This window comes from Morus notabilis, unplaced genomic scaffold (assembly GCF_000414095.1).
Source record: "Morus notabilis unplaced genomic scaffold, ASM41409v2 Scaffold24, whole genome shotgun sequence".
NCBI lineage: Eukaryota > Viridiplantae > Streptophyta > Magnoliopsida > Rosales > Moraceae > Morus > Morus notabilis.
This window is the reverse complement of record NW_010368056.1, coordinates 573,189-641,610: the sequence shown is the minus strand read 5'-3', so window position 1 is coordinate 641,610 and position 68,422 is coordinate 573,189. Positions and strand designations below refer to the sequence as shown.

At 36.1% G+C, this 68,422-nt stretch overlaps 5 protein-coding genes across 6 annotated transcripts; 3 read left to right on the top strand and 2 right to left on the bottom strand.

Moving 5' to 3' along the window:
* Positions 1-270: 270 nt before the first annotated feature.
* On the top strand, positions 271-801 carry LOC112094713 (ctenidin-3-like). The gene has a single exon (XM_024176325.1). The coding sequence runs from the start codon at positions 271-273 to the stop codon at positions 799-801; it is 531 nt and encodes a 176-aa protein (XP_024032093.1).
* Positions 802-35,589: 34,788 nt separating this feature from the next.
* LOC21402972 (growth hormone-regulated TBC protein 1) lies at positions 35,590-39,978 on the top strand. Its single transcript, XM_010114525.2, has 8 exons — positions 35,590-36,368; positions 36,461-37,020; positions 38,035-38,151; positions 38,320-38,498; positions 38,591-38,684; positions 38,780-38,857; positions 38,993-39,094; positions 39,534-39,978. Exons 2-8 carry the CDS (start codon positions 36,538-36,540, stop codon positions 39,666-39,668), a joined length of 1,188 nt encoding a protein of 395 aa, XP_010112827.1. The 5' UTR covers positions 35,590-36,368; positions 36,461-36,537; the 3' UTR covers positions 39,669-39,978.
* Positions 39,979-40,477: 499 nt separating this feature from the next.
* On the bottom strand, positions 40,478-49,636 carry LOC21402971 (protein ENHANCED DOWNY MILDEW 2). Of its 2 annotated transcripts, XM_024176310.1 has the most exons (19): positions 49,420-49,636; positions 48,331-48,750; positions 48,150-48,246; positions 47,531-47,581; positions 47,301-47,440; positions 46,985-47,078; positions 46,777-46,875; positions 45,598-45,845; positions 45,393-45,482; positions 44,759-45,286; positions 44,481-44,628; positions 44,305-44,406; positions 43,721-43,813; positions 43,501-43,542; positions 43,171-43,281; positions 41,694-41,765; positions 41,493-41,611; positions 41,353-41,416; positions 40,478-41,202 (listed from the first exon to the last, which is right to left on the bottom strand). In XM_024176310.1, exons 2-19 carry the CDS (start codon positions 48,741-48,743, stop codon positions 40,723-40,725), a joined length of 2,991 nt encoding a protein of 996 aa, XP_024032078.1. In that variant the 5' UTR covers positions 48,744-48,750; positions 49,420-49,636; the 3' UTR covers positions 40,478-40,722. The 2 variants fall into 2 exon arrangements, with proteins under 2 accessions (XP_024032078.1, XP_024032079.1); XM_024176311.1 differs by lacking the exon at positions 43,501-43,542.
* A 3,334-nt stretch (positions 49,637-52,970) lies between these two features.
* On the top strand, positions 52,971-56,522 carry LOC21402970 (BTB/POZ domain-containing protein At2g04740). The gene is made up of 5 exons (XM_010114523.2): positions 52,971-53,670; positions 54,436-55,195; positions 55,463-55,499; positions 55,585-55,718; positions 56,054-56,522. Exons 1-5 carry the CDS (start codon positions 53,196-53,198, stop codon positions 56,451-56,453), a joined length of 1,806 nt encoding a protein of 601 aa, XP_010112825.1. The 5' UTR covers positions 52,971-53,195; the 3' UTR covers positions 56,454-56,522.
* A 676-nt stretch (positions 56,523-57,198) lies between these two features.
* LOC21402969 (fimbrin-5) lies at positions 57,199-63,048 on the bottom strand. Its single transcript, XM_024176297.1, has 15 exons — positions 62,768-63,048; positions 62,328-62,450; positions 61,995-62,165; positions 61,508-61,746; positions 61,203-61,374; positions 61,030-61,068; positions 60,837-60,905; positions 60,631-60,747; positions 60,011-60,222; positions 59,696-59,851; positions 59,397-59,596; positions 58,732-58,898; positions 58,535-58,631; positions 58,239-58,330; positions 57,199-57,787 (listed from the first exon to the last, which is right to left on the bottom strand). The coding sequence occupies exons 2-15, from the start codon at positions 62,412-62,414 to the stop codon at positions 57,470-57,472; spliced, it is 2,136 nt and encodes a 711-aa protein (XP_024032065.1). The 5' UTR covers positions 62,415-62,450; positions 62,768-63,048; the 3' UTR covers positions 57,199-57,469.
* Positions 63,049-68,422: the final 5,374 nt, after the last annotated feature.

Genomic DNA, 68,422 nt, shown 5'->3' with positions numbered 1-68,422 from the left:
ATTGAATACTGTTTATTGGTACAGTATATGCATGATATAGTTATTAGTTACATACCAATTATATGTAACGTCGGTTACATACGCGGGCACATGCATTATGCATATTAAAGCTCGAGATAATTTAGTAATTGTGCGTTAATTTCTATCCTTAGAGTATGAAAGATTGCGTGTCTCAGGAAACTATCCTGAGACTAGGAGTTAATATTTACATGCTCGTTGCAGCTAAGAATGACGCAAAAGAAATTGTTGCTGAAGATGCCAGTATAGAAGATGACAAGCACGGCGGTCACGGTGGATACGGAGGTGGCGGTCACGGTGGATACGGAGGTGGCGGTCACGGTGGATACGGAGGTGGCGGTCACGGTGGATACGGAGGTGGCGGTCACGGTGGATACGGAGGTGGCGGTCACGGTGGATACGGAGGTGGCGGTCACGGTGGATACGGAGGTGGCGGTCACGGTGGATACGGAGGTGGCGGTCACGGAGGAGGGAGAGGCGGGGGTGGGCGGCCAAGGAGGGGGAAAAGGTAGCGGCGGCCCAGGAGGAGGAAAAGGTGGAGGCGGCGGTGGTCAAGGTGGAGGAAAAGGCGGAGGCGGCGGTCAAGGGGGAGGTAAGGGCGGAGGAGGAGGTAAAGGCGGAGGAGGAGGGAAAGGTGGAGGGGGGAAAGGCGGAGGTGGCGGGGGTCAAGGGGGAGGGAAAGGCGGAGGCGGAGGTCAAGGAGGAGGTAAGGGCGGAGGAGGAGGGAAAGGTGGAGGAGGTAAAGGCGGAGGAGGCGGTGGCGGAGGCGGCGGTGAGAATTAGATTGACGCTATCGCTTGAGAAGTATTAGTAAGGCAGCTAAACAAGGAGTCAATTCCTTATATGGAGCATGTAGAGTGCATACGATAAAGTATCATATGAATATTAAATAAATCCGTGAAAGGATTAGATGACATAAAGTGAGGTCAAACCTGAAATGAACAGTGCTAGTCCGTGCAATTCTACCGTCTATGTAACTATAATATGATGTCATATATGGTGGCTGTTTTTTTTCTTTTTGTTGAAATATAATTTTATATAATGGCTTTTCCTGCAAAATATATAATCTCTCTTTTTTACGAGGCATACTAGAATTTTTTTTTTTTTTTTTTTTTTTTTTCCAAATATAGAATGACCTATAATTCTGTCTCTCGTCTAAATACTACTACAATCCATCTTTTTCTTTCCTTCTTTTTAAGGGTGAGCCACAATCTAGCTTAGATGTTGCATGGTGACTCATTTGTATGTAAATCCTCCTTACATTTCCGACTCTCCGAGTAGTCACCCGAAGTCAAATATTTGTAGATTATACTTTAATTATATATATGATTTTAATCACCATATTCAACAAAGATCAGAAATATCATCTCAAATTACCAAATCTCAAGAAATATCATCTCAAATTACCAAATCTTAAGAAATATCATCTCAATTTACCAAGAGAAATTAAGAAAACCTACATAAATCTATAATAGTAATAATTAACATTTTTGCGGAATTACTATTAAAAAGTAACAATTTCATGTATAATAGTAATAATTAACATTTTTGCGGAATTACTATTAAAAAGTAACAATTTCATGTATAATAGTAATAATTAACATTTTTGCGGAATTACTATTAAAAAGTAACAATTAACATTTTTGCAGAATTACTACTCAAACCATCAAATTATCAAATCTCAAGAAATATCATCTCAAATTACGAAAACGTACAAATAGTAATAATTAATATTTTGTGGAATTACTATTCAAAAGCAGCAATTAATATTTTTGTGGAATTACTACTCAAATTACTAGAGTTACTAGAGTTCTTTAATGGGATTTTAATGGGATTTTCTCTCATAGAGAAGAAGCAAAAGCGATTAGAGTTCTTTAATAGTTTTTTCTCTAGATAGAGAAGAAAAAACGGTTGAATAATTAACGTATTGAGAATCATAGTTTATAAATTTTTATATACTTATTTATTAGACTCCCATTAAATATCAAATTTAAATTAAAAAGAAAAAACTAATCAAAATCTAATCACCATCTGGGGTTAGTGTCTTAGACGAGGACAGGATTCCTATCACCTAGCCTCTTTAGACTGCTAAAGGCTAGTAATGAATGGTAGTCAAGATTTACAACCAAAAAAAAAAAAAAAAAAAAAAAAAAAAAAAAAAAAGAAAAGTTGCCACCCACGAGCTAACTAATTCCTAAAATTAAGGTATATAACTCATCCATTAGACAAAATGTAAACTAATTGTCAACTCCTCCTTGGTAACAACGCCACGGCCGTGTCAAGTGTCGCTGTTTTACTCTTGTTAGGGGATCAATGTCGGTGACAGCTTTCAACGTTGACATGCAACGCGTCCAAACAAAAATATGGTTTGGTTGTTTCCTTTGACAGACCGAGACCCAGGCCCAGGCCCAGGCCCAGTTTTGGACGATCTAATTTTGTCCTTGCGTCCCAACTTGAATACAGCGAGTATGCACATCATTTTCTTCTTCTAATAAAAACAAAGGGCCTTCTTTAATTTCTTACTTTTCAACCGTTAAATATATATTATAATTTATATTTTTTTACATATTTTTTTAATTTAATATTATTTTAATTAAATTAAACTGTTAAAAATTAAGACTATTGATAAGGTAGACTACCAAAGAAATTCTTTCAAAAAAAATCAGGGACAAAATTTTTTTTTTTTTTTTATATATATAGAGTTACAGAGTACACATAGTTACATATATAAGTCTCGTTTATTTTACTGATTCGAGTTTTTAATTTTAATTTATTACAATTTAAAGCTCTCATAAAAAGTCACATCTAATTTTTTTTATTACAGTAAATAACTCTCATATAAAATCACATTTTAACTGAAATTAAAAATTGGAATCAATAATTGAACGAGGCCATAGTCAAGTAGAGATTTCACACTTTACTTTTAAGTTATAGCTTGGTTCAAATCTCTTCTCTCTACATTATATACTATATATATATATATATATATATGTATGTGAAAAACAGCCTTAGAGCTGGTTACAGGTATTGCCAATGGGTCACGACTTGACAATTATATGAGGCCGTTCATGATCGTAAAACAAATGTGCATGCATTGAAATAAATATATATAAATAATCGGTTCAATATAGGTTCAATCTAAGAAATGTGTCTACTTTTTTTTTTCTTTTGCTAATCTTGAAATATTTAGCTTGATGTCTCTTTAAAAAAAAAAAGAAAAAGAACAAAAAAGAACAAAACAAAGAACTAGCAAATGTAACTTGAAGGAGGTGGATCTAACGTTACCCGTACACAACTTAAAGTGTGGCCTGCGTAATTTCTTCAGATTATTCTCTCAAGGTCTGCTGCAACTTTTTGTTGTCCTTGTTCTCAATTCCATAAGCTTTGGCAACATAGCCTGGAGTCTTTTTATTTTAATTATTTTTTGTCAGTAATACTAATTTTTACTAGGGCTCTTCATGTGTTAGGTTAATATGAGGTATGATTTTTTTTTTCCTGCTTTAAAGGGTGCAGGTTGCACATATTTGGTCCCAACGATGTTAGAAACCCAATAATGTTTGGGTTGGGTTGGAGCGGTGCGGGGTGGATTGGGTGGTCGGTTTCAACATTCAAAGAATCAAAGACTCAAAGTTCAATCTAACATTCAAAGTTCATCATCAAAATAGAAATAATAACTCCAACATTCAAACAAATAGAAATACAAAGTTCAATCCAACATCAAACATGAAGCAAAATAGTCCATCCGACATTAAACATAAAGTAAACATAAATTAGTCTACACTCATAAATTAGTCTTAACATAAAGCAAACATAGATGCTTAATTCAAACATGAAGAAACTAGAGAGTAGAAATTAGTTGTCTGCCTAGGATTAAATATTATATGAGACAAGTTAGAGCGCAAGTTGAGTTGGGATGTACGGGCCATTATAGGCCCAACCCACACCCCGCCTCCTGCGGGTTTTGCGGGTTTATGAACAGCCCTAATTTTTACCCTAATTTGTAGGTGTGTTTGTTTCATTTGTTTAATTTTAAGTTGTATTTTTCATCTGTTATGTTTGATTCTTTATAGTGTTTTGTATGGCGTTAGTGTTATGAGATTATAGGTTTCATTCGATTAGATATTTTATCGATTAATTTTAAGGATTTATGTACTACTTGATGTTTAGTGCACCTTTTGCTCTGACTCAGAAATTCACATGCATTTCTTTCCTTTGAGCGTTTAATCATTGGTGAAACTAATTTAATAGGGTCGTGTTTCCCCATTGTCTGTATGGGTTTTAAATTGGTGTTTTGAATTGCCTAATCAAGAATATATTTCATTTTTTTTCAAAAAAAAAAAAAAACCCCTCTTTTAACTTAGCATTTTTCAATTACAATAGATTAATTACTTTGATAAAATGGTAGTTTTTGCGGTCTCAAGTTGAGGACCGCCGTACTAAATTAATAAATTGATAAATGTTGAGAAATTATAATATAGTATTCATATAGGACTCACTTGCCGGCTAAAATAATGATTTCCAAAACAGCTAAATCCATTATAGACTGGAGTAGGAAGTCTTTATAAAATATGTGTCCGGTATTGTGTATGTCTTTCTTTGCAATAATACATAGATTTAGAGCTACAAATTTGGGCCGGGCCAAATGGGATGGCCCGAAACCCGCAATAATTGGTTCGGGTCTAACTCGAACCTTCAAGTTAGCCCCAACACCCTTTATTTTAGAAAATTTTTAAAAATAGTTTATAAAATTTCGAACCAAGCCAAATCGACCCTATCCTCTTTAAGGTCAAATCAACATGATCCGAAATTTCTATTCGAGAGATTGGATCCGGGCCGAGTCGGGCGGCCTAAACTTTCACCTCTACATAAATCCGTGAGTTTTACACGGTTTAAATAAGTAGACTAAAGCCATAGTTACTTACACGAAATATAAAGAAATTTGTCAATTAATTAATGTATGTATTCTCTTAATGTGATTAACGATTTGTTGAGATTTTTCCTTCTATAATAAGGTTGTCAATATGAAATCTAGCTTTTAATTTTAACTTTTGCTCCTCATAAATAAATTTTATTTTTCCTTCATTTTTTCTTTTCTTACGTGTCCTTTTGTACTTAAATAATGGATCATAAAACAATAAAAAATGCGTAGAGACACCATCGATGCTAAGTATTATCTCTAATAAAAAGTAGACCTTACTTGTGAGTCCCACACTGCGGGACCCACCTTCTTTTAGTGAATGGTGCTTTTTTTAGTGAATGGTGCTTAACAGAACTGTTGCTTTATAGCAATGCTTTAAAGTATCTAATATTTAAATTAAAGGTGTTTTCTTTTTTCGATTAAGACTTCATGTGGCTCTAACTTTGGTAACTCGGTACTAATATCTATGAAGAATTCAGTCATTTTATTTTTGTTACACCTTGCTAAAGGCTTGGTGCCACATAAGGGAAAATGAGGTTCAGTCACATGTAAGCTTATTTTGTCATCTAGCACATGGCATAACTTTCTCAAGAGATGCCTTATGATGTACGTAATAGTGACATTTACCAATAGTATCAACTTTGACATGAACTAATTTAAACTCAGCACGCAAAAAGTCTTCCAAGGGGGTATTATTAATTTATTAATGTAAAGGACATCAAAACAATTATCATATATAGGGCTAGAAGCTTCTAATTAAATTCCTGCTTATCAGTTATCTAATTATGTTTATGCAATTAATCACACTGCCTTTTCAATTTTCCACATTCATCATTGAGCGCGGATAAGACCTTAATTGCAATTGTCTTATATAATTTCATGCTCGTAATATAAACTTAAACCTGCATCTATATATAGCAATAATTTTAATTTAATTAGCAAACCCAATTTCCATCTGTCAAGGCAAAGCTAGTGTCTCATAGGATACTCCTAACTTGACCAACAAATTTTCAACTTCATTATTGCTCTTATAACTCTAAGAGAAAATAGACTTAAAAAAAAAAGAAAAAAAAAAGCTAAATTCATGAAAGATAAGGTATGTTAAGCATGATCAAGACCGTTGAAAGTGCGTATAAACCAATATATATGTTTAATTGTAATCCCAAAATTTCAAACCAATATTCAAAGAAGGGGAGATTAGACCAAAGCAATAAAAACGGTGGGGAGATGTTAAAACATTGGTCCAACAAAACCCTTAAAAAAAAAAAACATTGGTCCAATATACAAGTCTTTCCAAACTTCCAACACAAAATAAACTATTCATGTACATATAATTATGGGAAGGTCACCGGAAGCTTGCTAAAAGTATAGCTTAAAAGTTGGAGTTTTAAATTGTTCCATAAATCAAGCCAACTTTGTTGCGAAAAACACCAAAATCCCATTAAAAGACAATTAAAGAAGAAAATACAAAAGTCATTGTGGTCAGTTGAGGGGCCTTAAAGTCATTGACTAGTGTTTTCATGGAGATTAGGGGGAAAGGAAGACAAAAGGAACACCCCCAACGTGTGAAACAAAAAGGCCTTCTTCTCTTCTTCTTCTGGCCCCACTTTTGAGAAATTTAAAACCCTCTCTCTCTCTCTCTCTCTCTCTCTCCTTTGAAAACAACATTAACGGGAAACGCTCGTTATCTCCTTGGGAAAAACCTTTCTTTCTTTCTTCTTCTGTTGCTTATCAATTCTTATATATATATATATATATATTCATCCTTTTGTGTTGAGCCCATAAGAGTTTTCTTGCTTTAGCTTCTTCCATTTAGCAAAGAAAAAAAAACAAGAACTTATCTGAAGAAAAACAAGAAGAAACACGATGAGAGATAGTACACACATTATTTTCTGGTTGTTGCATCAATGGGATTTGTTACTTAGATTTTCAGGCACTCATTGGCAGCTAGTCTTCTTGTCATCAAGATCGGTACTTTCGGGCCGGTTTTACGGCCCATGAAGAACTTTCTGATCGTATTTCTTGCGAATTTCACCGGCAAAAGCATGATCCAAAGCGGCATACATGGGAAAGCCAGGCATTTTGTTCTTGTTCTCATTCTACTTCTTTAATATTGTTTTATATAAGCGGCATACATGGGAAAGCCAGGCATTTTGTTCTTGTTCTCATTCTACGCTATATTTACTTTCATTTGCATCCCATATATTATATATTTATCTGTAATTTTTTTTTCTATTTTTTATTTCGGGTATGATCAGTATGGAAGAAATAGTGAGAAATAATTACAGAAACAAATGAAACTATTGTCAATTAATTAGAACTGCGTAGTGGTTGATAGCAATAAAATGATATTTGGCTGGTTTCCCAAATAGCTCTCTTATAATTCTTCCATGCATTATATATTTAGAAGTAATTTCTGTTTGTATACTTTTTCTTGGAATACATTTCATTCTAGACACAGTTTCTGAATTTGGCTTACAATTAAAGACACTTCGCTGAGATATAAATCCATATGAGAAATGTATATATGCAATAAATTGATTAGATCGTTAAAAATTTCTATCTTAAATTAAATTGTTGGTTGTATGGATTTTGTCAAAAATAGCTATATATCTTATAGCTAGAGGTAGAAACAAACAGATTTATACAAAGAAAAAAAGTCAATCCAGGCCAGGTTATTCTTTTGGCTAAATTTTGTACCGCTATTTTTGTATATATGTGGGGACTGTTGTTTTTAAGAATCATTATAATATTATTCGTCAATTTTATTAAAATTGGTATCTCGATGGAAAAAGTTTGCATTAATATGCATTGTCAACAACCAACCTTGTGAAGTACCATTTTGCCATCTTAATTCTGCATCTACTGGGAATTATTGGTTGGTAATATGGCACATCACTGGACATATTACACAGATATAGTACATTTCATCAGCACCGTCGCTTTCATCATAATTATGATAACCCTTTACCCACCACAAAAATATTATTAAACATCCCATTAATTAATTATTATCAATGTATCTATATTGTTAGATTATTAAGGCCACGTACCTGGATTCAAATTTTTAATTAAAATTGAGATTTAATATTTTTTTGATAGTTTTTAATTGTAAAAAAAAATTAAATGTGATTGAGAATTTTAAGGACTTGTTCATTTCACTGATTCGAGTTTTCAGTTTTAGGTTTTTACGGTAAAAAGCTTTCAGAAAATGTAACATTTAACTTTTTCTGCTACAGTGAAAAGCTCTCAAAAAATGTCACATTTCAGCTCGAATTGAAAACTCGAATCCGCAAAGTGAACGAGACTTTTTAAAAATTTAGAATTAAAAACTTAAATTGATAAAATAAATGAGACCTAAAATTAATCTATATATATTTCCATAGCGATAATCATTTTTATTTTATTTTTATTTCCTCTATCGCATTTCTTCTTGGTTCATCCTTCTTTTTTATTATTTTTATTTTATTTTATTTCCACATGATGGTAGGTCGGATGCTGACCCATGTGTATTTAATTAGCACATGAAGATTAGTATACAAGGAATAATCTAATGCGATTAGTTATATTTCTTTATGTTGTAAAATTCATAGACCAAAGTACTTTGTATTCTCCAGGTATTATTTTTTCTACTTTAAAAGTTTATAAATCATTTTTTTTCTTTTTCTTGACATAATTTGATCCAGAATTTGGCTGCCTAGCTACTTACTAATTATTGATCCAAGTTTAAGGGCCGAAGCTTGTGTCTTTTATTGTTTCACTCTCCACGTAAATAGAAAATTAAAAATTAAAAATTAAAAAAGAGAGTTGCAAAGTGCAATTCAGCGTGCCTTGTTTTAATTTTGATATTGAAGCTGTAAGGTTATGATTTCTTTTTTCGTTTTTTTAGGGGATATAAGGTTATCGTGTTCTTTTTCTTGACAAAATTGTTGTCACGCTATGAGCTGATAACATATAATTGTTGCGGTTGTGACATGTTTATATTTGGTGTTGGTTTAACTGAATATCATATTTAGTCACTTTTTTTTTTTTGAAAAAATTCAAAACTATCCATTATAATAGTGATATTTTTTAATATTGACCTCTTTTTTTTTTTTTTTTTTTTTTTTAAGTTTGGAATGAGTTGCAGTAGAAAATAGAAGCCATATATCGGCACTTACAAAACCAACAATACAACTAGGATATTCCTCTAACTAATAACGATCTTCATCTAACGAAAAAGCTAACTTTGTTAGTGTGTGGACAGCCTCATTACTATGGCCAGAAATGTGACTACAAGAACTACCACCAGCTTCATCTATCAAGATCTTGATGTCATTTAAAATTAAAAATTCTACGGCAAAAGAAAATAAACCATGATCCGCTCTTACTGCATTTATTTAATTAAACCTGTCTCTTTATTAATATAGATCAACTTAACAACTTAAACAAAAGAGGCAACATTGAATAAAGAGGGCAATATTAATTTCACATTGGATTTTAAGGGTCATAATACATCTAAAACGTTCGTCGCAGAGAAATTTATTTTTATCAAGTGGTCCATTGTCAATATTGTCTTCGTTGTTACATTTTGGTTCCACGATAGTATAGATTTTATTTATTGTTTTCAGAGAAGAAAACCTTTTAAGAAAATAAATGACTTCAATATTGTGGACTTGAAAATTACATACTATATATTGTCAAATTTTGCCGTTCATTTGAGAAATGTGCATGCACGTACTTAATCGAGTCCTCTGGAAAAGTGGGCAAACAAATTGTCTCTATATAATTTGCAAAACATGTTAAGAAATTGTATATAGACTAAATTAGTTAAACTCTCACCAGTTACCACTGTGAAATATGTTAATAATTTACCTGTACTCTCGATTCAACATCATACATTTAACCTAAAAAAAAAAAAAAATTCCAAATTTCATACTGCAATAGCAATTTATCTTTAGCGGATAGAGGTCAAAAACGATACTAGGCCCAGCCGCTTGCATTGCACTCAATGACGGAGCCACTTGAAGATGAGCGGGGTAGTCGCCTCCACTAAAAAAATTTTTAAAAAAATATTATCTTTAAAAATTTTTAAATTTTACACTTAAGTTTACACTGAAATAATATATACCCTCACTAAAATAAATATATTTTCTTATATGTCTCCACTAAGATAATTGTTAAAAAAAAATTTAATGTACGCTCTTACTAAAGTGAAAGGCTGGCTCCGCCACTGCATGACACGTTATGGAATATTAACGTACCCAAACCAGTAAGTTTAATTTATCAAATGCGGGGGACTAGTCCAGTGGGCACGATACATGCAAAGAACACGTACTTGATAACAATGGCATGATAATTGCTGCTCGTTCATTATGTTTTTTATTTTTTATTTTTTATTAAAGGTGGTAGCCTGGAAGTTTACGGTAATTTTTTATTTTATATATAATTAATGTGACAAATAAAAATACTTCAGCAGTTTGATTTCTGATTAAGCGGTTCGATTTGTGACGTACGTGGCACCAAATTTTTCAGCTCCTCGCAATCGGTTCTCTAATCTGAGGCCAGCTTGGTATCGATTTTTCAAATTTTTATAACACCCCTATTTTTTTACAATCCCCTTACGAGACTTACAGTATACTTTTTTTCTCTCTTATTAATATTTTATCCTATGTTTTTACTTGGTTAAATTTCCAATGTTGTAGGTTTTTTAAGGGATATTTAACTTTCTATACTATGTGTTCTAGGTTTACTTAGAAAGTATAAACTCAAGTTTAAATCTCATCAAATATGTATCATCAAATTTTAGTACACAAATCCATACCTTTTATTATCAGTTTTTACTTTGAGTTTTAATCTCAATTAAGATTCCAATTTAAATTGTGATTTTTATTTGAAAACTTGATATGTTGATATGGTACACTAGTAAAGAGACAAGTTTGCATAATTGACTCTGACTATATATTATTTGAATTTGATTTGGTTCTAAATCTTGATTTAATAACGAAGCTAACGACACCATTAGAACTTGGAGTTCCGGGAATCAACAGAATTTAATCATCTTGAAAAGTTAAATTTTTTAAAAAGGTAGAATATTTTTATCCATATTCTTGATAGTTAGGTTTTGAATGTTATTTGGTCGTACGATGAAAAGGTTTTAAAACAAAACATGTTTTATAAAACTATGACTTGCGAAATAAATATCTTTTTTGAGAACAAGAATTTTGAGAAACGATATAGTGTATGTAATATAAAGTGTCATAGAGTTTTTAATATTTTAAAAGGAGTTTGAGAATATGTTTAGATTTGGAATCAGACATTTTGAGCAATGATAAACAATATTTTAAACCCTGTCTAAAATGCGTTCTAGACAATTGGTTTTACATGATGGCCTATTAGAGATCGTGGTATAGAGATTATATCTTGGGGGCAAGTCTCAAAACTTGTACGGGCTAATCCATAAAGTGAGTGGCGTTATCATGGCTTTGCAACATAGGTACATTTATTAACAATATATCTTTGTAAGGATTCATAATCTATGATGTTTATTTAAATATTACTTTATTAAATAAGAGAATTTCTCTAGTGTTTCCTCTTTTGTAGAAACACTGGTATTCTCTGCTTATCAACTGTTGGATATGTATTACTTTTTTAATCTGATTTTGACTTTTAAACAGATTTAATATAAATTCGATGGTTTATAAGTATAGAACACTAATATTCTTAAAAAATAGATAACACCAGAAAAAAATCTCATTAAATAACTCTTTTTTTAATCAAATTTATATTCTATTTAGGGCCTGTTCACTTCGCTGATTCGAGTTGAGATGTGATTTTATGTGAGAGCTTTTTACTGTAGTAAAAAAGTTAGATGTGACTGTGTCTGATAACTTTTTACTGTAACAAGACTCAAATTTTAAACTCGAATCGGTAAAGTGAACGGGTTTTTAGTGTTCCGCTCACTTTTTTATGTTTTAAATTTATTCAACCCCCTGAGCAATGCTTAAAGAAGTGTCAGAGTTTGTGGTGACATCCGGAGTTATTTGTTCGTGTTATTCCAGTGCAAAGCGCAATCATCTACCCGATTATCTTATACTGGTTGTTTCATGATGTTTGTTGATTGTAGGAATGCCAAGAAGCTTCAAAACTATAGAGAAAAAACCCTCAATGGTAATTTTATTAATCCAACTTTTAAAATAAGCTTCACATAAATCGTGGTATTTCTGTATAATATTTTTTTCATCGTGTAAAATTCTAATCTATCTTTGATAATCATTTAGATTACTCTCTGTCGGCTGTATGTCACCAACGATCGGAGCTGCAGAAGACCGGTCACGACTTGGATTTTTCTGTTGAAAATTAAAAAAAAAAAAAAAAAAAATTCACCGATGATTATCTAGTAGATTATTAGTTATAATCTTGTAGTTTATCCTTTTGACTAACCGGGTGATTTCGACAAAACAAATAAAAAATGGAGAATTTACTCTTGAAGAGGTATGAATCTGGACTTTTATTATTTATTATTGATAAATATTATTTTGTTAGTGTAATTATTTGATTAAAAAGGTTATGAATTAAGAGTAAAAGATAAAAATCTCGACTCATACACTTTTAACGAGTATTTGTCAAGATTAACCCAACATATATTGTTGATTTTTGACTAATTCAATAAAAGAGCATAAATCTAAAGGTTGGCTTTTTGTGGGACATTCTTCTAAATTCCTCCGTTAAAAATGTGCCCCTCAATTTATAAAACTATTGTAATGTCTCTCATTTTTATGAAGATTGTGCTAAATTGGCAACAAAAATACATGTTTGACGAAAAAATTTTAACACTACAATTTAAATCGTAACACAAATCTCTCAATTCCCCAACCCTTAATCCCTCGAGTCCAACATTAATCAGAACAAAATTGATAAAACATGGTGCAATAGTTTTGCAAGTTGGAGGAACAAATTGTAAAAATTAGAAGTTTAGAGCGGACAAATCGCAAAAAAAATTTCAGTGATCATCCATTAAATATGAAATTTTGATGATGTGCAATGACAAAAATCATATCTCATCAATTGTTATTAATTTTTTGGTCAACTATCTAATTTATTACAACTGTTAAATTAATACCTTAACAAATTAATAGATAAATATTAAGATCATGTTCATTTCACCGATTCGAATTTAGAATTCGAGTTTTATTATAGTAAAAAGCTCTCAGAAACAGTCACATCTAATTTTTTTGTTATAGTAAAAAGCTCTCACATAAAAACATATATCAACTTGAATTAAAAACTTGAATCAACGAACTAAACAGGCTCTAAAATAACTATGAAAATTATACACGTGCGTATCAAGACTATTATCAAAACACTACGTTGATAGATACATATTAAAATAACTATGAAAATTATACACGCGCATATCAAGCCTATTATCAAAACACTCCAGGGTTGTTCTTTTACATTTTTGAGTTAAGGTGACTTGAGTGATGATCTTAAGTTTAGTTTGAGTTATAACTTGAGTTGAACTTGTAACTTGAGTTTGTGTTTAGATGTGCATATTTGAGTTATGATTTGAATTGACAATCTTTTTGAGTTTGTGTTTGGGTGAGTCAAAATTTAATTTGTATTTAGATAATATTTTAATAAAAACTCAATAGTGATTGTTGTGTGGGAAAATTCACATCGACACGTCAGACAACGATCAGGCAACATGTGGGCCCATGCTCATTGGTCTCTCCTATATGACAGGAAAGTCGAATGTATAAGGAAACCGAGACCGTCGACCCTATACACAGCCGAGGTCTGCAAGACCAGTCCGGGCAAAGTGGCGTGATGAAGTCGGCCGTGAGAAAAGATACCCTCGGCAGAGGTCAGCATAGGCACAGATGGCAGGCTGCAAGCAACTGGACCCGCGTCCTAAGGAAGGCCCCTGAGAAGGTTGCGTCTGGATTTGGAAAAGGTCAGTTGCATAATAAATGATTACTAGCCCCTAAAACCGCCTGGAACGGATCACTAGCTATTATAGAGATCTACAGAGCCGTAATGGGGTGGACAAATTGGATGAGTGAACAGTCCAAAAGACAATGGCAGGCTACGGTCTATACAAAAGAGGCCATAGGCCACTCGAGTGGGCGGACCCCATGAAGGACACGGTCCAATGGTCCAAACCGCCTCCCATTGGACAGAGACTCATGCAATTACCACTATAAAAGGGAAGAGCCCTCGAGAGACAAGGAGGGGGAAGCTTTTCATTACGTGCATGTAATTTGTAAGAGCAAAGTCGAGAGAAATACAGTACAGTGGATGTAGCTCTTGATTAATAGAGTGAACCACTATAAAATTCCTGTGTGTTCATACTTTCATAAGCATAATCTCATTTACTTCACAACCAAGTAAAAACCCCATTACAAAATCCAATATATTCAGTTAAGAATCATAAGTTTCAAATCGGTAACCCAACGGGCCATTGTAGGGTAATCCGGTAAGGTCTTGTTAACGAAATTCCACCGTCAACAATTGACGACTCCGCTGGGGACCGAACCTAGAATCTCTGGTTCGCGTGTTCAACCCCGGACAACAAACAATCATGCGTCCGAGAAGGAAGAATGATGCTTCAGATCCGACCAGCCAAATGGAGGAAACTACCACACATCTGACTAACAGTGGAGCTGGGAGGAGTCAGCCCGACCGGGGGGAACAACCCCTGGCGAGGGATGAAGCTCTACCCATAGGCACGCCGCAGCTTGACCTAGCACAGATACAGGCCAGGCTGGACATTCTGACCGACTTGGTTCGAGGACTAACGACCGTTGTCGAGCGATTGGAGGGACAAAATTCCATGCCTCCCCTGAAAGATGCCCCGAGACCACCAAGAGCTGCCATGGCTGGGAACTAGGATGCTGGTGACCGCCAAGGTGCCCCGGAAGGGATCGGGGACAGTGAAAATGCCAGGGAAGATAACCCAAGACCTCGATCGTCTAAGTCCCTTGGTAGCCAACAAAGGGCTACCAGGTGACGAGCCTAGGAAAGAAGAGCACTCGCCGGTCTGGAAAACCCTGAGGTGCCACCTCAGAACCCGGGAAAGAATATCCCAGGAGATTCGGGGTCAGTGCAAGAAGGTAGATACCTGAGGGATAAGCTAAATACAAAGAAGGCAGGAGCCTCAAAAGGAGCCAGCTCTGCGATTTCTATGGAAGAGGCAAAGCCATCATGGAGCGTGTAACGAGCCTAGAAGAAAGGTTCACTGGTGACATCGCCGGTTTAAAGAAAGATGTCAGACGCCAGGTGAGCCACCTACAAAAGAACCTTGGACAGGTGGCAGAAGTAGTCAACATCACTCCCAACTGAACTCATTACCATCCTTTTACTCTACAAATCATGGCGCCACCTTTATCCGACAAATATAAGTCCCCAACTATCCCACCGTACGATGGCAGAGGGGATCCCGATGATCACCTGGAAATGTACACAGGGCACATGCTTCTGCACGGATATGCGGAGGAGATAATGTGTCGAGCATTCCGAAGCCACTTAACAGACTTTGCCGGAAAATGGTTCCGAACACTCAAACCCGAGTCCATCTCCAGCTGGGATGAGCTAAAGGAAGCTTTCTCCCTTCAGTTCATTGGGGTAAAGAAATATATCCCGCCGAAGCAAAACCTGACAATGGTATACCAAAAGCCGAACGAGTCACTAAAAGAATGGATTGCAAGGTACGGGAAAACCGTCGCCGCTACAACGAATATGACGGACCGGGAGGCTCTTATGCGGGCCATGTCCAGTATGAAAAAGACCACTCCATTTAAGCGCGACCTGAACCAGAAGCCCCCGGTCACCTATAAAGAGTTTATGGCACGGGCACAGGGGATCAACTCATAAGAAGCCGATGCGAACGATCCCGAGCACATGTCCAATAAAAATAAAGGACCAGAACAGGGGACGACCTCGGGAAAACAAGATAATCAGAAAAGGTGAGGCGGGAAAAACGGAGAGAAACAGATCGCGTAGACACCGAACCTTCCGGAGACAAAGAAGCTGAAGCCGGATGAAAATCGGAAGCCTCAGCCGTTCCAGCGATATGACTCATATTACGAACTCACTATAGGTGTCGAGGAAGTATTCAACCAGGTCGGACAAGGTAACTTATTACGCCGACCAGAACCGATGAAATCGGACCCAAACCGAAGGAACTAGAGCAAGTACTGCCGGTTCCACGGTGATGTCGGCCACAACACTAACAATTATGCCGACCTGAAGGTCGAAATCGAAAGATTAATCCATGAGGGGAGGCTGCAAGAATTCAAAGCAGAACGGCGAGGTCATGGTCCCGGAAATGACGGTCGACGTCAAGAGGAGAATCGGCGAGGCGAAGATCGCGAGCCGGTCGGTGTTATAAGGACCATACACAGAGGGTCATACCTCAGTGGGGACTCAAGGAAATCCCAAAAAAGTTATGCCGACGAGGCCAGGGGGTATACCAGGAAAGGTTCTGGGCGCTCTCCACTACCAAGGTAGCAAAATTTAGCAACACTGACGTGGCATTCACCAAGGAGGATGCCAACGGGGTCCATTTCCCCAACAATGATGCCTTGGTGGTAGAGGCAATCATTGGGAACCAAACCATGTGCAGGATCTTAGTGGACAACGGGAGCTCAGTGGATATTCTATACTCCGATTGCTTTGAAAAAATGGGAATTCCAAAGGAACAACTCGAGAAAATAACCCGACCGTTGTTTGGATTCATGGGGGACTCAGTCATCCCCCAAGGAACAATCCGACTGCCTATCACTGTGGGAGAGAGACCCCGGCAGGCTACCACAATGGCAAACTTTGTGGTGATAAAGGGAGTTTCACAGTATAATGCTGTAATTGGAAGGCCTACCCTCCAGGCACTAAGAGCAATAACCTTTATTTATCACCAGAAGGTAAAATTCCTAACCCCCGATGGTGTAAGAGAGATGAAAAGTAACCAGTACGAGTCCAGAGTAGCATACTCAGATGCCATACCCGGGTATGATCAGCCAGGGAAACAAGAAGCAAGAATGGTACACAGGGACCAGTTGAGGACATAGATCCTAGGGTCGCGGAAGAGACATGGTCCTAACCAATTGAGCGGTTGGCGGAAGTCCAGGTGGATCAGAAGGAACCGACGAGGGTACTGAAGATAGGGTCAGACTTGCCGCCTGCGCTCAGAATCGAGGTCGAGGAATTCCTGAGGAAAAATCTGGATGTGTTCGCCTGGACGCATGCAGACATGGAAGGCATCGACTCCTAAGTCATATGCCATGCTCTGAACGTCGACCTCACTTTTTCTCCAAAACATCAAAAGCGCTGACCAATGAATCCAAAAAGGTACTAGACTTTAAAGGAAGAGGTCGACAAACTCATCAAAAATGGTTTCATCAGGGAGGCTCATTATCCCATATGGGTTTCAAACCCCTTCCTAGTAGTAAAACCTAATGGGACGTGGATGGCGTGTATCGATTTTAGCGACCTCAACATGGCCTATCCAAAAGACGGTTTCCCACTTCCTCGAATAGATCAGATGGTCGAAGCCACTGCTGGGCACGAATTGTTAAGTTTCATGGATGCCTACTCCAGCTATAACCAGATTCCAATGCATCTAGCCGATGAAGAGCACACGTCGTTCATAACGGACAAGGGCCTCTTTTGCTACAAGGTAATGCCCTTTGGCTTAAAAAACACAAGGGCAACGTACCCAAGGATAGTAAATAAGATGTTTGCTAATCAAATCGGACGGACGATAGAGGTGTATGTCGATGAAATGCTGGTAAAAAATGTTGAGGGAAGTCAACACATCGACCATTTGAGCGAGATGTTTGACGTATTAAGAAAATACCGCATGAAGCTAAGCCCTCTGAAATGCGCTTTTGGGGCTGGATCAGGAAAGTTTCTTGGTTTCATGGTCAGCCACCGAGGAATAGAAGCTAACCCAGAAAAAATAAAAGCTTTGCAGGACATGAGGTCTCCCACGAAGCCTAAAGAAGTCCAAAGGTTGACCGGATGCGTCACCGCCTTGAATAGATTAATATCTAAGGCGACTGACAAGTGCGTTCCCTTCTTTGATGCCTTGAAGGGAGGCAAGTGCTTTAAGTGGACACCCCAATGTAAAGAGGCCTTTCAGGGGTTGAAGCAATACCTTGGCAGACCCCCTATCCTATCGAAACCTATACCATGTGAGAAGCTAAGCCTATACCTCTCCGTATCAGAACATGCCGTAAGCTCAATACTGATCAAAGAAGAAGGAATCCAGTTACCGGTCTATTACGTAAGTAAAAGGCTCCTAGACGCCGAGTCAAGATACACCTGGATGGAGCAATTGGCCCTCGCCTTGATGGTGGCCTCGAGGAAGCTTCGGCACTATTTTCATGCCCACACCATATGTCTTAACAAACCACCCACTACGGCAAGCCTTACAAAAGCCTGAAACCTCAAGTCGACTCTTGAAATGATCGGTAGAGCTGAGTCAATTCGACATCGAATATATACCGAGGGCGACAATCAAGGGACAAGCACTGGCGAACTTCCTGGCTGAGTTCTCCCATAGACCGGCTGTAGACGCCGACGAAGAAGTCAAGGAAATAAGATGGAAGCTTTACATGGACGGAGCATCAAATGAAACCGGGCCAGGAGCCGGCGTCATGCTAAAAAGCCCAGAGGATCACAAAATCACCTCGACGGTACGATTCAAATTCAGGGCGTCGAATAATGAAGCTGAATATGAGGCGCTGATCACAAGATTACGGTTAACGAATCATTTAAAAATTGAGAGACTTGAAATTTTTAGTGACTCTCAACTAGTGGTCGGACCGGTGAAGGAAGAGTATTAGGCACGAGGAGAAAAAATGGGGGCCTATCTGAGGAAGGTAAAGGAAGAGCTTATAAAAATCAAAAGCTACGAGATACAACAGGTGCCAAGAGCCAAGAATACAAACGCCGACGCCTTAGCCAAACTCGCATCATTGAAGGATTCAGACCTAGTAGGGGTCATCCCCATCGAAGAATTGGAACAGCCGACCATTGACAATGCGGTAGAAGTCCTGACTATCCAGACGGCCAGAGACTGGATAACACCACTCGTCCGGTATTTGATGAACACAGAGTTGCCCAATGACAGAGACGAAGCCAGAAGGATCAGGTACAGAGCCCCCAGATACCTACTGTATGATGGTCTGCTATATAGACGAGCTTCTTCTTCAGGGTATACTTTAGCCCATTGTCCCTTTAAAGGAATTTGCCAAAACGATGACTTAAAGGTACAGAGCCCCCAGCCACAAGACTTAGCAAAATTTAAAGGAATTTGCCAAAACGATGACCCTAAGGGGCAAAATAAAACCTAGCAAAATAAAACGTCATCTCCTCAAAGAGGAGAAACGATTTACTTGGCATTCTTTAAAGGATTTGCTAAAACGAGGACCCTACCTCCAAGGAGGAGAGGCAGTTTGCTTAGCAGAATTGTGGCAAGACTTCAAAAATAAAGGCAATAAGATGTATGTAATCAACATATAGATATATAATATATGTATGTATATATAATCCATTGTATGAATAAGTGAAACAATATTACAAAAAAAAAAAGAGAAAAGAAGTTATAATTCAACTCTCAGCAGCCTAGGCCTCGTCGCTTCCACCACCTTGGTTGTCCTCGCCGTCATCAGCTACCGCGTCCCCAGTTCCACCACATTGGTTGTCCTCACCGCCATCAGCTACCGCGTCCCCAGCTCCGCTGATGCCTTCGTTGCCTCCGCCTTCAGCAGGGGAACCTTCGTCGTCTGAAGGGGGCTCATAAAGGAAGTCCAGGTCGAGGCCAGGCAGATGCCTGTTAATCCTTGCCACGATCTGCTCGCCAACAGACAGCATGTCACTGGCGCGCATATCGTGCAACTCCTCAGAGGTTTTAAAATCCTCGACGGCCCTAGCAGTGACGACCGCATTGTTTTGAGCGAACTCAACGGAAGTAGCAAACTCCTTAACTCCCTCCGCCTTGCCCAGGTCATAGCCCTTCTGCTTACCAAGGTTGTATCCTTCCTTTCAGAAGGCATTCTTAGAGTCGGCAACCTGTTTGCGGACGAGTTCATTCTCCTTCTTGGCACACTCCAGATCTGCCTTTACTTCCTCTAGCTCCTGGGAGACGCGGGTAAGCTTCTTTGAAGTCTCCTCGTTATTGTCTTTTTCCTTTTTCAGGAAAGCCTTCAAACGCCCCTCGACGCGGTCCATCCCCCTACTTCTCTCTTCCACCTTAACCATATCTAGAAAATTAAGAAGATAGAGGACAAGAGACTGCCAAATCAAAGAGAACTTGTTAATAAGGGAAAAAGAAAGACGAAAATGCATGGCACATAAGAGGCGAAGTATACATGAATCTGGAGAAAGATCTGCTGGCGAGTACGACCGATCAAGGAAGCCCGGGTCGCGCTCTCCCAGTCCTACTCAAAGAAGGACTCGTACAAGGCTTGAAAGATGACGGAAAAACGCAGTGGCAAATTCAGTGCTGCTTCAATCTGGGTCGAAACAACATCAAGAATGATGAACTGTGGGTTAAGGACCCTTTCCCCGGGAAGCAGCAGACGTTCTTGGGGCGGAGGGGCCTCATGAGCATCGTAATATCAATTACCGGTGACGGCTCTGCCTCCACCGCAGATGTCTCAGCCAGTTGAGGCCTCTTCGGTCTTGGCGTTTCCCGAGAATATGAAGGCCCGACTGTAGATAGGGGCCTCGGCGGGACATTGGCCACAGCAGGGTCACTCGGCTGCTCGCTTGGCTTCGTCTTCTTGGAACGCCTCTTCTCTCCAGGCACACACAGTTGTAATTCCTTCATATCTGCATCACAGCCAGTCAGAAATACATACCAAAGACACTAAAAAAAACTGCAACTAACCTCCGGCTGTAAGGTTGAAGAAATCTTTGACCTCAGCGGTGTTGGCAGGGGAAAGAAGGGAAAGTAACAAACCAGAATTCTCCAAGTTGTCACGTGTTAACAAGGTGCTGACGTGACGAAAGGACTCCGGGAAGTCGAAGGCTTTCTTCACCCTTGCGAGGCGATTCCCTGAGAGCTGGGGACGGTCCTGGGGAACTGCAGAGTAAAAAGGGTCAGCGGTATATAAGAAAAAAAAAAGAACAAGCGATGGCTGTAAACAGACGGTCGAAGGAAACTCACTCAGCGTCCTGAAAGATGTACTCACGTCTCGGCACTTAAAGGGCGGATCAACTGGGTGAACGTCGAACATGCCCTTCACCATAAAAAATATCGGCTTCCAGGCATGTGACGACGAGGGTAACCCCGTTATTAACTTTCCTAAGATGGGATGTGATCGCCCGTGACCACCCAAAAAATACCAACCATCACACTTAGGGATCTAGCATAGTTTATATACAAAGAGGAACTCATCCAAAGGCAGATCTACATCAAACCTTTGGTCCCAAAAAATCAACATACTGGCGAAAATATACCAAAAATTTGGGGTCAGTTATGTGGGGGAGATACAATGGAGGTCGCATAGAAACTTAACAAATGGATGTATGGGGAGTGTCATCCCCGCCGTAAGGGCCCGGGTGGATATGGACATGTAGCCCGGGGGTGGTTGGGTCGCCCTAAATTGTGGATCCGGTAGAAGATATTCGAACCACCGGCCGTCCACGCGCCCCTTCTTGAATACTTGGACGATGTCCCTCTTCCGTGTCTTCGGCACGACGAAGTCAGCAGTAAAGATCGGCCGATCCTCGTCTTCCCCTATCGAGACCACAAGGACACCCATGAGTTGGCCGCTACTGCCGAACATGACGCATCCCACCAAGGAGTCGATATTGCTGGAAGAGTCAGCCTCGCCTTCGACCAGGCGATCGACGCTGTCCTCGTCGTCGCGTGGGTCAGGGACGTAGCGCTCGACCTCCATCAAAAGTGAATCACTGGCGGTATAGTAGGATGGAGACTCGGCGGCTAGTGTTAGATCCGGCCTCACGAAAGGCACGGAAGATGATCCCCCTCGACGTTTTATCCCTCTAGAAGCCATTACTGTAAAGGAAAAATCTAAGGTCAGTTCCAATAAGACGAGAGGGGAAGGAAAGATGGTCCGGCGCTTAAAAATTGAGACATCTTATCGGTTAAAATTGGGGTTAAAATGACGACAGTTCAAACCTGGGCATGAATTGGACCGCAGACCACTCAAGCAAAGCGATGACTATTCAAACGAACCCAGAATGCCAAACCAAAACCTAGAATCACTCAAAACTCCTAGGGCCAGTCCAAGACATGGCGGACACTACCAAATACGGGTTCCAACCTCTCCTAGCGTGCCATTCCGAACTATTCCCACCACTTAGGAAACAATCCACCGCATTCCAGACACAGTAAATGAGATAAGTGGAAAAGGAGTTCGAGAAGATTCTTACCAGAGGATTAGGGGCAGGAGAGGTGTACGAGTTCTTGAGAAGAATGTTGCTGATGGTCCGCGAAATGGCAAGAAGGAAACGGTCCCAGAAAAATTTTGGCAGAATTTCGGATACTTCAAGGTGTTTTTGAGTGATTCGGATGTGAAGAGGCCCTTTATATTAACCCGAGGGCCTCGACCCCCAGCCGTTCGATCAGATACGTTCGCATCTAACGATGGGGGCACAGGAGTTTGATCCAACAGATGGGGGAAGGGCGGGAGGCTAAGACGTTGCAATCCAGCGGCCTAGGTTCGCCCATTCAAATGAGAGGCCACGTCACCATGACGATTGAACAGATGTGACGTTTGTGCTTCTTGAAGGGTTCCGAAGCGCCATGACCATCATTGCGAAAAAGGTTCGGAGTTAGGCTCCCACGCCTGAAGCAAACAAGAGGAGAACCAGAGCAAACCCCAGACCTAGCTCGAGGCAGTCCGAAGAAAAGCCTCGACCTAGGGGCAACTGTTGTGTGGGAAAATTCACATCGACACGTCGGACAACGATCAAGCCACACATGGCTCCATGCCTGCCACGTCATTTAGCCCTCGACGCCCAGGCCTCATTAGTCTCTCCTGTATGACAGGAGAGCCGAGTGTATAAGGAAAATGAGACCGTCGACCCTATACACAGTCGAGGTCTACAAGACCAGTCCGGGCAAAGTGGCGTGATGAAGTCAGCCATGAGAAAAGATATCTTCGGCAAAGGTCAGCATAGGCGCAGACGGCAGGCCGCAAGCAACTGGACCCGCGTCCCAAGGAAGACCCCTGAGGAGGTTGCGTCTGGATTTAGAAAAGGTCAATTGCATAAGAAATGATTACTAGCCCCTAAAACTGCCTGGAACGGATCACTAGCTATTACAGAGATCTACAGAGCCGTAATGGGGGGACAAATTGGATGAGTGAACAGTCCAAAAGGCAATGGCAGGCTACAGTCTGTACAAAGGAGGCCATAGGCGACTCGAGTGGGCGGGCCCCATGAAAGACACGGTCCAATGGTCCAAACCGCCTCCCATTGGACAGAGACTCATGCAATTACCACTATAAAATGGAAGAGCTCCCAAGAGACAAGGAGGGGGGAAGCTTTTCATTACGTGCATGTAATTTGTAATAGCAAAGTCGAGAGAAATACAGTACAGTGGATGTAGCTATTGATTAACAGAGTGAACCACTATAAAATTCCTGTGTCTTCATACTTTCATAAGCATAATCTTATTTACTTCACAACCAAGCAAAAACCTTATTACAAAATCCAATATATACAGTTGAGAATCATAAGTTCCAAACCGGTAACCCAACGGGCCATTGTAAGGTAATCCGGTAAGGTCTTGTTGATGAAATTCCACCGTCAATAGTGATGAAAAATTTTAATAGGGTATATGGGTGGGGTTTTATTCGTCTTTTTGTTGTGAATGCATAAAAAAAAACCATATCAATCAGAATTAAAAGGAAAAATTTATGACATTTTAAGAATAGAAAAAATATTGTTCATTAACTTGAGTTCGAGTTTATAAACTTGAGTTGAAGGGGAAACTTAAACTCGAGTTTAGTCCCAAAGTATTCGAGTTTAAACTCGAACTCGAATTTAAACTCGAGTTCAAGCTCAAATTTTATAAAAGAACATGAATTTAAATAAAATTGTAATTCGAGTTCAAACTTTTTTTGAATTTCATTGTAAAAGAACAACCCCTACGGCATTTAAAAAAAAATCAAAAACAAAAATAAAAACGACGGATTGTGCTTTTCTTTTTTTTAAGGGAATCAATGATCTCTTGCTGATTCCCTCGATTTTTTTTTTGGACCAAATCACCGTTCACTTCGTTGATTCGAGTTTGTAATTCGAGTTGAGATGTGATTTTGTGTGAGAGTTTTTTACTGTAGCAAAAAAGTTAAATGTGACTGTTTCTGAGAGCTTTTTACTGTAGCAAAACTCGAATTCTAAACTTGAATCGGCGAAATAAACGGGACGTTTAGAAGCGAGACGTGCATGTTCGCGGTTGTTCAGCTTATAAAACTGAGTTTCTTTGACTTGGGGAAAGTGACCAAAGTCTTTTAATTTGCCAGCTAAATTAAATTTACCTTTACCACTTTAATTTCCTTTTCTTTTAAATATAACGCAATTTTCTCAACGAAAAACATGTGGTGGGGTTGTGGCACTCACGTACTCTGGAAGAAATCAAGTAGATGATCAATTTTGATATCTTTTTGTTTATTCAAAAAATTATCTCATATTCATACTTATCTTCAAAAATCATTGGTTGGTCATACACTGGCTCACGTTGCGAATTATATTCCAGAACGAATCTATCATTTGCTAAGTTAAGTGGCATCTCCGGCAAAATGAAACTAAATATAATTAAGGAACAACGAAAGAAAAAGAAAATGAACAAAAATGAAAAGTTGAGTGGCTTCTATTTGACTATATATATAAGCAGAGATGGACATATCCTTATTTATTTCACCGATTTAAATTTAAAATTCAAGTTTTGTTACAGTAAAAAATTTTCAGAAACAGTTACATCAAATTTTTTTGCTACAATAAAATTTTTTTACATAAAGTCATATCTCAACTCAAATTAAAAATTCGAATCAGCGAATAAATGAGCCCACTCTCATAGCAATGGATTGCGTGTATAAAAAGGAATTTCTATAGGGAACACTTCTGTTAGTTATATATTTATATTAGAACTAAAAATGCGATTTTTATAAAATTGTTAAAATCCAGTACTGATCCAAAATTATAAAATTCAATAAAATAATTGTTTGTACCAATTTTGATAAACTTTAGAAAAAGTGCTGTGGAGCTTTTTACAAAATGGACGCAAGTTATGTACCAAAATTCGCAAACCCTACTTCTCCGTTGAAAATCAATTCTTTTCTCGCACATATGATCATAATAAGAACTTTTTGATGAACAATATTGTACTTGTACTGTTTTGGCCCGTTAATATGTCTTCATAAATTTTTAGGAAAATGAAATGTAATATCTATATATTCCTATTCATTCGAATACAAAATAATCATCCGCATACGACAATATATATACATCTAGGCTCTAGCACGTTTAGTATCAGGGTTTTAGAATCCGGAACTGTGATTTTAGTTTAAATTAGTACTTGTTTACAAAAAGATAAAAAGTGATTCTAATTTGACTCACCTAGAATCAGTGTTTAGTTTAGATGATTCTGATTTAAGGTTTAAATTGTTATTGATATTTTAAAATAGAATCACTTATGATTCTAAAACCATTCTCCCTTGATTTTGAGTGGTTCAAACTCCTGATTCTGGTTCTGATTTTTGAACTATGATTTGGACCTAAAATTATAAATTATGATCCTGGTTTCAAAATCAAAATAATAATCATCCCAAACGAAGCTTTAGAATTCATGGTGTTCTTGTATAATACCCTCTTGATATCAATTTTCAACGTAATCCTACCAAAACTCCTCTTACTGTCAAGACTGTTGACACAATTAAAACACACGATTATCGGGAAAAAAAAAATGCTAAAACATTTTAACGTTATTGTTCATATATATATCCAAACCAAATTATTTGGAAGTGGAAAAAAAAATGAAAATGAAAAGCAAAAGTGGTTTACTATAGAAATGAGTACGTTAATAAATGCGAATGCGATGTCTATTGTATCGAACCGATATTACATAATGGTCAAAATGGAATACTGCTACTATGAACTATCTATGCCCCAGTTAATAATTGCACCAAACCATGTCATATTCTTCACGACTACGACAGCAACTTTGCTTGAGCAATACAGCTATATATAATACATGTATATATATATATATATATATACATATAATCTTTGTACCAAAGGAAAGGAACTGAGGAAAGTAGGTCACAGCACGTGTAATTGTATCTAGCTGTGGTATTATTAATCTAGTAACGAAGATGATGATTAAGATGATGTTGTGTTCAATTGGACCCCATATAACTTATACCTTAATCTTCATTAATCTTTATTACATGGGTTTTGAAGTCTCTTTGTTTGCTTTTAAAAAAATATCTTTTTTTTTTTGGATAAATAATGAGAGAGGATTACTGGTAGAGCAGCTTAAATTTTAAGTAGATATCGATACTCATTAGAAGACTCATCATCTACGAAAACCCTAACTCTATTTTATTAAAAAATAAAAAAGAAATGATAATAACAAAACCAAGTGTTCGCAGATATGTATTACAGGAGCAAATGCAAATTTGTGTGCATTTTCTCGATTCGAGTTTAAAATTTGAGTTTTAATACAGTAAAAAATTCTCAGAAACAGTCACATCTAATTTTTTTATTACAGTAAAAAGCTCTCACATAAAGTCACATTTCAACTCGAATCAGCGAACTAAACGGACCTTAAATCTCGCCACTCAAGATTGACATTGTCGTATTTTTCATATCATAGATGTACACTACTAGTTTGCATGGGGTCTATGTGCTTGATATTGCCTCCATATTTAGATCCTTTCTTTGTCACAATTTCACTGCCAGTTAGTAATATTTTAGTTTTAGAACTTTTGGTTTTTCTTCTAATTGGTTTTTTCAACCTTCCAAGCATTTCCATAACATATATATATATATATGTATATATTTAGCACGGTACCTAATGAATAATTACATATACTACATAATAAAAATAGTTCGTACCTCCACATCTTTTATCGATAAGCTTTATCTCATGCGACATCATATTTGATTCTCATTTCCCCCCACCAACTAGAAACATAGATAAATAAACTTTGTATTAATTATATTGTTTGGATGTCTTTTACATGCTAGTTAATATTTATAATAAATTACCAATCAAGTTTTTTTTATTATATGTTTCGTCAAAATTAATGGAGTCGGTTGCAAAGCAAGTATATATGATCATTCAGCAAATATATATATATATATATATATATATAAACTCCATATAAGTATATCAATCCAATTTTTATTTTGTATATAATTTAATTTGCGGTACTGAACTGCTGCCAAAGGTTAATTTATGTACCCTGTAGCATATATTACTGCCCAAATTTAATGTTAACTTAAATCAAATTTATAAACCAAGTAATACTTACCAGCTAATATGATATCTTTATGTATAGTGTCTATCTACTATGAAGTAGGGTGAAACATGTCAGCAGATTTCTTTTTTTTTTTTTTTAAACGTATATGTGTAGATAAATTTAAGTACTCAAAATTTCAAATAATTGAATTTCATTAGTTTCCAATAAGGATATTTCAAAACAACTATAAGTGGTCACTTGATTATATATGATCCAGTTTGACATAATTACACTATTGAAATATTTGTTCTTAGTCGTGATGTTAGTTAAAAGTTGTGCTTGTGCGTAAAAGTATCACACCTACTACGAATACCAAAACCGGAATTTCAGTATTTGGTAAAGTATTACGGGCCCGTTTAGTTCGCTGATTCGAATTTTGAATTCGAATTGAGATGTGATTTTATATGAGAGCTTTTTATTATAGTAAAAAAATTAAATGTGACTGTGTACATATATTTATCGTTTTAGCTTTATTTTATTATGTATGAAACTTGTAAAATTTTGTTTACACCATAATTTAGACGAAAAAAAGATAATCATTTTTAAGATTACACCAATAAAAATAAATAACAAATTTATGGTTTATAATGGTTGTTTTAAAAGTATTAAATAATTATTGAAAATATTTCAGTAACATTTGTATTATAATATTTCTTTTATTCAAGATGGACATGAAAAAAAATGGGTAATGAACAGATTTGGAATTATATAAATAATCTTGCTTTTTTTAGTTCATGTGTTCCAGCTAGATCTTGATATATAGTGTTGACTATATATTGTCTTGCCCCATAAAATTGTCAAAAAGGGTGTAAAGTTTTGGAGAGCACTATTGGGAAATTTCCTCGACTGGATTCACTGACGAATTTTATTAATCTAGATCTGAATTCCTTACTTGGTCAATGAATTATTACACCTCAAGTTCAAAAACAATGAAAAACTATAAAAAAAAAAAAGAAAAAGAAAAAAAGAAAAAGCCTAAAGGTCATTATCCATATGTTATTTTTGGCCCGCGGCTCCAAACTCTATCGTGTTATTGCTTCGAGCGTCAAGTGTTTCATGCGACAAGATGAGTTTGAACTTCACTATTAATTTGTTGTTGTTCATTTCACTTATTCGAGTTTAAAATTTGAGTTTTGCTACAGTAAAAAGCTCTTAGTAACAGTCACAAATAACTTTTTTACTACAATAAATAGCTCTAATATAAAATCGCATCTCAACTCGAATTAACGAACTAAATGGGTCTTTAATTAATGCACAACGGGAGAATGCTAAGAGAAAAAGGAAGAAATTAAGAAAAGTAGGGGTGAAATGACCTGCCGAAGCTACGTACTTAAAAACATAACATAAACTAAATACAAAAAATAATCTCATATATATATGTGTGTGTGTATGTGTGTCAACTTAACAAATTTTTGGGGAAAGAAATCGATAAACGACGCCTCAAATTATCATTGATTCTCACATGAAGTAGAAATTATAGATCACAAGTTCCAAATTTTCTAGTTACTTTTTTTATTAACAATTTTGAAATAGATTATGTGGCTTCCATAAACCCCTGACTAGATAAAAGAATATAAATGACGCTTAAAGAAAATAGGGCAATTAAACATTGGCAGAGCATTTGTTTTACTTTTGTTTTACTTTTGTTCAGTAGAGGAGGATAAGCAAAGCCTAGCTGTGACTTTTCAGTGTGTTTGTATTTTTTTTTTTTTTTTGGGGTTTAATTTTGGAACTGCTTATTTAAGAGAGTTTATAGGTCAAAATGATTTTAAATTTCTCTTCGAAAAATGATTTTAATTTTTTCTAATAAACATTAAAAATATTACAACAAAATGTCATATTTAAAATTTTTAAAACAAGTTTAAAAATCTATACAGTAAGAGCTTCTTTTAGAGCATCTCTAATGTGGTACCATAATTAATGTGCCAATAACATATTTGATATTTGAGTGTAAAAAATACTTTTCAATATAGTACCATTTATTGTGCTTAATTTACTCTATGTTATATTTTAGGACAAATTTGTACCAACTACAGCATATTACAAATTTAACATTTGATTACTATTAATTGATATATTTACCTTTTCATTCTTTTCATTCAATCATTGTATGATACATTTTCAAATTATTTAAAAATTAAAAGTTTACGTTGACAACTTTTAAAACTTAATGATTATGACCATCATAAAAATAATATGTCAAATATATTATTATCCCAATTTTTTGTGTTAAATATATAATTGACATTAATATTTACATTAAAGATGGTCTTATAAACCACATTTTATGATTTTAACTATAAGCTTATATTCAAGTTATCCAAACATTTTCAAAACAACTTTTGAATTAAGGTCTCGTTCATTTCGCCGATTCGAGTTTTGTTACAATAAAAAGTTCTAAAAAACAGTCACATCTAATTTTTTTTCTACAGTCAAAAACTCCACATAAAATCACATTTCAACTCGAATCGGTAAACTAAACGGGTCTTAAGAAAGTCAAAAATAACTTCTAGAAGGCTCTGCGAAACAGAGCTTATATTGTGTCTATTAGACAAGTGAATCTGAAACGTAAATCATGAACCTCACAACCCCCTTTTAAGTTTTATCATTGATCAACTCACATAATTCATGCAATCTTAAGTAGCAAGATTGGCGGTCTTGATCAGCTTTTTACTTCATAAAAGCGGGACCCACAAGGAGGCCGGCCCATCTTGTTTTAATGTCAAATTAAGAAGGCCGTCCCAAAACTACCTTAGTTCAACACATGCCCACCAAATATTTCTTTATCAACATGTACACATTTCGGGCTACAAATAAGTTCTTAGGATTATTTTTATAAATACTACCATAATTGTTTATTTTAATTTGCTCACTAATTTTTTAAAATGATTCAAAGCAGTCCCTAATTTATAAAAAATCATTCAAAATGTCTATTCCATCCACTTTCGCTCTATTATATCAACGGATTTTGTTGATGTGACATGTATTAAAGATTAATTAATGAAATTAATTAACATTTGCTGACATGGCATGCTTTAAAATTAATTAAAATCATTAAATTACAATTAAATAGATAAAAATAATTTCTCCTAAAAAAGATAAAAATAAAAATATTAAAAAAAGTATAAAATTATTTATTTCAAAACCCAAATCTTCTCTCTTTGTTGTTGGTCAAGCATTGAGCTGGAACCGGTAGATTTGGCCCGACGCAACTTCGGTGACGGGGGCTGGTGGGCTTGGAGGCGGTTGTTCGCAAGAGGGAAGGCACGACGCGACGCAGTGTGACAAGGAGCTTGTGTGGTAGGCAAGATCGAGGAGGGGGGTTCGTGCAGTACCGTGAAGGGCGACAGGTTGGTTGACCTGGCTTGCTTGCGCAGCAGAGATCTTCGGGGTTGGCAAGATCCGACAGTGACCAAATCTGCTTGCACATTAACACTAAAGGGGGGGTTGCATCATTAGGGTATATAGAGTCTGGGAAGGAGGGAGGAATTGGTTCTCGTGGTTTCTAGAGGGTATTTTGAATCATTTTAAAAAATTAAGGGGCACTTTTAAAATAAAGAAAATGAGTATTTATGAAAATAATCCTAAGTTCTTTATTAAGAAATACACGTGTCCACAATTAAGACGTTTGAAACATGAAATTTTGGGGTTCGCCAAGAGTGAAAAATACAGTGCTTTGACGTGCAGCTACGAAACATGCAACCTCAGGACCACACGTGTTAAAGCCAAAGGGGCGTTTCTGATGTGGCTTTTGTCTTTGGTTCGGACAGTGTGAGAGATGGAATGCTCGCACGTGACACCCCCTCTCATCTTGGCGGGCCTAAAGGCTGTGGCCCACTTAGTGGGCCCACGTAAAACGCAGCTCACACCCACTTGTAGGAAAATCATTTTTTGTGGGCCACAGACTCACAGCCATCAGACACCGGTGCTCGCTGCGGCGTAGAATTACCTGAATGTCCTTCCGACGCGCTTTGTCTGTTTTCACTTGAGTGACAATTTTACCCCTCAAACATTTTGCTCCGATAGGAGTGTATTTGATTAGATGTATTACCCGTTCATTTCGCTGATTCGAGTTTAGAATTCGAGTTTTGCTACAGTAAAAAGCTCTCACAAACAATCACATTTAACTTTTTTACTACAGTAAAAAGCTCTCACATAAAATCACATCTCAACTCGAATCAGCGAACTAAACGGGATATTTACAAATTTACAAATTATCAAATTTTTACCTGAAAAATAAAAATAAAAATTTAATATTTAATTAGATTTTGTCTTGTTTATTTTTAAATTGAGAAAATAACTTAACTTACATGTATTAGTCTAAATTTTTATCTCTTATTATTGATTAATATCTTTTTAATTAATATAATAATTTGACTAAACAAAATATTATTCAAAAGTAAGAGTAAGTAGTAAAAATCCAGATTCATATACTTTAAGATATATTTATCACTTTTCATCCTTTAAATAACTAGCTAGCTACGGCAATTATCAACTTACATCTCATATATATGTTTTGAAACATTTTAAGCTTGAACCTATAGCTCACTTATGGTTTAAAGTAATCAATTCTCATTAGTGTAATAACTATTTTTTTTTTCTTTGGAGAATCTAACAGTGTAACAGTAATAAGTAATAACTACTAGTAATCTCTTTCAACAACAACAAAACAAAAAAAAACAAAAAAAAAACAAAAAAAAAACAAAAAAAAAAAAAACTAAACCTCTTTCACAAATTAAATTTGAACCATATGGCTTCAAAGATATAGCAAGCTATACAAAATATAATAATCACGTGAACTGTCAACTAATCAGGTCGATAGAAGTCTTTTAACACCAAATTTAAGTGCTCAAGATCAAAGTTAATAGTTTATGATCCCTCCCCTAAAAAATGGATAATTCTAGACTCCTCTATTTTATTTTATTTTTTTTTAAAGAAAATTCTACGATATGGCACATTGTTTTTTCCTACCAGAAAAGTAATTTTTTTAACATTAGATTAAATTTAATAATCTTACAAGTGTACAGATTAAGAATATACAACACAAAAGTAATGCACCTGTAGATCAAATTGTTAAAATTTTATTGAATAGTTTAAAAAACCTCCTTTATCAACAGGGCAAAACAACATGCATCAGTATAGAATTTACCCTTTTTTTTCCTCCTACTCTTCTCATTTTTATCTCAAATTCCCCTTTGTATTATCATTTTAATCTTAAAGACAAAAGTTTGATAAATTGACAGATTTGCTAAATTGATAGGTGGTTTTAAATTTTCATGATATCGGTTTAAATTGACAAATTTGCACAAAATTGTGATACGTCCTAGAAAGAAAAATGACTATGATCTTTGTCGGGGTCCAATAGATTCGGAGGGTATGACTTGGCAGAGTGTGTACGTGCAAGTATTTGACTCGGTGGTGGCGGTTCCAACATGGCCAAAGTACTTAAAGGGCATTCGAAGTAGATGACAATGGTAGGACCTCTGACAGTGGTGTGGTTCGCTTAGGCCCAAATTAGGTTGAAGAATATGTGTTCTAAGACCCTCTTTGTTGCCAAAATCTTAAAAATACCCTTATAAGAAAAATGTTAGAAAATCCAAAAAACTAATAATGAAGAATGGTGAGAGGAGTGATCACGTAGTTGATGGAGGAGTGACTCGAGAGGTGGATAAGGTTTTTTGATGGAGAATGGCTCCAAAAGCAATTCTCGGGCTGTTTTGGAGGCTTTGAATACGTAGTTTCGTTGGTGGATAATGCGCTGATGTAGAAAAATGAAACGGAGGAATCTGGTGAAAGAACTCCGAAAGTGAATGCATGTTGTTGTGAGAGCGTGGAGACCGTTTGGAGCACTCCCTCCAACGGTAGACGAGAGTGGCTATGAGGTTGGAGGCTTGAATACGTCCGGAAAAGTGTGAAAACAACTTTCAGAACGCTCTCAGGTGGTGTTAGAAGAGAATTGAAAAGTGTCCTTGATGAGTTTTAAAGGAAGTCAACGCTTAGAAACTATGGAGTTCCTCGAGAACTTGAAGAAGGCTTCAAGTCTTTGTAGCAAATGACTTGAAGAAAACACTTAGAAAGAGATTTTGAAGTGAATTCTCAAGAGTTTCAGTACCCAAGAAAGTGATAGTGAAATTTGATGTATTGATCTAGTGTGCAGGTGTGTTTGCGTAGAAATGAAAAAGGTGAAGGGGTATTTATAGGAGTAGATGGGAGTGCTTGACAGCTGCTCTGATGAAGGTCTGAGCACTCATTTCTGTTTGGAGGAAGACTACCAGAGGGCTTTCTTGGTTTGATAAAGAGATGGTCTGAAAATGGAATGGAAGAAAAGATGGCGGGCTGTCGGAGCATCCCATTCGGAGGAAATGTGTCAGATAGCTTTCTAAGTTTGACAAAGAGACTCACCGAAAATGGGATGCAAAGTTTCTGAAAATTTACTATGGCGACGTTCTGATGAAGTAAGGCATAAGTCATTCTGTTTGGAGCAAAATCTCAGCTACCTTGTCAGAAGAGGCAAAATGACACCTTAGAAGTGTAAATACTTGGAGGCCAAGTTCCGGATTTCGGGCTGACACAAAGTGACTTCAAACCTGAAATCTCTAAGAGTGTTTGACTCAACCAAGTGCTCTGAAGACTTTCTTCTTTGGGGGTCTGATCGCATGTCAAACCTTCGTTGGAGGATGTTTGTACGAAAATGACTAAGCAACCATTGAACTTACTCTGACAACAAATTGCTCCGACACCAGGTTGCTTCGAATGCAAATAAGTGCTCCGAATAGACAACCTGATACATAGAAGAGCTGGGAAAGCACACCTGACACAAGAAGTGCTCCTAGAGGCATGTCTGATTGGGAGAAAAGCCTTCGAATAAGCCAAAACTAATGGATTTATCATGCCTTTCAGTTGGAGAAAATTTTTGAAGGATAGGCTTAGGCTTTTGGCAATTCAAGAGCTGAAATAAAGGATTTTGGGCTTCCAAAGACAAAGAGAAAACTCTCTTTTGAATCCTTCATCATACATTCATGCTTAATTTGACTAATTCTGAAAAAACTCCCTAAGCGGGTTTCAAATTGAGTCAAATTAAGGACAAATGGGCCTATATGAATCGAGCCTAATTACGTCATGGGACGCAAAGGATTGGACATGGACCCTTAATGAGCATGGTACGAATTCATGTATCAAGGATCTTCAATCTTTATATTCAAGTGTGAGGGTTTTAAGTTACATAAACAAATATAAATTGGCTCATTATATTCTAGTTGTCATTGCTCTTTTTGTTATAGTTGTTTTTCATTTCATTTATTAGTTTTCTTAGGGTTGTTTTTACTTTCATTTTTATTTTTATTGTTTTGTTAGCCATTATAGTTGGTTTATGAACTTGTAGATGTGCCCTTCAAGTATTTGAACTTGGATCACATCTAGACAAATAGAAACATGCAACGAGCAATGATACGAAATGCACGTGGCATAAAAAGAAAAATTTGAGTACATATATAAATATTTTTAAGACAAACTAGAGGTGAAAGTTTGGGTTATTCGGCCCAACCCGACCCTAAATAAAAGAGTAACGGCCCAGTCCCGTCATAAGCCTAAAAGGTTTAGACCGATTCAGAATTTTATAAGGTATTTTCAAAAAAAAAATCTTTAAAAAGTAGACGTTTTTTTCGAGCAGAACATGGCGAATAAACTTTTAAACTCGAAATCTTAGCCAACCTAAACCTCCATAGTGGTGGGTCTCAGACCGATTTGTTTGCCTCTTCACAAACTTACAACTTTAAGACAAATCAATTCCCGTAAGACCTATAAAAACACACGTATAGGTTTAGTTACCGATCAGTAATTTTCTTCCTCTCAAAAAGAAAAAATAGAAATACGGTTGTGGGTATTTTCAAAACCTGGATTCTATAGGTGAAATTGACAATTACATCTAATATCATAAAAAATAAAGGAAAAGAAATTAAGATTTTGTTCATTTCACCAATTCAAATTTTATTACAGTAAAAAATTTTAAAAAATAATAACATATATTTTTTTTACTATAATAAAAAATTCTTATATAAAATTATATTTTAACTTAAATTAAAAACTTAAATCTAATTTGTAGCAAACTAAACGCGCCTACATAAATCCGTGCAGAGCGTCACTTTTCCAAACTTTATCATCAATTGTGAAATGTAAACCTACCTACTCTCTCTCTCTCTCTCTCTCCAAGCATAATCATCGTCAATCTATGATATCCACTCGGTTTCTCTCTATAACGTTCCGAAAGATATATTTATAGAAAGAAAAATTGAAAAGAGAAGCCCCACTAAATTGAAAAATTTTCCTTTGCAATTTGGACCTCTTCCCTCACATCAATTTTTATTTTTTTATTTTTTCTGTTAACAGTCCACACCAAAAAAAGGAGACAACTTCAGAATTCAGAACATCTATTTTTACATTATGTCCTCCTTTGCTCAAATCATCCCCAAAATCCGGACTCTCTTGATCTTTGTAAACCCTCTTTTCTTCATCATCCATTCCCATATAATTTATTCCTAAATTAGACAATTTCCTTCTCCTCCTTTTTTTTTTTTTTTTTTTGCTAATCAAAAGAAACCCCGTTTCAGTAAAGACACTACCCACCTTATTCGCCTATATTTCTTCTCTTTTTAAATATACATTGCAAGAAAAGATTTTTCTTTTTTCTGGGTTCGCCTATTTTTCCCTCTCCATATTCGCTTTTCTGGGTCTGAGGAGTTGTTTGAATTTTCACATTGAGCCCACCTGAGGAAAATAAAAAAATAAACAATTTTTTTTTTTTTGAGGGAGTATTTTAGTTTTGTTACAGAAGTTCAAGTTCCTTATGGCAGCAGCCAATTATATTGTTTATCTACATGTGAGATTTTGGTGATATGCTGAGTTTCCGGCTTTTCTTCCATGAACTTTTGAGGTACCCATTTGAGAACAACAAGGTTGGTACTTCGTAACCTCTTTTCTTTTGTTCTTTTTGTTATTCAATTCCAAACTTTTCTAACATAAACAATAACATTTTCATGGTCTTTAGCTGGTGGGTTTTTGACCTTTTCTTGCTTAAAACAAAGAAGATCAGCCTTTGATCTGCCACAAGAAGCAAAAGAAAATATGTACGGAGCTCAAAGCAAAAGAGACCTTGCCTTAGAATTCCAATCCCAAATACCAATTCTGAGGCCAAGCATCCATGCCAGGAGGGCCAATCTGACTGTGAAGTTCCAAGACCTTTATGGGTTCACAGTAGAAGGGAATGTGGATGATGTGAATGTGTTGAATGAGGTGAGAGAAAAGGTGAGGAAACAAGGAAGGGTTTGGTGGGCATTGGAGGCCAATAAAGGTGCAAATTGGTACCTGGAGCCTTCCATATCAGAAGGGATTGCCTTGAAATCTTCTCTCAAATTTTCCACTCTGGCAAATGCCATTACCTTGAAGAGGCTTATTAGGAATGGAATTCCTCCACTTCTTAGGCCCAAGGTTTGGTTTTCCTTATCTGGGGCTGCGAAGAAAAAGTCAACTGTGCCTGAGAGCTATTACAATGATCTCACAAAGGCTGTTGAAGGGAAAGTCACACCTGCAACTAGGCAGATTGATCATGTAAGCCCCTCTGCCCATCTTGGTTTATTTGATAATTGTTTTTGCCAATTTAGACTTTGAAGATATGTGGTCAAAATTTGGTGATGAATGGAATTGGAATAACTTTTATATCAGTAGTTATGGTTTCCTTGTTATTTTTTATTTTTATTTTTATTTGAATATGTTTGGCAGATTTGTCGTTTGGACCATGTTGATGACTCTGTATCAAATCCATTTTTGCAAAAGTTTCTCTCTTTTTTTTTTTTTTTTTTTTTTTCCCTTTTTTTAAAAATTTTTTTTTTTTTTTTTTTTTTTTTTTTTTTTTTTGGTTCTGAAAGGTTGTGTTTGTCTTTCTGGTGTAAAATTCTGTTAGCTATGTCTCAGAACCATCCAATAAAGGAAACTAGTATTTGTGTTGCATTGAATATTCTAGTGGGATCTGATCATAAAAATGACTACAATCACGGACGTATAATCTTGCGGACAGAGAGAAAGTAGCATGCGACTGGCCCAGTCATAATGTCAGATCTTGAAAATTTTTTTGTGTAGAACTAAAAGGCAAGAATCAACAATGTCATTAAATTGCTTTTACAATTAGGGCTTGCTTGGGTATATCTGTTTGTTAGAACTAAGAAATAAGTCAGGAAAGACGGCATGGTTTAAAAATTCACATAACTTTGCTTGTTGTCGAGATTTGGTAGTGGCCAAGTCAAGCAAGTTTTGGGGTTGTCAATATGGTGCGAGTAAATGATGGCTGAAGCTAAACCAGGTCTTTTTCTCCCTTCAACATGAGGGTTTTATGTGGCCTCTTTAATTGTAACGTAAGATAATGTGCTTGTTATGGTTCATTCTTGTGGATTGAAGTTGAAAATTTTCATGTTTTATGGTTTATGTCTTTTCGATGTATTTGTGATATCTTATGCTGCTTAAAGTTCTTCCACTTGTTCTCCTTAATTTCCTCAAGTTTTTCTTCTTATTGTTGTTCATTTTGTAAGTTTCTTCAATTTCTCATTGAGTTCTAAATCACACGTGCAGGACCTTCCACGGACCTTTCCAGGTCACCCATGGTTGGATACTCCAGAGGGCCATGCTGCTCTGCGACGTGTTCTTGTTGGGTATTCTTTCCGTGATTCCGATGTAGGCTATTGTCAGGTATACTTCTTCATAAATCTTTCAAAAGCTATTTAGATTCTCGGTTTAGTTATTACAGACAAAATTATATACCCTTTTTAATTCTTCCCAACCCAAAAAATATTCCGCTTATCATGCCCTAGAACCAATATTGATCTTCTATATTAACATTTGATATCATTGGTGCAGGGCTTAAATTATGTTGCAGCATTGTTGTTGCTTGTAATGAAAACAGAGGAAGATGCATTTTGGATGCTTGCTGTCCTCCTGGAGAACGTTTTGGTTAATGACTGTTACACAAATAATTTATCGGGATGCCATGTGGAACAAAGAGTTTTCAAGGATCTACTTGCCAAAAAATGCCCTAGGTATTTTTACCTTTCATTTACATGGCCATATCTTTTTTCCCCATTTTCTATTTTCTTGTTGGTGTCTCTGAAAAACTGGAAGACAAATGCAGGATAGCCACTCATTTGGAAGCATTGGACTTTGATGTTTCCCTTGTTGCCACTGAGTGGTTTCTTTGCCTCTTTTCTAAGAGTTTACCTTCAGAGGTTAGATTAGTGGCGACTATCTCTGTTCAAATTGAAATTTTAATGTTGTTCTGATGACTTACAGTTCTTCAATGGTGCTTTTTTCGTGTTTCTAGACAGCTCTTCGGGTATGGGATGTCCTTTTCTATGAGGGAGCAAAGGTGCTATTTCATGTGGCTTTGGCATTCTTTAAGGTACTGAAAGCTTTTCAACCGTCAGAACTTTGCATCATTATAGGAACACAATATTAATAAGCTTCTTAACTTGTGATTGAAAAGGAGATCTAAATAAGGCATCACTTTAATTGATATTGTGATCTCCACTTGCAGATGAAGGAAGACGAGTTGCTTTTAACCCATCATGTGGGTGATGTAATTAATATTTTGCAGAAAACTACTCATCATCTCTTCGACCCTGATGATCTATTGACGGTAATAAAATTTTTCACCAAGTTTTCTCTTTCATTCTATAGTTTTTCATAATTCTCACCCTTTCTCTGCTTGTGGGTATAAACAACTTTTGATGCTGAGACACGACATAACATGAATTTGAAGTTGACGATACACATTTATTTGGGATTCATCATTGCTGAATAGTAAATAATCTTACAAAAGTACAATTGAAAACCACTATAAAAAAGTATAGATGAGGCCTCAAAATTTACTAGTAATAAAATGATTTATCATTTTACGAAGTTTTGAACATGAAAATCGCGTGAAATGACGACTCATTCTCCATACACACACCCGTGGCCCTTTTTGCTCCTGTACTTGAACCTGTGAAATTCTTCTTTCCTGGGATTACTTCTTCTTATTATCACTTTGAACGAAAAGGAGTTAATTGAATCATTCCGTTTTGTTAACCTTGCAGGTGGCTTTTGATAAGATAGGATCAATGACCACCAACACTATATCTAAGCAGAGGAAAAAGCAAGAACCTGCTGTGATGGCGGAGCTTGATCAGAGATTGAGACGGTTAAATTCGTTAAAATTGGACGACAAGTAGCGTTTTCTTTGTCAAGCTCATCAAACTGTAAAATGTCATGCATCCTCTAGATGCCTGTTGCCTTCTTAAGGAAGGGGCGAGCTTGAATTTGTGCCTTTACCAGCTTAAAGTGAGTGCCTGTTGTTTTTCAGGATTTTGTAGGGCATAAAAATGTAAATTTTTAATCTGTTACCATTTAACCTGGTTAAGAGACAATGCAAAACAGGGCAATGCCCTCTAATTTTTTTAATTATTGTTATATAGTGTACAATTATTATTTGAGTAGAAGCTAATTCTTATTTCCATCCTTTTGGATAATGGATTTTATAAACCGCAAGAGAACTGTTCGTGTTTATTATTTATTGTTCAAAAGAGTGCCTTATTTATTTGTCCGCTTTTATCAATTTTGGTGGCAACTATGACCAAGAAAAGTAGGAAAATGATTACATACTAGCTTCCGTTTGTAGATTTGAGCTCTCATGAAGCATATTCCAGGTTGCAATTCTAAATAACTAGCACAGTTCAACCATTTACACCTATTGCACTTGTAAATGTATAAACGTAAACGAGCTCTTTAAAGGTAGAGCTATAGCCTATTGGTAGATATTTATTAGTGGAATTTCAGTTGTCGAGTTTCGTTACAAGAAATTCAGAATTATTCTTTTAAAGTGTAATTTGAGTGTAATTTTTTAGTTGAATTTGAGTTATAACTTGAGTTGAAGTTGTAATTTGAATAAAATTGAGTAAAGTTGAATAAAATTGAAAGTTAAGAGAACGTGAACTTAAATAAAATTGTAACTTGAATTTAAATTTTTTTTGAGTTTTGTTGCAAAAGAACAATCCCTCAGTTCTTGTGCGAAACAAGCAGTTATGATCAAGATTGGTGATTTCCTGGAAACTATGCCTCCTTCCTGTGACAGTCGGATTACTGATCTGGATTGTGCACAATTTTCCAAATCCATCAGCGTACGTTCTTTCAACTTACCAACCCTTCTCCGCATTTTTGGGAATTCCAAACGCTTCGCGAAGCGCTTTGTAACATGTCGGTGAATGTAATGGGGGGGACAACTCCATGTCAATGCCACTTGTCAGAAGGAACAAAACCATCCCAGTTTGGCGGTATCAACTTCTCAGTTTGGCCCCTTTCCTCACATTCAATCCCATTAAGGCTATTCTTGCAACTGATATGAATGCCATCACCATAAAAAGAGCTTTGTAATACCTTGTCCTGAATACTTGCTCCAGTTCCTTCCGGTTCAGCTAAATCATTATAATCCAGAACATCATCCAATATGCTGGAGAGATCACCAGATGCATAGAGACTGGAACAGTCCTGATAGCAATCATATTTTTCCTCCATGAGATAGCTGTTTACGTTGTCGTTTCCCTCCACGTGCAGCGGCGCTTCCTGGAATACGTGCCTATGCCTTCTAGCTATCTCCTTGTAATTTGCACTCCAGTCACGGCGACTCCAAAGATACAAGGGTGGCGTCTTCAAGTTCCAATCCTCCAATTGCTTGTTATGCATGTCAACGGAACCAGGTAGATAAAATGACTGGGGAAAAAAAAAGTAAATATTGTAACTAGTCCATTTTAAAGTCTACACTCTATACATAAGGGTAGCAAATCACATCTCATAAAATTTCATGATTAGTTACTAGCAGATTACTTTTCCAGAGAGGAAAAAGAGAGAGAGAGAGAGTACCTTTCCTGATAGTATTACTTGATCCTCCCAAACTAAATCATACGGGAATCCTGTTTGGTCGAGCCTGGTAAAGCAGAGAGAGAGAAATATATATGAGATAGAGAGAGAAGAGGAGAAAGAAGTCAACTACAGGCACTCACCGTTTGGTTTCCTTTGGGACGATTAGGATGAGGAGTTTTGGTCTGAACTCCAGGGCCTTTCTGATGAACCTGTTTGCCAGAGATGCTTTCACTCCGAAAGGAGGATTCAGCCCCATGATCTACTTGAGAGAGAGAGAGAGAGAGGGCTTATAAGTATGAGACAAGCACCTTTTCTATACACGTAAAGGATTTGGGTGTTACCAGCTGAGAGCCATCGGGTAATTCATTTAACTTGACGCTCATCCAGTCTCTTTGCTCAAAGCTGAAATCGTTCTACAACAATAAAAGGATGTAGTATGTATGTGCAACTAAAAGACAGTATTCCAAGCGAGAGAATAGAAGGAAGAATGGAAAACTGCTGAGATGTTTGTCAGTACTCAAAACTAAGAGATACTTTGATGTGGAGATGAAGGTTGTCAGAAAAGAGATGCCAACACCAAAAATTCCTTTTTTTTTTTTTTTTTTTTTTTTTTCAAAATTTCACACAAACACAATACACCCCAGCATTACAGCAGAGAACATGGTCACATAAAGAAGAAATCGCATCAAAAGAGAGAAACACCACAAAAGGTTTTAAGGATCGTTGTCTAGTGTTGAAGACTCGAAGATTACAGCTATTAGGTAACCAACTTAGTGCAACATTGGAGCTTAGCAAATATCTTATCCTCCCTCTAAAAGGATAGAGTTTAAAACAAATGAGAATTAATACCAACAAGTTGACAACCACTAAACCATACAAAGAATTATGCTGATCCTTGCAAAATAGTAATAATCATCCACGATTAAGCATAAAAAGATTCACGTTTTCATATTCTTCAAACACACAAATGGTTAGCTAATTTCGAATTTATCCCCAATTCTTTGGTGTACAAATAAATTTACTGATCAACTGACAGAAGCCTTTCTTTTGAAACTTACTGGGCTCTCCTCATGAATCGTTCTGTCATTTCATCTGACAGAAGTCATTTCTCTCACTAAATCCTTGGTATTAGGAAGTTTACTGAATTAAAGGTATCTAAACAAAGAATCTTTACCCACATCATTAATATTTTAACAACATAGTCATCCTAGAAGTAGTCCTGCTTAAAGGAATTGGATCCATCTTACAGTTGCTTCTAAGAGGCGGTTGCTTCTAAGAGCGTCTCCAAGGGAGCTCTCTAAATTTTAGCTAAATTCTAGCTAAAATGGCTAGAAAACTATTTTAGCTAGCAACTTTTTAGTGAGTCAGTCCAACCATATTCTCTATTTTAGCTAAACATAGATTATTTTAATATTTATTGAATTTAAGATATATCTTTATTGAGTTTAAAAAAGAACCTTTCCATTTATTATGGTTGGAAGAATAAAATAATACAAAAAATGAAATGGCTAGCGTCTCCATAGCTAGTGTGGAATGCATTCTCTAAAATAGCTAACCATTTAGCTAATGGTTGGAGTGGAGAAAAGCTAAAAAAAATGCTAAATCGTTAGCTATTTTAGTTAAAAACATGAAATGACTAGCGTGATTGGAGTTGCTCTAACTGCAATATCGGAGTATAGAGGCATTTGACAGTGTAACTACTATAAACGAACTCGAGAATGTCTGCGATTGGCGTCTTCCAAATTTTATTTTTATTTATGAACTTGTCCGCAGAAGGTAGAGAGACGAGGAAACTACAATAGTAAGATAAAGGTCTACCTTGGCTATCAAAAGATCATAATTTTTGAAGAAGCACTGTTTCCCTGTATTTTCAAGCTTTTCTTTCATCAGGAGACTGAAATCATTGGAACCGCAACAAAAATCAACTATCTGTTGAAGGGAAAATGATAGTAGTCACTTTAGAGATGATACTAATAAAATTAACAACATTAGCTCGATGATGATGCATTTTCAGAGGTGAAAACAAAGGAAATGCATAGTTACGGGTCTATTTCATCAAGGTCCACGCCAATCAGATACATCACTTATCCACAGAAAGGATGCCATAAATTTCTAAAGTGAAACAACCAAACTAAAAAAACTCCTTACTGTATCTCCATCTTGCACATAGCAATGAAGCCTGTCAACAACCTGTGCACAGTTTATTTATGCGATTAGCCTCATGACCAGACTAACAAAGAAAATTATACAATTTACTATATTGTCCAGACCTACAGTAGAGGGATATTTCTAAGTTCCCAAAACCCTGAACAGGCGATTGCAAAAAGTAAAATTGCTTGTCATGAAAAAAAAAAAAAAAATCATTTACCTCTTTAAGCTTGTCAACTTTTGTGAAATGACGACCAAAAGATGTGTAACGCATGCCATGAAGAAAAGGTGCAAGATAGATGCTAAGCTTCCTCTGCAATGACGTATAGAGAAAATATTTATGCAGTCCACATAGAAAAAAAATAAAAGAAACTAACACAAGTATTGAGTAGCATACTAATAAAACTACTACGTCTAGGTCAAAAAAGTGTGAAACTTCTAAAAAGCAAACTATTTTATTAAATCCTAGAAACATAAAAAAGATGATGTAAAAATAACACGACATACATCGTGCAATTAAAATTATAAGTAAAAACAAAACAATGACCTAAAGAAGCCAAAATTTTCTTCCTAAGACCAGTGTTCTCCTTATGCAACTTGTTTACAGTTTTTATTTTTTTAGCAAAAAATGGTTGTTCTGAAAAATGGAAGAATAAAGGTACAAGATCATTAGCATAGATAAGAGTAACAACTCGTAAGTGAAAGAGAGAAAGAAAAGAAGAAAAGAACACCCAGAAGATCAACAGATTTGTGAAACATAGATTTTGCAAAGAAAACTTGATTGTAGATAAAGTGGTTTTGAACCTTCCATTTAAAGATTTGCGCAAGAATCTCTGGTTCACAAACAGCTTTTGCATCCTCAACACTACATCCTTCACGTAGCTTCTTTGAGGCTGTTCGAATAGCCTGCAAGTGTATTAAGAGTTTTAGATAAAAAGATAAGCAAAACCACAATCTTAATAGTTGTAAGCCATAATTACCATGACAGAGCCCTCCACTTTTCCTGTTGTAATGGTTTTGTCCAGTAAGTTTCCGGAGAATAAACCACAAGTAGCTGGGAGTTGCTGCGCTTTTGTGAACTCTTCATGATTGAATGAAGAGGTAGATTCTTCCATTAGAGCCAAAATTCTTTATACCAAATCATGCCAATAAAAAACAATAAAGCCAGGGCATTATTCTGTTGAACTGTATGATTACAATCTGTAAATTCAGTAAGAAATCTTGTATTGTTGAAACAAGGAACAAGGTCAGTAATCACCGCTTTTCCATTTCAGCCTGAACTGAAGATGGTAACTTCTTTTCCTTTTTAATATCATGCTCTTCTGTAGCTTTTTTTCCACTGGCACTAGCTATCGGCCACTTGGACTTTACTGGGTAAGTCTTTAAGCTAATTGATGAGGTATTCTGCATTGGTAACTTGCGTTCAGTTGTTGAGAAGAAACGATGTGGAGCATGTCCAATGTTTTTTGTTGAAGATTTTTTTACTCCATCATTTGTATTTGGCTTTGTCAACAGACCAAAACCTGGCCCAGCACTTCTTTTCCTGATATTTTGTGTTGATTGACCAGTAATGAAACTACAACCGACCTTTTCAAACTGTTTTGGATGCTTAACTACTTGCCCTTTTGCAGCTAAAGTTTTGGATCCGTTAATTCTCATTGAAACTGTAGCCCTCGGCTTGCTCGAATGGGGCCATGAACTGTGTGACTTATGTTGTCCTTTAACATCAGGAAATTTCAAATGATCCCTAGCTGGAGTCTCTATTTCTCTAATAATCTCATGGTCCCTGGTCAATATAATTAACAATCCGCACAGCAAAATGTAATGTGACTTCAAAAGCTAACTTCAAGCAGACACAATGACACATGTCTTCAAATGAACTTACAACTTACATGCAATACATCAGTATCCGATTAGGAAGTAGACCATCCCAAGCCCTTTGCATAATGTTTCTATCACGGTCCTTCTCAAAAGTAATGGTCCTGAAAATTGATCCAGGGAACCAACCATCATTATTAACCAGATGTCCAATCGTTTCAAAGCATAACTTCATATTACTATCAATGCTTGTAACAGAAAAGTTGAGTTTTGAAGTGCCTGGGTAAGCATTTCCTGTGATATGCCTTTGGACACCGTCGACAGATTGCAAACTGCAACTCATGGACCTTCTTGTTCTCACCTTGCTTACAAACAAAACACTTATGAACAGGACAGGTAAATGATTCCCCTGCAGCGATTCTGTTCTGAAGTTCTTCAGCTTGACTTTTATTAGCTGGTTGGAGTAGTTTTGCAACACATTGAGGATGATAGAAATTTCCACAAGTTGCAGAAATACAAGGAAAGACCTTACATGCAACAGATAAACACCAAGTTGAGAGATTTGGAATTTAGTTCTGAACTAATTAGCCAATGCTATTGTGAAAGTACTGAAATCTGATAAGCAATAAGCTGGAGTAACAGCAGACAATAAGATTTGATAGTTAACTATTGTTGTAATTATAACCCAAAGATAATACTACCATGAAATTACATCCAACAATTAACAAAAAGAGCCTTAGAAAACTTTTTCTTCTAATATCATGAACCAATGAGTTCAGAAACTACTCTGATTTATTGAGTCAACCATATTGTAAATTTCATGAAAACCTATATAAGAGACCGGAAAATTATAGTAACAAGGTTGTTCCAAAAATCTCTACTATTGATATGAATGCCTTTTTTTTTGGCATTTAAAGGGCACAAGAATAGCTTATCTAAATAAATAAATAAATAATACCCTAGAGAGGCATTATGATCCAGTAACGTTTCGCAGGTGATGAATGTATTCTCTTTTTTTTTTTTTTTTTTTTTGGTTACAGTTATAGTAGTCTGTCTCTGTTCATGATATTGCTCAGAGAGAGGAACTCCTTTATAACGTCTTTCGCCAGATTTCTCCTTGTCAGGGGTAGTAACTTGATGCAGTTCTTTGATTTGTATATATTGAAAAACCAAACATTTGCATTGGTAGAATAATGTCTTTAGTCTTATATATTCAAAATTTCAAATAAAATTCAGATATTGTAATTTAATAGAAATCCATCAATAATATGCTTCATCAAGTTGCAGTTATACACTGATATGTTCTTATCTTTCCTTAAAAATGATGGCATGTTCTTAACCCTCCTATGGTATTTTTGGAAGATAAAAGTGCCCCAGGCAATGCATCGATGATGGTATACCTTAGCCCAATCAAAGAAGTGCTTCGAGCAACTAAGAAACTAGTGTCAAAAAATTTACCTCTGCACTCAAGGAGTTATCTGAAGAGCCCAACTTTCCACATACAAAGCATTGATGCTGCATATATTTGCAATTTGCACACAAAAAGGTTGGAATTGCCTGCATATGCTCAAAGTTAATTATAGGCGCAAGTAACTGGAAATTGCAAACGAAAAATGGAAAAGAGAGCATAATTTGACACATTAATCGAAACCATCAGAACACATACTTTAACTTGAGCATCATCATATCCAAGAGATTCGCAGGTATAACCACCAGCATCTATAGTTGCATGGAAGGATCGCATGCATCTTCCTTGACAACTGATATGAAATTGCAATTTAATCCAACATAAGAGAAGAACTGCAAAAGCAAAAACAAAAAAAACAAAAAAACAAAACAAAACTAGTCCTAAGACTAGGGCCAGATTAGGGTCGCCTAAATACTTGACTTACGCTTTTAGGAACCTAAACAATGTACCAATAAGAAACAAGTCTGTCTAAGAAAACCATACTGAAAGGAGGACTTTAAAATAGACAGCATACCACACTATTTCACCACCATTATCACATATTGTGCAGACATGATCATATAACTCATCATCTTCATCAAAACATTCACCATCATCTTCATCAACGTTGTCCATATCAACTATAAACTTTGGTTTCTTTTTTATTTGTACATCCTGCTAAACCAGCAGCAAAGGGACCTCAAATACAGTCATAGGCACTGAAATGCGATGAAGACAAAGCAGCAAAGTAAAGTGTAAATTGACCTCATCAAAAGCTGTACCATTTCCAGGCTTCTCCATATATGTAAGCAGATACTGAAACGTATTCAGAGAAGGAAATCATTAGTAAATGCAATATGAAGCATTGAATAACTTACTTTTGTTCAAGATAATTAGATGTAGCTTTTAATTTAAACACGATTGAATAAAATTTTATGCATCCCAGAAACAAATAAAAGCCATAAGAGAAACTTTGTTGTAAACTTTTGTTCTTTCTGGGAATAGAGAAAGAACTGGATGAACCTAATCAACCTGTGTCGATCTTAAAAATATAATGAAGTAGATCTAGGTCCAAACGACACAGTTGCGCCATTGAATCAATCTATGGTATGATCAGATAGAGTTGAGACCCTCCCAAAGGTCTTTTAGTAGGAGACAAAATGGCATGGCCATCTCGACCTAAATTCTTTTGACAATGATTTCTTCAACTTGATTTATGAGCCTGCAACGTTTTGGTTCAAATGACTTGCAAATTGATCTTATATTTCTAAATTCCGGTACTAAAAAAATCTAAACTCAAAGGATGAACAAAAAGTAAAATGGTCCCTGTTAGCTTGGTGAATGTTAAAACTCTAAAACTTTACAACATAAAATCAACAACAACCATGCATTTCGCCAAATCTTTATCCCTTCTAACAGCTTCAGTAATTAACGCAATGTGATCCAACAAATCCTTTCCAGAAGGCTCAACCTCAAATGAGCTGCAAGAGACACAGAATCATCACTATAAACAAGCAAAATAGCACATAAGAAAATCACACAACCATATACAAAAAAACGCAAACCTAAAAACTCTAGTCAAGTAGTTCCACAAATCCTTTCCTAATGCCTCAGGACTCTTCTTCAAGAAATGAAGCCAATGAAGGGTGACAAAAACCGTCCTGATCGTATTCTCGAAACTCTTCCGTGGCTTCTGGAGTGCTATCCAATTCATGTCTTTCGAAAGAACCGAAATCTCAGGCTGCACAAAAGAGAGATCAAACTTCCAAGCTATGACCCTCTTGAAAACCTTCTGAAGTCCGTCGTCCTCAGCGGTGGCAAGCAAGAAAACCTGTCTTCCTGATTGAACCAGGCTCTCATTTGGTCCCCATTGAAGAGGCAAAGTAGTGAATGAGACAGGCTCTTCCACATGATTAACAAAATGGTAGTTTGTGACACATTTTGGCACAATCTCACCCTCTTCGTCTGACGATGCCATTAACAAACTGAACGAGTTATTCACAGAAAGCAACTTCTAATTAGTAAGAAACAAAAATGGATACTAATGAACAAATTATTCACATAAAACAGCTTTAATTATTAAGAAAAAAAAGGGTAAAATACTAAAGAACGAAATATTCACAGAAAACAACTTCGAAATATTAAGAAACAAAATTATAATATTGCTATTCATGGAAAATGACTTACAATTATTAACATATGAAAATATTACTGAACAAATTATTCACGGAAAGTGACTTCAAATTATTAAGAAACAGAATTGGAATATCACTGAGCAAATTATTCACGGAAAATAACTTCAAATTATTAACAAACAAAATCAGAATAGTAATTAACAGATTATTCATATAAGTTATCAATTATTAAGAAACAAAACTGGAATACGAACGAACAAATTATTCAAAGAAAATCCCCAAATGCAGACTGAAATCAAATTTCAAGTGGTTCAAAATTCAAAAAACACAAAATATTTATAAAGTAAAGCTTATTCAATTTGTTTTATTCGCTAGAGAACAATAAATCTTGGTTCTAAAAAGAAGACCGTCAGATTTCTCGGCAACCAAACACATTATACAGATTTTCGCCAAAAAGAACAAAAAAAAACAGAGACTGAGGAGGTTCAGTTCACGGGAACATTCCCGACTCTGCATTACCAAATATGGAAAGAGAGCTTGTAACTGATTCCAAATGAAAATGTGAGAAACTGATTTCAGAACTTTTTTCTTTTTTTTCTTTTTTTGGTTGAGAAAAGAAATGAAAATTTTCTCTTCGTTTTTTTTTTTTTTTGTTTGGGTTTGATTACCAGCTAGCAAGAAAAGTAGAGTGGGTTTGTGAAGAAGGAAGACCGACGACGAGAATGACAAGACTTCTTCTCCTCACTCACTCACTACTTGTAGTAATGGTACGGAAAAGGTGCGACAAAGGAAAAACCGTACACACGCTATAAGTAACCGTTCTTGGGCAAATTCTCTCACGCATTTTTTGCTTTTTTGCATTCACCCCCTTGTGCTTTTCAAACTTTAGGATATTGGTCCCTGTACTTTATATCTTGATAATTTACTGCTCTTACTCTGAAAACCGTTGCAAAGCTGACCAAATTGATTATTCCGGTGAACTTTTTAGATGGTTTGCACCATGTGACTTGCACATGACCGTTTCATGAAGGTAGTTTTCCTCATTTTTCTTTGAATTGGTCCCCATTTCCTTCCAGAAAATAAAAGAATATGGGTACAGTTTTGAAGCAAAATGACTAAGGGCGCATTTAAAAGATATACTCAAATTCTGATTTTTTATTTTGACATTTAAAATTAAAATTTTTTATGAGAGAAAAACATTATAGCATAATTAATTATTTTGAGTTTGAATATATGAAACAAACGAGCTCTAAATCTGTTCTCATTAGATAATCACATCCAAGACACTTGGTGCAAATTGTCTAAAAGTTTAACATAATTGTTAGTTTGACCAGCTTTGCAACAGATTTTAAAGTTAGAAGATAAATTATCAAGATCCAAAATTAAAGAGCAAATACGTGAAATTTAGGGAATTCATGCAAAAAAAACTTCCATTTTTTTTTATTGGAGTCAAAATCTATCTTAACTCCAAATCAACTAAATTGATCTCTTTCTCTCATTCAAACTCTGCCTTCTCTCTCTAAGAATTTTAGTGAATTGTGATGAAATGCGTAAAAGAGTGTCTTTTTCTTTAGTGCTAGCTGGTATTTATAGATTTCTCTAAAGCTCATCCTGCTATCGTTTTCCATTCTGTAAAATGACTTTGTTTTGTGACGATTCATAATTGCTCCCCACAGTTTTATATTTTGTCTTTGTACGTCTATTATTTGTCAAATTGAAGCGGTAATTTTTTAGTTTTCTTTCTCTTCCGTTCTATCTCCAAAGAGTAATTTATTCAGGTGTTTTCTTTTCTTCTATAAATTGTTTTAAGTCGTTCTGGTAGAAATGAAAGAAACATAGATGAAATAAAATATGTAACAAATAGAAAAGTGTAATGATAGAAAAAATATCAATTTTTCCTTAGATTGACAAGTGTTTGCGACCAAAGATGAAGAACAATGTGTTATTTTTGTTCTCATCACCATCTTCAAACACGCCGTAGCTAAATATACTGCAATACTTATTCTATTGGCGTAGTTGTTTTTGTTCCTTTTTTTTTTTTTTAAACCACATACCACTTAATTATAAGTTTGATCATGTGTTAAAACACGTGATCTTTTTAAAAATTAAGTTCATTTTAAAAATAAAAGGGAAAACAATATTAAAAATGTAAATCCAGGTGGCACACTTAGAGTGGTGTCAAGAAGCTTAGGTGGGATTAGTACAGGTTATGCGATAAGGGTAGTTTTGTCTTTATCATTTGTAACAGTTTCAACGTTTTGTTAAAACAGATTAAAAAAGCAGTTTTCTCTATTCTTCGATAGAGAGAGTTCCAGAGAGAAAGAAAAAGGTAGAAGTTTCTGGGTGCTTTGGGACTAGAGAGAAAAAATCTAGTTGATGTACTGTACAGAGATTTGTTTTTTCTTGGTATTCTAATTCCATTGATTGAATAAAGCTTGAGAGGTTTTTTTCCAGAAACGTGGTTCTCTGTTCTTGGTGTTTCAATTCGTTGGCTTTGTATTCAATTGTTCATATTTCTCTGGGGTTGCTCGTGATTTCACAAAAAAAAAAAAACATAGAAAAAATTAAAGTTATTCAAGAGTTTTTGACCCAAAAAAATTAAACTGGAACATATTTAAAAGAAATTATTTTTACTTAAAAAAAAGAGAGGAAAAAAAGATGAGAAACAAGAAAAAGTTAAAAAGAATAAGAAATAAAAACAAAAGAGTAAAAAATAGAAGTGGACATAAAATAAAAGTAAAAAGGATATATTCACATGTGGCTAAAGAAAAACAGACTCTTTTATGTATGTTTATAAAAAAAACACATAGAAAAAGAATTAAAGTTTTTCATGAGTTTTTGATCAAAAAAATTAAGCAAAAATTTATGTAGAGGCATATTTAAAAGAAATTATTTTTAATTAAAAGGAAGAGAGGAAAAAGGATTAGAAATAAGAAAAATTTAAAAAGAATAAGAAATAAAAACAAATGAGAATTATAGTTAAACAAATGTAACATGAGTATTACATTTATTAAAAAAAACACAGTTCACTTAAATATAACATTAAAAAAAATTATAGTACAACACATGTAACATTGAGTATTACAGTTAAACACATCAATTGTTGCACACTTATGAACAATGTTACATGAGAATATAAAAAAAATTACATTTACTAAATTTGTATGACTGTCAGACTTAAGACTTTACCTATAATCTAAACATCTTTTGTAGCTTTATTATTGTGATTTGATTTGTTATGTTTAGAATTTGACGGGACGGGAAACGGAAGGATTAATTTTATAAATATCCCTTGAACTTTATACCTTGTTTTAACATGCTCTCTATTTTAAAATGTTGTCTACATTTATAAAACTAACAAAATAATGACATGACACTATTTATATTCTTATAAATGTCTTCTAAACTATTGATGTTAAGTCAACTTACCTCCAAATTATTACTTTTGTGTCAATTTATCCCTTAATTTTTTTTAAAAATTAACAGACAAATTAACACAAAATTAATAGTTTAAGTAGTATTTATAAAAAAAATACTGGGTGCGTTTAGAATTAGTTTTAAAATGTTTTTTTTTCAATAAAAAGTAAAAATGAGATTGTTTTGAGAATCATTTTAGGACTGATTATGAAATTGCATTTGGTTGATTTTTTTAAGAGATTGTTTTGAGTATAATAAAAAAGTGAAATCGTGTTTATTAATTAATATATTATAATATTATTGATAAGTACTAAAAAATAAAAACAAAAAAATAAAAATAACTTTTAATTATTTTCTAATTCTTTTATAAAAATCATTCTCACTATTTTCATTTTTAAAATATTTATTGAACAAACGTCATTTTATTTTTAAAATATTTATTAAACAAACGTTGTTTTATTTTTATTTTTATTTTTTACTTCTTAAAATACGTAAAACTCGTTTTTAAAAACAATTCTACACACACACACGGTTTTTTAAACCTCTTTTCATACTTTAAATAGGTGAAATAAACCATTTTTAAAATTCACAAAGAGATATAGCAAAATACAAATTTGAGGGTGCATTTTTTAAAATCAATCCGAATCGGAAATGTTTTAAGGGACAGAAATGGGAGACGAAATAAGCCAAAGCCAAATCTCCCTCCAACATCCAATCCCCCCTAACCGCCTCTTCCCCCTTCCCCTCACTCATTCACACACTCATAAAAAAAAAAAAAAAAAAAAAAAATTCGAGTCAAACATTTCCACCATTTCTACGGCTCAATAAACTCTCAAACCCACCAATTGAATTGAAACTGAAATCGATCTGCACCGAAAATGCCACCGGCGCGGCAATCGTGGACCATCGACCCGGACCTGGACGGAATCGACCTTGAATCCTCGGACTTCGCCGCCTCAGTCCCCCTCAAGAAGGTCCCCAACGGCGACGTCTTCGAGGCATCCCGCGCCGGCGACGTCGACCGCCTCCGCTACCTCCTGGAGTCCGGCGTCAACGTCAACGCGCGGGACCAGTGGGACTCCGCCGCCCTCTACTACGCCTGCCTCGCCGGACACCTCGACGCCGCCAAGATGCTGCTCGAGAGCGGCGCCATTTGCTCCGAGCACACCTTCGACGGCGATCGCTGCCACTACGCCGCCCTCAATTTGAAGGTCCGCAAGCTTCTCAAGGCCTTCGAGGCCAGGCCGCCCCCCTTGGGTCCGTTGCAGGCGGCGATGCGGGAGACCTTCCTCGGCTGCGGGGCTAATAGAGCGTATTTGGAGCAGACGGATTATGCTCAGTTGCAAATTTCAGGTGCGTTCTTCTTCCTTTTCTATATCTTCAGCGTTTACAAGATACTTTGTACTACAGCTAATTTGAAAAGCAATTTAAAAGTGATTGACGAATAATTCAATAGACTGCGACGACAATTTTGAGAAGTGGGTAAAAGATTGTTTCTCTGTGCACTTACTCTCATGTGTTGAGTTCTGTGTTAATCACTGTTGTATTGCTTTACTGAATAAGTTGTGTTAAACATTCTTTTGAAAGCATATTAGGTGCTCTAAAATCAATTTCAAATGGGTTCTCGGCTTTTTTTTTAGAAGTGATAAAGTTTGATGCTTTGTTTTGGAATTGGATGTATGTTTTTGGGATGTTGGTATTATAAGTAATTCGTATGAGAATTTTAGTGTTATGGTGAAGAATGATGTTTCCTAGATTATCTACTTTAATAGTTTAGTGAAGATCAGTTTACATTCTGATTATGGGCATTTTTATTGTGTTATTGCGTGAAACTTTGCATCCAATGGACAGTAAAGATTGGAGAGAAGGGATGGGTGGTTATCCGATTGAATCCTTTTCTACACAGTTTAACAATGGAATTTGGTGAAGTAATGGGAAGACTTTTTCTCGTCGTGGGTGGCAAACGCTCCCATGTGTTGTTATTTTAGATAGGAAACAGGCAGGCAAATGCTACAGCTTGAAGGTGTTCTTTATGCATATAAATTACAAAGCATTTAAATAACACACAACATGTTTCATCTTTTTCTCCTGGTACTTGACATGTAATGTTGTGGGTAGGTCCTTCATTGGGTTTGGCTTTCAATTCCAGCCACTTCCCACCAGATGCTGTTTTCCTTGTGCAAGGTAGACCCATTGAAGCTCACAGGGTGATTTTGAGTGTTCGATCACCATTCTTTAAGAGAAAGTTTGAGACTGATTGGAAAGACCGTAAAGAAGTAAGATTCGCAGGGGAAAAGTTGTCATATCCTGCTCTTTATAGCCTTATCCATTTCTTTTACTCTGACAGACTAGATATTGCAGTAGACGATATGGAAGATCTGGTGAGGATCTGCAAAGTATGTAAATGTGAATCTTTGCAAAGGGTTCTTGAGAAAGAATTGATTCATCAAAAATTTGCCGAGTACAAAGCATTAAGGGACGTAGACAACTCTCAGAAACGGTTTATTTTACAGGGTCTGTCCCTTCCTGAAAAAGACCGTCTTCCCAGTTCCTTGCATTGCATACTCCAAATTTCTCTTGCCAATTCAACCTTGGAAACTAAATTAGACAATAGTGTTGAAGGATTAATATCTCATGCAGATAGAATGCATATAAGTAATGTTGAAGATGATCTAGCTGATGTTTGCATCAAAATTGATAAAAAGATTTTTAGATGCCATCAAGTGGTTTTAGCATCAAGGTCAGAGTACTTTAAAGCTAGGTTATCACGGATGAAGGATTTTCTCGAAGGAAATGATGGGTTACCTGTCCATACCCTTCCATGTATTGAGGAACGTGATTTGAGCATGGAAGCATTTGAGAAAATGATTGAGTTTATGTAAGTGTGTACTTTTCTTATACAATTCGAAAGTCGTCGATATAACTCTTTGGCACAAAGGAATACCTTTTTGAATTCCGCATAACTGGAACTTCTTAATCTTGTTTTTCCTCTAGTTATAATTTGCCATATTCTCATTTTGAATGACCGAACAAGATTTCATATTTTTATCCAAAGTAATAATAACAACAACATTTCATATAAGTACTGCTTTAGCATCTTCAAAATTTTATTCCCATGCATTTTGCGATGCCTTGATTTATACAGGTACACTGATGGTTTGAAAGAAATAGACCCTGAGCAGGTATTTTATGTCGTTTAAAGGTGTTCCAATAGTCTCATTCATATTATTTTCTATTCTTCTGGTTCTGATTTGTAATAATTGTCAGGCTGAGGAAATGTTTGATGCTGCTTCTAGATATTTACTGTTTCCTCTTAAGCGTGCTGTAGCTGATGTGCTACTTCCACTCCTGGAAACGGTTTCACCAGCAGAACTGTGCCATTGGTTGATATTATCAGACATGTAAGATGCTTTTTTTGTCTATTTTAAAGTCTCTTTAAATTTTCTATGTTACAACTCTGCCAACCAATCTAAGCATGCGTGCTTGTATATATGTAAAGAAATATTATTCTCTGATCATGTGGTGTTAATGTTCCCCTAAGTAATTACTTAGAAATTCCCAAATTCGTGAATGGCATCTTTCTGTCTGAAGTATAGGTAAACTGGCCGGTATTTATTTTCCCCATAAAAAGTCCAGCTATTAATATAAAGCTCTTAGATTTATAGTGATGAGTCATGACTACACTTATTTAGCTGCATAATGAATTACCAAGTAATCATTATCTCTTGATATATAGGTATGGTGTTCTGAAGATACGGGAGTATTGTCTAGACGTGATAGCTTGCAACTTTGAGACATTTGCCGAAACTCGTGAATTTCGAGCAATGCTTTTGACACTGCCACCACCTTCTGGAGACGACTCGCTTCGCACAACTGCTCCGAGTGCTCCAGGAGCTGAAGTCAACACAGACCAAGCCAATCTGCTTGATGATTTACGAGAGAAGTGGCTTGAAGCTGAAGCTGCTGAGCTTGACAAGAGAGATGAAAGTGCATTACTTTTTGATAAACGCCTTGAGATGCTTATGGTTGTTGCGGAGCAGGAAAAATCTAATGAAAATTTAACTGACGAGATTCACGATGACTCTAGAACAATAGGATTCCATTCAGCTGCTGTTTTCATGGCAAATGAAGAATAATAATGTACCTAGGTTTGTAGACAATTTTGTTCCGTCCCAAATGTATAAATAAACACGAGCTTTTCCTTATGCCTCGTTCACTTCGCGGATTCGAGTTTTCAATTCGAGCTGAGATATGATATTTTCTGAGAGATTTTCACTGTAGCAGAAAAAGTTAGATGTGATATTTTCTGAGAGCTTTTTACTGTAAAAACTTAAAACTGAAAACTCGAATCGGTAAAATGAACGAGGTCGTAGTGTGGCAAGGTTTCCGGATGGAAAATTGAGTGTCTCAGAGTGCTTCAGTTGGGTTTTTGTAACTTTAGTTACTCGAGCATCCTCAATTGCATTCCATTTTTTATTTATAACAATAAAATGCGTGGTTCAATAATATGCTTCTTTTGATGGTTGTTCCTTAGGATTTTTTTTCCTCTACAGATTAAAGGAGTTACAGGAACAGAGCGTGTATGGCACATGGATCTCTTATGAAGTAGACTTTCATATTCTCCGACCGCCACAATGAGACTAACTCAAATCTAAGATTTTATTGTGGAGAAGAAACAGCCGAACTACCGCGTCAAAGGACCAGTAGTAAGGTTGGAAGCTTAATGCACCATGGAACGCTTGTTCATGCCTTCGTACTGAAAGTAACAGCACATTTATAAGACTGGTTAAATACCATATGTTACCTTTGATACCTTGCAAAACGCAAGCATCTTAAAAACTTTGTGGAACCATTTGCTGAAAGACTGAACTGTATGTCATTTTCAACCCAACAAATGATGCTTTCTGCTGCCCATCTTATTATTCAACAAAATTAATGTAATTTCCTTTAAAAGAATATACCTAGGAACAAAAAATATAACCAAAATTTACATGAGTAACTTTTTTTTTTTTTTTTTCTGTGGTTCACAAGCACAAAAAATTAGCACTCTCTTCCACCGAGAGCATGTGAGGTATATGCTAACTGCAATATAATCACCTTTATCCTCATCTTTTGAGAGAGGGGGAAAAAAAAATAAAGATGTACTTTCCGGTTATTCTTTATCTTCACTGTCTTTTCCTACAACTTCTGTAGAGTGTTCCTCATTCTCAACATTTTGAGCTGGTTCCTCGTTTTCAGCTATTTCGAATGATTGCTCGTTTCCAGCCTGCGGGGATGGAGTGTCAGAAGCAGCAGCATCATCAACAGACAAATTAGACACTTCATTTGACAAAACTGTCTCGCTTTCACTGGCACTGCTAACAGAAGCAGCAGGGGACTCATCAGGAGTGTTCTCCGCTTCAGCTGCTTGTTGCTGCAGGCTCCAGTACATAATGCTTGCCGTCAAAATGAGAATCATCTTCTGGTTTACCTGTGGTAACGATGCACATGAAAGTACAATTTGGATGTTAAACCAAGTCATCCAATCACCCATGAACATTTAAAGAAGGAAGAAGTAAAGAATGAAAATTACAACTAAACCTGGAAAGGTAGCAGAGCCCAACATAAACTTTTTATTTTTTATTTTTGGAACAGTTCAATTTAAGGCTGATTGCCAGAAAAAGATGGTTTTTTTTAGAGCTGAAATATGAAGTAGACTTTTGAATTATAACCTTCACAGAATGAAGTCAGGAGACCTTAGAATCCCACCATATTCGGGCTCAGGCTCTAGACTTATTCTAAAGCTAGACATTTTTTTTTTGTCCTAATCAGAGACAACTAGCCATTGAAACGAACCATTACAAGTGATATCTGATATTTTAAGCAAATCAAAGAGTCAATATTACTACAGTTCTATATCTATGACTTGAAAAATAAGTTACCTCGATAATGTCCTCCGGTAACAAGAAAATGGAGCAGCCAAGCTTCCGAGCAACACTGATTATATATGTTGCATTCAATTTCTTGTCTTCCTCTGCAAATTAATAAAACGAAGAAACGTTCAACACATTTTTAAATGTAATATTATCATCAACATATCCATTTCAGACACCACAAAGGCGAAGGTTGATGCATTCCTTTCTTAATATATCTTCTATGATCCATGACAAAATATATCATCTGTTGTATAGCCAATCTCCTTATAACAAAGAACAATTGATAGTTATCGAGACTTTACCAGTTTCCCCTTTCGTGACAACACTCCAGTTTACCACCCTTGGCTCAACAGCACTAAGAAGCTCGAGGAAGAAGATACCATTTGAAAGGTTTTTATCCTACACAAGGTTAAGTTTAAAAAAAGAAGAAAAAAGATTTAGAAAACCGACTGGTGGTTTGAAACTGATTGCGATACAGGGTTATTCTTTGACTTTTTACCTTGAAGCTTTCCATTTGAGAAGTTCTACCGGCCTTCTTCACTTTGTTGTTTGCCCAGTTTAGAATGTCAGCATCGGTAATCTCTTTTCCCTTCTTACCTTGGGAGTGAGATCTCAAATTTCTCAAGAGTTGGAGCATAGAAAATCTCATCAACTGCCATAAATATGCTGGGGAGGATACAAAAGGCAGACAGTTAATTGATTATCATACAGACAGGGGAAAAAAAAAAAAAAGAAAAAGAAAACATTATGAAGCTCATACATTTCCTTGGGAAAATCTTTTTGGAAAAAAAAAAAGACTGACATGTTAGTGTTAGAAATTATTATCAATGCCCCTTGTCTAAAATTAATAACATAAATACTCTTGAATGATGACGTCATTAATTAGAAGGTTTAAAGAAAAAAAAAAAACCCCCACGTGGTCGCTCGCTTTGCTTTTGTCCCCCCCACCCCCCGCCAAAAAAAAGGTTCACTAATCATCCGGAAAAAAAATTGTTCCAAATTCCAAAATGGATAGCTTAAAGTGGATTTTAGACATTTATATCCATGATGCATGCTTGTACTTTGTAATAATTGGAAAATTAAAAGTTCAAATTAGTTAACCATAGATCATCTATTGAAGGAAATTCAAGGATAATTTGGGTATTAATTAACTTACAAACTTACCCAATATGAGCTTCTTATTTCCTTGCACAATATCATTCCCAGCTACATTAACAAGAGAGAAGTTTAATTCCTTTCCAATCTTTATAACTTGATTGCAGTTCTCAACTTTTCTGAAAGGCATTTTTATGGGGGGCTTTGTTGCCTGCTTCCAGTTGACTGAACCTTGCGAAACTTTATCAAGAACATCTAGAAGGACCCACCTAAATGCACAAGGGAATGAAGGACACACAAAAACCGGGTCTTAACAAGGCTCCAGATATGTATTGGATGACGACGCGTGAAGAGAAGAAAAACCTTACCCATTTCTGACATCCTCAAACACATTGTTGACATAAGTAGCAGTTCCGAGACTATTAATCCAGAGTCTAAAACATCTCTCTTCCCGAGAAGTTTGGGCATCGTCGGTCATCATCTCAGCAAAGGACATTTTCTTAGTGTCGACGGTCAAGCCATTCCTGCCAGAAAAATTAAGAAAAAAAAAATGTTATCATTTCCTGTCAGGGCATATTGGAGAACATTTAAGAAAACGACTAGGATCCACGAGGGCCAAAGATAAACTAACAACTCTCAAAGATTGAGATTTGGTAATAAACTAAATGACAGTTATTTCTTACCTGTGTTGGAATATTTGTGCTACAAATGCAAGATTGAGATTTGGTGAGCCCTCAACAATGTCCTTAGGAGTCAGGTACCTTTTGCAATCCAATTTTGCCGCATGCTCAAGAACCATATCTGCTCTTTCTGTTGGATCCTTTTTATCCAAGGCAGCAGGACCTGAGTGCTCTGGCGCAAGAGCATTTAGGAGATATGCATAGGCCTCTCCATCCTATAAATACATAAGGTTATCATACCATTATGGGGACAAGACAGAGCATCTCGGAAACATGAAAGAAGCGCATCTAAATGTGAATTTTATATTTTACTCCTACTAATAGATCTGAATCAAAATTCAAACCATATTTCTTATTTGACTACTACGATGATTACACAATTTCTAAACTATAGCTGATAACCCAGTAGATAGTTTACAGTACATTTAAAACGGAATACCCGTCTTTTTGTTGCTGGGGAATATACATCCAGCGTTTTTCTTCTTAATTTATGTTGTTTCAACTTGCTCTTATGCAACTTTTTCTTTTCGACAAGCCAACTTGCGAGTAGCCGAGTACTATCACAGCAATTACATAAAGGCTAACGTAAACTGCCACTAGTCAATAAATTCATTTCCCCTTACCTTCACATCAGAAGAGAAGTTCGTGACCTGTTTCTCATATCCGGCCTTCTTAAGATGGAAATTCATCCATTTCAGTAACACTTTCTCAGGCGGTAAACCCATGAGTTCCTCCACATCCTGCCAAGTTAAGGCATTATAGTAAATAAGTGTTCATTTATTTAAGGTTCAATTATCAAACAATAATGTTTTACTATAAAATTCACAACCTTGCTGTCATCCACTAATTCAACAAGTTGTGGAGTTTTCTTCAGATTGAGATCAGCCAATAGTTGAATCTGATTTCCATCACATGAAAATATAACTAATATTAAATCCTTGATAACCCAAGTTGAAATAAACAGTTTGTATGTCTAAGAGAGAACCTCCAAATGCAAAAAGAACAAATTCCACTTTAGATACCTTAATTATTTGAGAAATTAGTCCAAGCAAAAGATGTGGCTGCAAAATATAGACAAAGAGGCACCAATTAGAGATACCGTTGAACAAATATCAAGAAAAAAAAAAAAAAAAAAAAAAAAAAAAAAAAAAACTACCGACAAATTCGAACTAGAAGCTGGCAGTAGGTAACTTACTCTCCCCTCAACCAAGTCCTGGGTGCCAATATTAACAACTGTGCAGCCAATAGCCTTTGCAGAATTAAGGCAAAGGGTATGATTCTCATTCCTCTCCCATGGATTAAGAACCGCTTTAGTGTTAATTGCTCGCTCATCAATAGTCCCAGGAACAGCAACGTTAATAAGTTTGCTGCATAAATCAACTATAAGCATTAACTAATTTGTATTTTCTTAACTGCATGGAGCAACTAAAATCATTCGCAACCTTAAACATGTTGGTCATACTAGGAATAAAAGATTTTCAATGTTTCAGGCACACCTACCAGAGGAGAACTCCATCTTTCACGAGATCAAACAACGCATTTGTAGATGGATCTATAGGAAGATACTTCTTCAAGAAAGGATCTTCCCCCAGGTAGCTATTAATATGGGAAACATACGAAGCCTTCTCAGATTCGTTAATCGTATGGTGTACAGTTGTTGTGGTTGCCTTAAGAAATGAAGATGAACTTTTTGAACCACCCGATTTTGCTGTCACCCGCCCTTGCAAATTCAAGTGTGCCTGCCAATTAGGAGTTCTAAGAGTTGTTTATTCCCATAATTTCTACCACCAACACTTGAGAAAAATGAAATATACACAAACAAAACATAATGATTAGGCATGGGCGTCTTTTCTCAATCTACCACTCAGTGACTTTCTTCTTGTGTTATCCTAAATTTCTTTACCCCACCAAATAAATCACAATCTTAGAGAAAATCCATAACAACACGTTGAAAATACCTGAGCAATAACATCATTAAAAGACTTACTCGGAGGAAGGACTCGAAATCGATTTCTTCACCCATGTCCTTGCCTGATTCTTGCAATATGGCTTTAATCTCATCCTCAGAGAAAATTTCACTAAAAGCCTTCAGTTTCACAAACAGAGGTGGCAAATCTCCCATTGTGACGCGACCAGATTGAGTTCTCACCGAGAGGAACTACAAAACCAATGCAACAATTTCATGTCAATCAATATTGCAATTTCATCAACAAATATAATTTCTCTAAACAAAATTTATAGCAGCATTATACTTTGAAGAGAACTGCAAGTGCCAAATTTCATAACCCAAAAAAAAAAAAAAAAAAAAAAAAAAACTTACTTTTGATTTGAGGGTGCGAAGCTCCACTTGGGTGAATTGGCTCTGTAGCCATGGATCCGAAACAAGAACACCCACAAAACCAGACATCTTCACCTTCGTACGGCCTCAACAAAAATGTTTAAACTGATACAACAGAAAATAAATAATATCATCAAAAGATTATATACGTGACACAAAGCTTTTATCTCTATCACAAGTTGGAATGAAACTCAATGAGCGGTCAACCACCAAACCCAAACTCATACTCCGATCCATATATCAGAAAACAGACGAAAACCCAAATCTAAAAACAATGAAACACACGTAAGGAAAACGAAAACACGCGTTTCCCCGATTGAGCCAACAGTCAAAATGGAACAAAAAAATCGGTGCAAAAAGACAAAATGAGCAAAATAAAAAGGAAAAACGAGAGTCCCAATGAAGGTGACCGACCATCGTACCTTACGGATTCTAGAATCAGAAGCTAGAGCTGAAAAATATAAAGCTCATTTTGCATTATTTTTGAGGAAGATGGGAAGTTTGTTCTGTGAAAATGAAGAAAAGAAGGGAGAGAAAAGGGTGGTGGCAATAGGGACCCCCGGATTGGCAGGGCCAGCAAAAGGCAAAGAAGAGAAGAGGAGAGAGAGAGAGAGAGAGAGATGGTTTTAGTAGTAGGAGACCTCTCTCGTCCTCTCCCTCGTTTATTCATTCATTCAGTTTTCGTGGGCAACGTTTATTACGCAACAATTCAGATAGAAAAATAGATGTCCATTTCAATGTGCAGGAGCAACCTTGTTATTTATTTTTTCTTTTTAAAAAATAAAACAAATTAAAAAGACCCACTCACATAAAGCAATATCCTCTTTTTTTTCCTTTCAGCAATAATAATATTAAAGAAATGATAATAATTATTATCACAAAGTATTGTATGATTAGAGAATAACCGAAACATAGATGAGTGCGGACTAGAGCTGAAAAACGAGCCGCCCGCCAGACCACGCGGGCCACGAGGGTCAACTTGGTCCGGTCTTCATGAGAGTGGGACGAGCTCTATACATCCCATATAATTTAATATAAAAACATATAAAATTCACTTTTTTTTTTTTTTTTATCTAAGCGGTATAAATATTAATAAGTACTATTTTGAATGGTATTTTTTCATTTCTCCTCATATAAAAATATTGAAAAGAGTTTAAACTTGGGAGTCAAAAACCTAGCACAGCCTGGATATTTGAGCCGAATAGGGTTAGGTTTTTATGCAACTCGATCATTGATTGTTCGTTTGGTACGAGATTTAAATTATGGTGATTCTAATCATGATTATGAAATCAGAACCATGATTCATGATTTTAGGTTCAAATTATGATTCTGAAACTATGATTCAGAATCAGGGGTTTGAATAACCTCGAATCAAGAGGGGAGTGGTTTTAAAATCATAATTTGAATTAGTTTAAAATATCACATCAGATTTTGAATCATGATTCAGAATCATCTAAACTAAACACTGATTCTGAATCATAATTCAGAATCATTATAAACAAATACTAATTATTTTGAATCCATCTACTAAACGCACTTTGAGCTAAAAATGCACGTCACAAGTTGTCTCGCTTACCTAAATCGTATTTAACCTACTAGTGGTCCGCACGCTTGTATTTTGCTATGATTAGTATCAATATCATCCGGAAAGGGTATAGTTTGCTACTTTCCCCGTTTGGGGAATGGTGTAGCCCGCTTCTTTCCCAACTCTGCTTTATCCCATTCTGTTTGTTCCATTTGGGTTGGTTTTATGCCTAGCTGTTTGAGCTCTTATGTACTGATGGACTTTTCTTTCGTTAAATAAAACAGTCCATTTTTCCTTTAAAAAAAAAAATGCTTAATAGCACCATTAGTATTGAGCACCACAAATATATTGGAGCATTACCTGACAACTAATAAAAATGTACTCTAATTATAAATCTTATGTTGTATATTCTATTAATATGTGGTGTTGAACGTTAATACTATCTAAAAATATGTTAAAAAAAAGACAAATTGGTACGGATTTTTCAAGTTCATTCAATTCCCTTGTTTGTAGGCATAGTTGTTTAGGCTCTATGCGTCCAACAGGACTCTAGTTGATTAATGATAGAGAGTGCTCAAATCATGAACCTTTTTAAAGAAAAATCGCCAATTTTACATGTCTAGCTCTTGAACTTACAATTCATTTCATAAGAGCAACACGGTTTTGTTAGAGAACAATTTTTATATTAGGAATTTTTCTTTTTTCTTTCCCTTCTTTTTTTTGGGTCAAAATATTGCATCATTTTGTAAAAGCTTTTAGTCTTGAAAATTATCGTTCACATTTGCGGTATTTTCTTCCCTTGCGGGTAGGGGCGGCAGAAATTTGCTGCCAGGCTTTGCCTCTTCATAACGTTTTTACATCTATAGAAAATTTATTTTCGAAGTTTTCTAATATTTTCTGAATTTAGGACAGAAAAACCATATATTGGAAGAAGTTTTTACGCTCCAAGATTCCCAATCTAATGACAACAAAGAAAAAGCCAAAGTGAAAATTGACTAGTTTTTGGATTTTTCGTTTCCTTTCCTTTTCGCCCGGTATATTGGAGGCATCTTAAATTAGAAAACGATAAAATATGTCGCATGCAAGTTTGATGTGAAGTTGATCGCTACATCATTGAATGTCTTTAAGCTGAAGCGAAGGCTCAACCAAGCAAAAGAATTTTCAGCAATTGTAGGAAAATATTTTATTTTCTGAATAATTATAACAAATAAACTTATGGGCAATATTATAGTGAATGGCCCTTTTTTTGAGAAGAAAAAGTAGGGTGTATTGCGAATAACAGGGAGAATCAGAGAAAAATGAATAATGCTGTTATTGATTAATGTGAATAGTGAAAAACCACTTATATACACAGTTACAAAAGATAAATATTGTAACTACTTCATACACGTCAGCAAAGCTTGCAAGGTAAGCTAAAATACTGAAATATGAAAAATGATCAGCTGATGTAATACACCCCCTCAAGATGGACTATAAATGTCCTTTATAGCCATCTTGGACAACAGAGGAAAAAGTAAGGACAATGGCAGCGGTTTAGTAAAAATGTCAGCAAGTTGATGCTGGGAACGAACAGGCAAAAGCTTGATAACGCCTGCAGTGAGTTTGTCACGAACAAAATGGCAATCAATTTCGATATGCTTGGTGCGCTCGTGAAAAACTGGATTAGAAGCAATATGAATTGCTGCTTGATTATCACAAAAAATAACCGCTGGATCGGTAGCAGGAAAAGAGAGATCCGCCAACAACTGCTTCAACCATATAAGTTCACTAACAGTGGCAGCTAATGCCCGATACTCAGCTTCAGCAGATGACCGGGGAATAGTAGTTTGTTTCTTGGACTTCCAGGAAATTAATGAGTCACCTAGGAACACACAAAAACCAGTGATGGATTTCTGGGAATCCAAGTAGGCAGCCCAATCAGAATTGGAAAAAGCCTTCAATTGAAGGGAAGAAGTAGAGGAGAAGAATAATCCTTGACCAGGCTTAGATTTAAGGTACCGCAACAAGTGATGAGCAGCTTGAAGGTGAGGAACTCGAGGACAAGCCAAGAACTGACTAAGCTTGTGAACAGCAAAAGTAATATCAGGCCTGGAAAGAGAGAGATAAAGCAATATACCAATAAGTCTTCGATAGGAAGAAGCATCCTCAAGAGGGTCTCCAGCGCTAGAAGCAAGCTGCAACTTAGGATCCATGGGAACACTGGCTGGCTTAGCTGTAAGAAATCCAGTATCATCAAGTAACTGGAGAGTGTATTGCCGCTGAGACAAAATAATGCCCTTGGATGATCGAGCAATCTCAGGACCAAGAAAAAACTTTAAATCACCCAGGTCTTTGAGCTTGAATTGGCTATGTAAAAACAGCTTCAAAGAATCAATGATTTTAAGGTTAGGACCTGTAATGATAATGTCGTCAACGTACACCAGTAAGGCAACAAAGAATGAACCACAGCCTTTGGTGAAGAGTGAGTAATCAGACTTAGATTGATGAAAGCCGAATTGAAGCAAGGCATGAGAAAACTTGGAATACCATTGCCTTGAAGCTTGCTTAAGGCCATATATAGACTTGTGAAGCTTGCAAACCAATTTAGACCCTTGTCCAGAAAACTTCCCTTTGCTGTTATACCCCAACGGAAGATCCATATAAACCTCTTCAAAGAGATCGCCATTGAGGAAAGCGTTATTCACATCCAACTGAGTCAAATGCCAATGTTGAGAAGCGGCCAAGGCCAGTAACAACTTGACAGTAAGCAACTTGGCAACGGGAGAAAAGGTATCCAAGAAGTCTACTCCTTCTTGTTGAGTGTAGCCCCTTGCTACAAGACGAGCTTTATGCCGCTCTATGGATCCATCTGAATTATATTTGATGCGATAAACCCACTTGCAGCCAATAGAGGACTTGTCTTTAGGCAAAGAAACAACAGACCAAGTATGGTTATGTTCCATAGCTTCTAACTCAACCTGCATGGCAGCTCGCCACTCAGGATATGTCACTGCCTGATGATAAAACTGAGGCTCAACTTGAGTGGCAACTGTGAGGACAAATTGTTTATAGGACGGAGAAAGGGCATCATAGCCAACATGATTGGAAAGAGGATATAGAGGACTAGAGAAATCAGAAACCTTGGAGTCGGTATGAGTCAAAAGGTTACAGTGAAAATCCTGAAGATAGGAGGGTGGTTTGATTTGCCTAGAAGACTTCCGAGAAGGCAAGTCAGTGGAAATATGATCTGTGGTGGATGTTGGAACAGAGGAATAAGAAGGAGAACTCGGCTGATTTGTGGAGAAATTGTCAGGAGGTGGTGTAGGTAATACAAGGTCAGGGAAAAGGTCAATCAAATTCTCTTATGTAGTGATGGAATGAAATGGAAAGACATGTTCGTGAAAGACAACGTCTCTGGAAATGAAAATCTATTTAGTTTGGATATCATAGAGTTTATAACCTTTAATGCCAACAGGATACCCTAGAAAAACACAAGTACGAGCTCTTGCATGAAACTTATCTCGATTAACAGGAAGAGTATAGGCAAAAGCTAGACAGCCAAAGACTCGAAACAAGGTATAATCAATAGAGGAATGATAAAGAACCTAGTGAGCAGTTTTGTGATGAAGCAAAGATGAAGGAGTCCTGTTGATTAATAAGGCAGCAGTCAAAACACACTCAGTCCAAAACTGAAGTGGAACCCGAGATTAAAAATATAGTGCACAAGCAACATTCAACAAATGTTGATGTTTCCTCTCTACTACAGAATTTTGCTGGGGCCTGTCAACACAAGAAAACTGATGTAGCACACCTTTAGCATCAAAGAAATCAGTAAAAGCAAGCTCTTTGGCATTGTCAAATCGACATTCTTTAATGGCAGAATCAAACTGAGTTGCTATCATATTGAAAAATTTTGGAAGAACAAAGGTTACATCAGATTTCTGTTTAAGTAAGTATACCCAAGTAAACCTTGTGTAATCATCTACCAAGGTTAAAAAATACCTATGACCACTATAAGAGGCCTCATGAAAAGGACCCCATATATTAAAGTGCACTAAATCAAAAAGGGATTGTCGTATGTGATTAGAAGAAACAAAAGGCAACCTCTTTTGTTTTGCCAAAGGGCAAATATAACATGGTTTTGGAAAATCAGCCTTGGAAACTTCATATTGCAGCTTGTCTTTCAAAACTTCAAGCCGTGAAATAGAAGGATGGCCAAGCCTCTTGTGCCAAAGCTAAACTGAGACTTTATTTGCATAAGCAGAAAATTCCTGAGGAAATTCCTTAATCAGAGAATCATAATTAAGAATGTAGAGGTCTCCTTTCTTGTTACCCGTGCCAATCATCTTCATGGTGCGGACCTCCTGAATGAGGAATTGGTCAGGAAGGAATTGAATCATGAGTTGTGCATCAGTTGTAAAGACACTGACCGAAATCAGGTTAAACTTAAACTGAGGAACATAAAGAACATTCTTCAAAAGGAAAGACGGATTTAGCCTGACATCACCATAAAACTGAACAGAAATTGCAGTGTTATCTGGAAGTGTAACCTTAGCATTGCTCAGAGGCCGCA

What these genes read in the sequence shown, in the direction of transcription:
- LOC21402972 (XM_010114525.2), top strand. Translation starts at nt 36,538, where the DNA reads ATGTACGGAGCTCAAAGCAAAAGAGACCTTGCCTTAGAATTCCAATCC. An exon ending in CTAAGAGTTTACCTTCAGAG is followed by an intron (nt 38,685 to 38,779) that starts GTTAGATTAGTG and finishes TCGTGTTTCTAG; the next exon opens with ACAGCTCTTCGGGTATGGGA. An exon ending in ACCCTGATGATCTATTGACG is followed by an intron (nt 39,095 to 39,533) that starts GTAATAAAATTT and finishes TTAACCTTGCAG; the next exon opens with GTGGCTTTTGATAAGATAGG.
- LOC112094713 (XM_024176325.1), top strand. Translation starts at nt 271, where the DNA reads ATGACAAGCACGGCGGTCACGGTGGATACGGAGGTGGCGGTCACGGTG.
- LOC21402969 (XM_024176297.1), bottom strand. Translation starts at nt 62,414, where the DNA reads ATGTCTGGTTTTGTGGGTGTTCTTGTTTCGGATCCATGGCTACAGAGC. An exon ending in TAATTTCTCAAATAATTAAG is followed by an intron (nt 60,906 to 61,029) that starts GTATCTAAAGTG and finishes GATGGAAATCAG; the next exon opens with ATTCAACTATTGGCTGATCT. An exon ending in ACTTCTCTTCTGATGTGAAG is followed by an intron (nt 60,223 to 60,630) that starts GTAAGGGGAAAT and finishes ATGTATTTATAG; the next exon opens with GATGGAGAGGCCTATGCATA.
- LOC21402971 (XM_024176310.1), bottom strand. Translation starts at nt 48,743, where the DNA reads ATGGCATCGTCAGACGAAGAGGGTGAGATTGTGCCAAAATGTGTCACA. An exon ending in AATGGTGGTGAAATAGTGTG is followed by an intron (nt 47,079 to 47,300) that starts GTATGCTGTCTA and finishes ATTTCATATCAG; the next exon opens with TTGTCAAGGAAGATGCATGC. An exon ending in GTCCCAAAGGAAACCAAACG is followed by an intron (nt 41,417 to 41,492) that starts GTGAGTGCCTGT and finishes CTGCTTTACCAG; the next exon opens with GCTCGACCAAACAGGATTCC.
- LOC21402970 (XM_010114523.2), top strand. Translation starts at nt 53,196, where the DNA reads ATGCCACCGGCGCGGCAATCGTGGACCATCGACCCGGACCTGGACGGA. An exon ending in TGCTCAGTTGCAAATTTCAG is followed by an intron (nt 53,671 to 54,435) that starts GTGCGTTCTTCT and finishes TGTTGTGGGTAG; the next exon opens with GTCCTTCATTGGGTTTGGCT. An exon ending in AAGAAATAGACCCTGAGCAG is followed by an intron (nt 55,500 to 55,584) that starts GTATTTTATGTC and finishes AATAATTGTCAG; the next exon opens with GCTGAGGAAATGTTTGATGC.